The sequence below is a fragment of the Genypterus blacodes genome, unplaced genomic scaffold (assembly GCF_046128005.1).
Source record: "Genypterus blacodes isolate CSIRO-AG114 ecotype Tasmania unplaced genomic scaffold, CSIRO-AGI_Gbla_v1 ptg000111l_1, whole genome shotgun sequence".
NCBI lineage: Eukaryota > Metazoa > Chordata > Actinopteri > Ophidiiformes > Ophidiidae > Genypterus > Genypterus blacodes.
Window position 1 is genome coordinate 1547415 of NW_027466915.1, and position 58489 is coordinate 1605903.

The 58489-nt window shown below is 42.1% G+C and overlaps 1 protein-coding gene across 4 annotated transcripts; it reads left to right on the forward strand.

The window, feature by feature from the left end:
- The first annotated feature begins 648 nt into the window (after positions 1 to 648).
- On the forward strand, positions 649 to 45560 carry cblb (Cbl proto-oncogene B, E3 ubiquitin protein ligase). Of its 4 annotated transcripts, none has more exons than XM_076161377.1 (19): positions 649 to 890; positions 2147 to 2324; positions 2915 to 3165; positions 17850 to 17996; positions 22018 to 22174; positions 24882 to 25003; positions 28982 to 29119; positions 29962 to 30049; positions 30686 to 30817; positions 35111 to 35311; positions 35537 to 35731; positions 36400 to 36810; positions 39129 to 39220; positions 41066 to 41200; positions 41321 to 41385; positions 42723 to 42836; positions 43041 to 43226; positions 43995 to 44117; positions 45184 to 45560. In XM_076161377.1, the coding sequence occupies exons 2-19, from the start codon at positions 2157 to 2159 to the stop codon at positions 45444 to 45446; spliced, it is 2988 nt and encodes a 995-aa protein (XP_076017492.1). In that variant the 5' UTR covers positions 649 to 890; positions 2147 to 2156; the 3' UTR covers positions 45447 to 45560. The 4 variants fall into 4 exon arrangements, with proteins under 4 accessions (XP_076017492.1, XP_076017494.1, XP_076017493.1 ...); XM_076161379.1 differs by having other exon boundaries at positions 43044 to 43226; XM_076161378.1 differs by having other exon boundaries at positions 2154 to 2324.
- The last annotated feature ends 12929 nt before the right edge of the window (positions 45561 to 58489 follow it).

Genomic DNA, 58489 nt, shown 5'->3' on the forward strand with positions numbered 1-58489 from the left:
TAAGCAAAGTACAACTGCATGTCTTTAAATTACACCTTTCTCATCTTCTTGTTATGATAAGTCATATGTTAAAAGTCTCTGCTTTAAAGAATGGCTGCAATGGAGATAAAAAAACTGACAGAAAGTCGTTTCGAAGGCTTACATTTATTGCAACGATAACGACGAAAATTATATTATTTAATTATTAAATGTGGATGTTGCGTTTGTTATATGGTGCGTTAACTTTACACTCTTGACACATCCCCCACACAGCACCAATAGGCGCCCAGGCGTTTCTGTCATTGCGTTGGTCGGTTCCTGGAAAATATTGCTTCATACTCCGTTCGTCCCGCCCACCGCTGGAACAGCTGCATCACGTTCGACAGAAAACACCCACAACAGCCCAATAAGCCAGGTAATACCTTCACATTAAAAGTTCCGAATGTAAGCACGTTTGGTTTAAGTGGAGAAGTGCCGCGTAGCAGAGGACTATATAGACAAGTTAAATACGTTAATGAAGTGGTATTTCAATATGAAGTGATTTAATCCCTGTCAATATATGATGAATAGAGTTTAATACGATCAATCATGTTTCGAAAAGATTTTTTTTATTTTGAAAATAAAAACCGGAAAACGTAGCCTTTATAGTATTTACCTTAACACTAATGGCGCCGTACAAAACATACTGTACAGACCTCGTAGCTTCGCGTTTATCCAACTCCTCCGACACTTACTGTAAAACAACAGTAATAACACGGATGTAAAAGATGGATTGTTTAGATTGAATAAGTGAATCAGACACGCTGGATACTTTTCCGACGACTGTTTTTCTCCGGACACTCCTTGTTTTTTGTCCTCTGGATGTGGACCGAGTTCAGCAGGGATCCCAGTAGACATTCCCTGGTGGTTTGGTAAGTTCGGACTTTCTGTTTGTATTTATGATCACTTCTTCATGTAAGTTCTTATAGAAAACACACACACGAGTTATACTGGGGTCTATTGGCTTGTGTTTACACTCTTGAGTTGCTTTGCCAGAGCAATCAGAGCCGCTTGGCATCAAATCAGCCTCTACGAAAGACAGAAAGAAAGAAAATATAGTATTTATTAAATAAATAACAGACACTTAACTTTTACTTGTGAGCAAAACTATGCGGTCGTGTTATACAGGGTTTTATAATGATGAAACAGTAGAAAAGAAAGTATCCTAATGTCTACAAACTCAGTAGTTGCATCGGTGGTAATGGATGCTCAGAGATTTTAAATAACAGAAAAGTAAATAAAGGAAGTATGTACAGCATACTCATCAATAACACATTAGTAGAGCCATATAGACAGTCCACTGTGTAATTGAAAGAGTAATTTTAAAAATCTTAAATAGTCCTATTGCAATGAGCACGTTAAATGTGTAATTTGTTTACAGTTCCATCTTGTTGTAACGTAGTCTTAATGTATTGCAAATATATGATAGCCAGTTACAATAACATTACCTGAAGGAAGACAATAGCTGAAACGGCCTGCAGTACAGCAGGGGAGCACAAAGTTTATCAGGTCAAGGACAAAGCATGTACATGTGTGTGTGCACAAAATCATGAATCGCATTTGGTATGATTCTATTACACTTGTCTTGATTTTGTATAGACTGTATTTTTATTAAGATGGTAACAGCAGAGACAACAACACTCATGTCTAACCTCAAAGTTAGACTTCTAGTAAGTGAAATAACAGTGAGCATACTCCTGTTAAGCTGCAGACCCCTGGAAGCCCCTTAAAAGACTCTTTAATAGAGGTCCTAAATCAAAGCTTTCACCAGCAGGCATCTGTGGAGCACAATAAGGTCAACACAGCATTGTTACAGCTCATCTGAACCTGCTTTCCTTAACCAACCAGGAAGGTGCAGCTCTTCTGTTTTTCACACTCCAGCTGATAAGAAGCATCTGTTTAAAAATAAAGCATGATGCAACTGGTCACAGAAACATCATGTTAGGTGATGGAAATTCAACATAGTGTTTCCATGAGTGTCTGCATTGCTCCTTGATAAAGATCTCAAATGACCCATCTGCACTGGTAGATACTCGTTTGGCAGCACAAGTATGTGAACTCCTTTTTCATATGGGCTAACCTGTCATTTTCAGCTCATATGCTCAACCCTATGCTTTGTTTTTGTCAGTGTATAGGAAATGGCAACTGCTCTCAGTGGCCGAAACCCTGGCGGACGTGGACCAAATCGAAGTAAAGGTCGGATTTTAGGCATCATTGATGCCATTCAGGATGCAGTGGGACCACCGAAACAAGCTGCTGCTGACCGGCGGACCGTGGAGAAAACATGGAAGCTCATGGATAAAGTCGTAAGTTTGAATGGAGGGACTCATTGGGTCTGTCTGCCAGATGGTAGTGTGCTCAGTCTTTGTTGTAGATACACATGGAGAGGTGGGGCGAATGCTAATTGACTCTGCTGCCCACATTTTCAGATGGTCTCTGAAGGTAATTCATGCATTTGTAAGATGTGCTCTCATGTTACACGTTGATTGGGATCTATTTGTAAAACGACTATTACATGATGTGTGTCAGTGCTCGGTAAAATATCAAATTCAACCACACAGTAATGCAGCAGGGAGATTTGTCTTCCCCATATCTATCTCTGTAATGAAAGTAATTTGCATTATGTTCTTTGCATTATTGAATGTAGTCGTGTAGAGAATGCTTTTAAGATGCATTTCCTGACTTTAAACCTCTTTGCTGGCCTGTGGAGCCTCATTGATCAGAGATCACATAAACAAATCGACAGTTCAGCATGTAAAATTACTATTGACATCTTTTCACGCTTGGTTGTTGGGACAAATCCCAGCTGAGCTTCACTCAGGTGCTGTCATGTAATGAAAACACTTTAATCTTAAAGCCTTCAGCAAGCTTCCATTAATGGATTTCCTTGTCCCAGGTACGCCTCTGCCAAAACCCCAGACTCCAGCTGAAAAACAGCCCACCATACATCCTGGATATCTTACCTGATGCCTACCAGCACCTTCGGCTTATACTGGGCAAATATGAAGAGAACCAGAGACTCACACAGCTCAGTGAGAATGAGTACTTTAAAATCTACATTGATAGCCTTATGAAGAAATCGAAGCGCGCCATCCGGCTCTTCAAAGAGGGAAAGGAGAGGATGTACGAGGAGCAGTCACAGGACAGGTAAGATATTTATCACAAATGAATTCTTCTACTCGATTTATTAAAATCTGCAAGTTTTCACTCTATGTTGTGGGAGGGCGGAGGTATTTGTTTGTGATTTTGGGCTCAGAGTAATCGCCTTGATCTGCCTTAACCGCTCACTAGCAAAACACTTTCAAAGGGATGAAAATCCTCTAACATGACCCAGGCGAGATTCAAAGTACTTCCCAGTGGCTGCAACGTTGAAGGTAAACCTCAGCTAAGTCACTCGGGTCCAAAGCTTTGTGCGGACTTATGTGGAAGAAATATAGCAGGAGGCGACTGTAACAGACGTGTGAGGTGTGAAAGATGTCACCGGACTCTTGTATTTTGAGTTTTTGACCATAACTAAGTTACTTATCTGTTAAATTACAGTGTTGTACTCTACACCGGATCAAAGCTTCTGCTTGTGAGGAGTATCATCTTACATGCAGTATGAACAGACCTTCCACAGCCTGAAAAGAAATGCTCTATATATCACATTTAGAAGAAAAGAAGAAGTAAATTGTCATATGATGTACAGCCTCAAAGAAGCTTTATGTCAAAACAAAAATACTACTTAAAATTCACATTTTTGGGCATAATTGCATTTTTATTGCAAGGTACATTGAAGTGTATTGAGGAGTGTACAGTCCCAGTTGACCTCCGCCTTTTAACCACTGCAATAAACAGTATTATCCTAACATGAGGTGACAGCCGAACTGATATGATGACAGCTATGATAATGATGAAGATGGTGATCATATGTGAGAGGTTTACCCACTGTGCCAGGGTGACAGAAAGGACACAGCACTTCTGTCCTCTCCACAGGCCAATTTGCAAAAGCCACATATCGAATCGAATGTTTTAGTGATTGGACTTTAACTGCCTAGCTTGTCATCTTGACTTGAATCAGCCCACTCTGATTGTGATGCGTTAGACGCGAGGCTGACTGAGTCAGATTATAGAGTGGGTGGGTGGCGAGGATGGAGGAGAGAAAGAGCAGAGAGCTGAGGGAGGAGAGAATACATGGGCACATTCAGCAGAAAAAGGTTCTTGCAGTCACTTTAGGTTATCAGTAAAGCAGATTGTGCTGCTGCCCTCGTCGTTATTATGTGCTTTATCTTATAGAGAATTAGGCTGGAAATTGCATTCATGCACAAATGTCACATTATAGTTGCTTTGATAGTCAAGTTGCTGTCAGGGGAAGTGTTGCCTTTAAGCTCACCCAAATATAAACCATAATTATCTGCCTTTTGTTTTGGCTCATCTCAACATAAAATTGCTTTAAGCCTGAACAATTTCCTCTTTCACAAAGACCTAAATGCATTATGGTCACTTAGTATTGACTGGAGCAGCGGATGTAAGGTGAACGAGACAGGATGAAGGAGAACAGAGTAGTAATGCTGCACTGGATGATTATATCTGTAGTAACAATTCAGTGAAATCCTTTACCCATGTTTGTTTTTGTTATGTATGTTGCTGTCTTGAGGTCAGAATGAATCGTCTCTAGATCTTCTGGCCCAGAAAAAAAAAAAGATTTTTGCAAAGAAGCCTTTGCAAAAGTGGAGAGTCAATTAAAGAGTGTGAAAGGCTCCAGTGATTCTTAGGACTTCCCTCGAATTGCCATGTGCAGCACAAAGGGGAAATCCCCATGTGCTTGACATCCTGTTCATATATTCCCTCTCTGAAATTGTCACCTTGCAGAGTTTTTGATAGCTTTCTGACTGACTCTAATTTCTTTCACTTTCTTTTTCTTTGAATTCGTTATTGTTGCACAGCTATTAATTGGTTTTCTGCCACAAAGCTCCCAATGGACTTGTGCTTATTTTGGCTTAATCTATCACACTGTATACATCTTAATTAATAGCCTCCACAGCAAACAACACACATCACAGCTAAACCTAAGAGAGGAAATTGGATACAGCAATGATTTTTACTTTTTCATGTCAAAATCGAGCATTAGTGTTAAAAAGAGTTTAGTAGATGGATTGAAAACTCTTTTGCTGTTGTCCACCTAAAAGTTGAAGTTGTGGAGCCATTTCCAGTACAGTAGTACATGTGGAACCAAGGCAGTTGTGTCGCCATTGTGGGGGTAGAATAATTCACACCTACTCATGCTGTCAACTCAGTTCTCTCTTAAGGTCCTATTTTGTAGTTCGCTACAAGAACTAACTTTTGATGGTCTAAACCTATTTATTTTTAGGGGAAATGCTCAGAATCCTTCCAAATTAGGTCTGTAAACCAATGTTGGTTGTTAGTGCCAGTTCCCATTTTGGTCATATTTTCTTTCTCATATTTACTGTTCTAAAGAGTAAAAAAAAAAGAAATTGGGTACTTGGGTAATTTTACTGCCTGTCACGTTTCACTCTTAGTATTTTTTTCACAGAAAGTTACAAACTCAGTGCAATAACCGACCAGTGTTACATTTCATGGACCTCATGGACCCATCATTGCATTATTGGCAAAAATGCTATTGTGTGTCTGGTTCCAGATTATATCTCATTATTGACTGTTCATATTGCCTTTATTGCATTTACTTTCATTACGTTAGAGTGGGCTGTTACATTATGAGCAGGTGTTATTGAATGCCACAAGCTTTGTCTGCCTGAGAATTGTTTCAGCAGCTCCTCTGACACACACTTAGACACTGTTAACACCTCACCTCTTCAGTGATGCTGGAGGAAGCGCTGATTTTTTTTAACATTAGACCTCAGCCAAACTATTTTACACATCAATGCAGTGTAAAATCTGTGTCCACCTTTTAAACTTGTGCTTATTTCCCATTTCCCCACACAGCCACACAGCCCTTTTAAATAAACTGCTGGTTAAATCAGTTATGTCAATGTTTTTGTAACTCAGTGGACAGTCTTGTTATTTATTTCAGGGAACCTTCAAGTCCTCTTAATCATCCATTTTCCCTTGTGTTTGTATGGATCATTTATATTTCCGAACAATGTTGATCTCAAGAAAGGAGGAAGGGTGTGACGGAAACTCTGTGTGACTTTTTTTACCAGCAGTGTTTTTAATGTATATGCAATGTTTTACACAAAGACCCAGCAAATGAACAAGTTCTCTTTGAAGAGACGGCTGAGTGAGCTCACATCTGGTAATGCATCTGTCTCCAGGGACATGGCTTCCCATATGCAGCCCGCTGTGTCTTTGTGGCAGCCTGTCTAGCACGAGTCGGCTGCATGCGCTTGATTAAGCACTGTGATCACCCCCCAAACCTTACTTCAGGCCTGCACCCCATATTAAGCCGTCTGATGTCCACACGTCCCCTCCCATCCCCCAGCCCCCAGTGTTCTTTGTCACTGCCTGCACATATGACCACCTGATCCCTCATCCCTCTGCATTTTTCTTGTCCACATACTGAGCAAAGGATGGATGTGATGGGAATATTAATGAGGAAATTAAAGGACGGAAGAAAATTGCAGACAGCTGTTTTGTAAGAGTTAGAGGAACTTTCTGCTCCTGCTCCAAATGCCGGTGTGTCTTTGAGTTAATTGTCTTTGACCCAGCAGTTATATTTCCCACTAAAGCCTGGAGAACAATTTGCCTCTGTAGCCTTTTGAATCAGAATGCCTGAAAGCCCCTCATGTGGAGTCTGCAGGAGGTTTTATTTAATTAGGCAAATTAGTTTGCTTGACATTTTTTTCATGAGGCTTTCTAATTGAGTCTTTACTTTCTCGAACAAACCTTTGGCACCAGAGCACTTTGGCAATGACTAAACTCATATTCTGCGTTGGTGATGTGGGGTAGTGCACAGCTAACCTGAAGAAGAAGAAGAGGAAGAAGTCTTTACTCCACTACTTAAGCAACAAACTCTATAAGCAACCTGCCACATATCATTGCAGTTGAGGGCCAAAATGGCTGATACAATTCAGTATTCAGTCAGGTTTGTCTTTTCTGAGATGAAAGCTCTTCTCAGGAAAGAGACCTGCAACCACAGCATAAAATGACATTGACAAACACGTTAGCCGCGCCTTTCATAACTCACCGTGCTGCGAGGGATCAATTCACTGCACAAGATGACATTTGCCTGGACTGAGCTGTAAAACATAAAGTCTCCCTTTTATATGAGCTCTCTATAGTAGCTTTTAAAAATTCTCCCTGATGCTAATCAGGCATATCATTGTTCCAGGGTGATGCCATCAATGGACTATTAAAGTTAATCAATTAGCTTACAGTATATTGGTCACTGCAGACTCATTTCATAATTACACACTTCCCTGAGCTCTACCTTTTTGATAGTGTGCTCGGTAGCTGTAACTGTTCTGAAAAATATAATATTGCAGCACTGCTGTGTGACTCCAGGTGTACACACTGTGAATTTGGGCCTTTTACTCAGGAAATGTCAACGTTTTCATTCACACCAAGCACTGGGTGTGACGACGATTAACTACCAGCGTGATATGAACATAATGTACAACTTTTTCCACTGAAGTATGAGTGTATACAGGGGGGGATCCTGGTGTGAACTCTGTGGTGTCCTTCAGTGTGTACCCACAGTGCTCTTCTCAGGTGATTTGCACAGCAGGGAGGTTTTATAGCCAGGCCGACAAGCACGGCTTTAGGCTTTAGCGGCTTCCTAAAGTGATTGTCTCTAAATCAGCTGGATTAAAAGTGCACTGCTTTTGCCAGGAAGCAGAGTGTTGTGACTGAAAGACAATCTGACCCCCTCCCCCCCACCTCCCTTAATCCATCAACCTTTGCCGCCTCAGTCTGGTCATAGTATACAGACATGGTAGTGGTGCCAGCAGTTATAGTGTTGAGACTATAATGGTAGTATTTCATCCTCAAGGATCAAATATTGTCTCTTTGCCTTCATGTAGTTATATTTTCTGGAGGAATGAGCCTCATATAGAAGCAGGAAATTCATCCTTTTTTCTAGGCAGCAGCTAATTTGTAAGTTGCTGATACACAAAGTCAGGTAAAGCTTAGTGCTTAGCCAAATTGCCAGTTTATCATTTTTTTATTTAATTCTGGTTCATTTTAAATGGAGCCTCGATTTAAAATCTTCTCCATTAGAAGCGGCTTAGATGAGCCCCTGAGGGCATGACGGAGGTTTTTAGGTACCGCAGACCTCATCAAACTAAGTTGACTAACTTTCAGAATATCAATATCCAACCTTCCTATTTTTGGAAACTCTCTTCTTTCAAATGGAAGATTTATTAAGTGTGTTAAGTGTTTATTTTAATACTCCAAAAACTACATTTGCTGGGAAACACACCTTTATATTTTAGCATCTACATACTATTCCATGGAACTATTTGGCTATTAAGGAATGATTTACATTTCTTAATCTATATCAGAAAGAGGCTGAGATCGACTGAACACAATAAGCCAGTGCTGCAAAATGAATCAAATCAATATCAAATAATTTGGCCACGTGTAATCGTCGAATCCAAAGGAACTCTGATTAATTTAAATTTTTAATAATCTAGATTGTTCCAAATGAGTGTTGTGATAGCGTGCGTGCTGTGTTCCGGGGTAATAACAGTAATCCTGCAGCTGCCCTGTGGGGGTGGTGAGGAAGTCAGTCGCTCCAAAACGCAGCATGTTTTGCCCAAAGAGATTGTAGATGTGTCATGCAGTATAACCACATGTGCCGTGGGAGCTACATGTGCTGTGGTAACCTTTGTTTCACATCTAACAGTCATGGGATTCTTTTACTTGCTGTTGTAGCAATCAACCTTTTATACCTTGCCACCATTTTATATCTATATGTAAAAAATAATTGCATAACTAGTATCACTACAGTTTGGCAACCCATCCATCACTGTAGCATAGAAGCTTGTTAGTGTGACAGAGGCCACCCCACCAACATACCACCAGAAAATGCTCACCGTTTTGTTTTTTTTAATAAATTGTGCAGAAGTCATCACCAGCTCCGTCCTCCGTATTGCTTTCACTGTGTTGTGGGCTTTGGTTAGTTACAGTTACCGTAATCGTCTCGCTCGGGCTCGGTTTCCTATCTGCGCTGAGGCTCTCATCAATGACTGAAACCGGCCTGCGATGTCAGACAGCCTGCATTTATTGCTGACAGGCAGACTTGACCGCTTTTTTCAGGAAAAGAAAACCCTCTCAGCATTTTTTGACACTTCAGGTTGTCACAGAGAACATGATGTGGTGAAGTATTTACTTCAGTGTTGATAAAAGACAATACATTTCAGAGCGTGGGATTAATGAGGCTTAATGAGGCCAAACGATACTTGGCAGGAGGCCGATTGGAACAATACCTGCAATTTCAGAATGTTCCTTCCCTTTTCCTACAAACTTTGCATTTGGCTAGACGACTTAAATCAAACCCCTGAAGTAATGGTAATGTACCATGGATATTTTATGTTGGTTTCTAAAGTATGTTTACTTTTTGAAAGCCTCATTCCTGTTACTTGTGCAGACTGTGGGCGGATTCATTGGAAGTGATGTGCTTGGAATTACTCAGAAACTGAGGTAACACTACAGGAAGTGTTTCCTGGTGAAGTGTCTTGACATGATGCCACATGTTCCAGTAGTCTCAGTAGTTAGGATACCTTTGCGGTTTTATTTGATAGTTTGTTTGATTCACTGTTTTTTAAGGCTGAAAAATCCTTTCTTTACATTAGTGTATAGTTAGGTTGTACTTATTAGAGAACACCAGAGAACACAATTTATGGCAGCAGGTGGTTAAAATGCGTCATCTTAAGATGCGGCGTATGATCGTACACGCCTTTACACGCCTGGGTACTGTACGTCACGGCAAGCAGCAGTGTTTTGAAGTGCTGATGTCACACGTTCCATGTAAGGCCTTAAAGGTTTGAGCTCGGCGCAAATGAGTAAGCTTCCAGAAAGTGGAGCCATCTGGACAGGAAGTGGAGCATCAGAGGAGGAAGCCAGAGAGCTTCAGTCAGGAACCAAGAGACTGAGAACACGGGGGACGTGTTTGTGTGTGTGGGTGTCTGCGTGGTGAGGGTCGTTGCCAGGCTTACTCACTGCTCTCTGACTAAGGTTTTGTCTCAATCTGCTGACACACATTGTATGGCATGGACACAGAGGAGTATTCCAACCATGACTCTGTAAACTTCCAAACCAGATATTTCACAAAGTGGACCTGAACCGCAATGACATCATGAAGGAAAATAGTTCCACCTCATTCAGTCGGTGCCATCCATCATGAATGTGGAGTTTGATTTGACCATTTTGTTTTTTTTAATAGTTTTTTCATGTATTCAAGTATTTTTATTTAAGCCAGTATCACTATCAGATGATGTGATAATGAGCATATAGTGATATATTTAAGACAATTTTATGAATTAGGTGCATAGACATTTACTTGTAACACTTTGCATGAATGTACCTGCAACTATAAAGTATCTGCCATTTTTCCCAACAATAACTTCAGTAGATGCTGATTGAATTATTTTATGAATTATGAAAGCAACCCTTCTAGATTAAGAATTGAACTTGAAGTGGTAGATCTGAACTGAGCTATCCAAGAGGACTGGAGCCTGGGATGAGCTTTAAGTCTAAAACAAGTCTCTGGTGAAAGAAAATACCATGTCAGAATGAAGCCTTTTTCAGATGACACAAAACCTCGGATCTTTATAATTTAATTAGCAGAAAACATTTATGTGTAAAGAAAGAAACTGAATACCTCCAACAAGAGCCAGGGTGGTTCTCCCTTCACACCCCAACCCCCATACACACAGACACACCAAAAAACTCCAAGAAGGAGGAATCGTTGCCACATAACCATGGCACCAAGTCGGAGAGTGAACTAAGCTAAACCTGAGAGATAAGACATTTCTCCACAGACTTGACAGAATTGTGTATTATTAGGAACAGCTCATTCCAAAAATCCCAGTTTAGACAAAAATGTTCTCCAATATAGTATGTGGATCTGTATGTGTATGAAATGAGCAATTCAGCAATGTATAAAATAAAGAACATGTAGCTAAGTTGCACAAAGTAGCATCTCATATAAGCAAGCAACCAATAACATGGAGGCACAACATTATTGCAATGTTCCGTGTAACCTGCCTCTCACCCATGAACTCTGGGACTGGCTCCAGCCCCACATGGTCCCAGCTGAGGACAAGAGGATGTAAGGAATCGAGGGATGTCTATTTCCAGAGTCTCCTTTTTTCAGAAAGGGAGGAGATCTGCCATTTCTTCCTCCTCACCCATCAATTACACACAGTGTGTCCAAGGAAGGATGGATGGGGAACGTGCCAGAGCATGAAACGCTGGTATGGTTCTATGTGTTCTCCGGTTTTTGCCACCTTCCTTTCTTTTTATTACTCTTGATTGATGGACTCAGCTGTTTTTGTTTTGTTTCAAATTAATTGCTTTTAAGAGCCATTTTGCCTTCTCTTTCCCTCTCTGTCCCTCTGTCTTAATGGACTAGGTTCTGTAGCTCTTTCCCGTGGCAAATGATTAGCAATTGACTGAATAATTGATGCTAATAACCATCCTTAGAAACAATTAAATCAACGACTCAGCTGACTGAGTGCCCTTATTTCAGTCACCATCCATTCTTTCAGCTCTGACCGAGCAGTCTCTCCCCCCCAGTATTTTTCCCGTGTTACCCTCAATTCTCCTCTTCTCTCATATACCAGCTACCCCCGCCCCACCCCCAATCAAAGCCGATGGCTTATTGAGTCTGGCGGGAGTCGGCATATAGGAGATCTGATAGACATCTCATCTGTCTGATAGTCCCTTTGTGAAGCCATTAAAGTCCCCCATGGCCACTTTGCTCTCGTCCTGTCTCTGCTGTCAGCTGCATGAACACACACACACACTCACATACACACACTCAGCACCACATACGTACACACCGCCACATGTCCCTCCTGGCATCCTGGAGCAAACCATGTAGTCATGTGATTAAGCTCTGTACCTTGTCTTTAGCATCAAAGTTATCTTCAACCCCAGATATCCTGTGCATTTCACGCAAGTTCACCCATGTCTCCTGGCTTTCCCCTGGCCTTGGGTCTCCAGATAGATACTCTTTATGAGGGGATTGGTGCAGTGTGTGTGATTTAGTATGGAATTGTGTGACTGTCTCTACTGTTCACAAGGGAATCCTGGTGATGATTATGAAAGATATGGCCCCAAAAGGTTCTCTTTATTAGTTCTTAATGGTACTCATACAAACTGAGGTGAAATTGATTTATTCATCATCCTGCTCAGGCCTCCCAGGAGTACAATTCGATTATATTTCATGATATATTGCTAATTAACGGTCTTGACTCTCTCACTATACTCATTTTTTAAACCATTTCTAGACTTTCTTAACACAGTGGCCAAGGTGTTGTAGAGTTAAATGTTCAGTCGCATAGAGCTGAAGACGCAGAAAGGTTTTTGAGTGACGATAATGATGCTCAGGTGACAGGAAACCAGTAAAGTTATAGTGGGCGGTTGAGCTGCACCAGCGCAGGTGTCACCACAAGAATTATGTGACACTTTCACATTGTAATTTTCTCCTTGACTTCTCTTAAACTTGACTTTTCATTGAAAATCTTAAAGCTGAAATTGAATTTAGCCTAATTTAATCGTGTAGCACATGAAGCTGTGAAGGGCATCTAGTTTTGTAAACAACTATCTGTTACAGAGCCAAACAGTTTCTGCCCACCTTCCTCGAAACACACTCAGTACATTAGCCCTAATGAATGTGCTGGCTTTCCTGCGGTGCTGTCAAACAAGCCATATTATACAAGCAGTCTAATGGCACAGGGCCTTCGAAGGACAGAGGAAGAAGACTAACATATCGAACCCTGTAGAATGTCATTGCAGAGGACTGAAACACACTAACTGCCTCTCACTTGGTGTCCATTGACTTGCTAACATTGATGCCTGAAGTCTGTTGTCTCATCAGGCAACAGTGAATGCACGCAATCATTAACAACAAGAGATTGAGCCTGAAACAGCACTGCACATGCACCCCTCTGCTGAGAATGCATCCTACTCTCAGTGTTTGTTTGTTGGAAGGCATTTTTGAAGCCAAGCATTGTTCCACAACACGGCTTGAAATTGGGTTCAGATCACAATCATTACGTAAGCATCTGTAGCCTTTCCCTCTGAATCCTAATGGAGGGGTTTTGGCTGGCCCTCGGTTGATTAAAAGCCTAATGGTGACTGGAAGAGCATGAAATTACCGAGACGTGCTTGGCTTTGTCAGTGCAGGGACACACACACACACACACACACACGCACGCACACACACACACACGCACGCAGAGACAGATTGGCGTATGTGCTACCACCAAGGCAGTGACTCTTACTCACACCTCCTTAAGCTGCTGCTCCCCTTTGCGGTGTTCAAGTCACTACACTATGAGGGGAATACATGTGAAACACTCTTTAGAATTTGACATCAATGAATCTAATATGAGGCTTGTTCACTGTTCATGATTCATTTTCTAAATAGCTCATGCTTAATTTAACGAAAGGGGTCAGTCATCGATTGCATCACAGGTTCAGAAGAAGCTGTGCTGGTGAGGTCCAGGTCAAGAAAGCATGCAGCATGTGCTATGTGCTATGTCATAAATAATTTCACCTCAGCAGCATCAGGATTGATCGAACTGTGTCTCAGTGGAAGTACACAGTAATCATAAATAAGTCATGGCTGCTTCACTTTGTAATTGCTGTATGACTGTATGAAACAATTCATTCTTATATTTCAAGGCCTTCCACATGAGTCAGCATCCTATAAACACACGGTTGTATCTGTAGAGTTCTTGATTTACTCATGTTTCAGATCTTGTGTCTACATGCCTGACTGTTTTTTTCGTAGACTCCATTAATCTGTTAGAACTAGGTCCGTAAATTAAATGTCCTAGAGCTTGAATACTCTTAAGGCCGCTGTAACATTCATCATCCAGACTCGCCCATATGACGTGGATGGAGAAGCCATGTCGCATTTATACATTTTCAGAGTGACCACTCATAGAGAGTGGAGGGAGTGGCTCGTATGAGGTTTTGTGATAGATCATACAAATGGGGATAATGTCACCAGTAGGAAATAAACTCTTTTTTCAACATTGCTCACAAATCAAACTTTGATGGTATTTTGAACTTCGGGCACTTAGGGAAGTACATCAATTAACACCTCCGCCAGTGGAGAAGCTGCTGTTGTAGGTATTTGCTATGTGGTTTGACAATTAGTTTAATGGTTTGGGTTTGGAACCACTTCTTTGTAGGTTTTGATGGGTATCTGCAGCAGGCATCCGTGATCATGGCCGATGGAGGCTGGGGACTGAGAAACCGGTGTGTAGAGTGGAGACTGTGGCAGGATTGGATATAAGCTACTTTTCAGCTCTTTTATTTTAAATAGAGTTATACATTCAAACCATTGAGCACATTTAAGCATTATGTGACCTTTACATTCATTTGTGCGATGAATGATAGATTTACCAGTGTCTATGTCAGCGTTTTCCTAAATTTGCTATAATGCATTTTGTCGGCTGTAGGTGTGCAGATTTACATCACAGTTTCATAAAGGTGGAATAATATCTCATATCAACTTAATGTCACTCTTGTTTTCACGTGTAGGAGGATGAATTTCTGACGCCAATGACTGGCAGGTGAATAAATGTGAAAGTCACACCCCTCCTGCAAAGTAGAACACGTTTTGTGGTTGAATTGCATTGTGATTTATGGAGGTGGCTGAACCAGAAATGCAATACATGGCTATTTATCACAGTGCTATTTCCAACTGTTTACAGCAGAGTTTTCCTTTTTCTCTCAGCTTCACTGCAACACTTTGGCCTCTAAAACGCTGCTTATCTGATGTACGAATGATGCAATCTGGGAGCAAAAAGTGAAAGGTTTTATTCAATCTGTAGTGGTGGTAGAATTGTTTGGTCCGATCACGAACGCACAACTCAGGAATACTTTCTATAGTCTGTACTTGATCCTTGAAAATCAACTGTATTGATGAGACACAGTGGCCTTAGTAAAGCTTTGATTCTTTGGATTTCTCCGAAGAGCTTGATTGATAATTCTGCCTCATTTGAATAAGTTTGTGTCAAGACGTGTTGAAGAAGAAGGACACATGCATGTGGGTGTCAGAGACATTTGAAGTGGTTGCGCTGCATCAATTGACACTTCAACGTAAAAAAAAAAAAACCCCAACATCAACCATCACACAATCTCCTGACACATATACAGACATAGAGATTGTATAACACTCATGATAACTGGCAAGCTTTGCATGCGCTCAAACCAATTGGCAATGATATTCGTGCCTGCTGGCTGCGATAGTGTTAAGATGAATGTATACTTGCTATTGAAAATTGCACTTTAATAAGGATCCAACAATACAGCAGACACTGAATAAGCAGACACGAATAACAATTACTGCACTGCTCATTACAATGACATCACTGCATACCAAATATTTGCCAAATCCAAAATGCATTATTGAATTTTTTTGTTTGGGTAGAATTGAATTCCAAATGTGCATCTTAGATGTGTTCTCTAAGTTTGAATTAGTTTTGATTGCTGATAAAAAGTTCTTTAAAACTGTAGCTGTCTTTATTGTTGTGCTCTGTTGTGAGTTGTGAGTATATCGTTTGTGACTGTGTGAGATGTGTTCAAGCTCATCAAAACCTGATCAAAACCTCACCATATATAAGTGTGTGAATGAGGTAAATATTATGTGGAAAAATGGAAGCATGATTATCTTTGTCACATGCGTTCTTCTTTGTTTCTTTTTGTTATTTTCCCTATTTCTCTTCTTGCTAATTGCCTGCTTCTAAAGTCGTCTGAAAATGTGTTGATCATTGCTGAATTGGCCTGAAAGCTTTGTGGGGGGGATTCGTCTTTAACTTCTGCCACACACATTGTCTGGCTCGCCCATGAAGTATGAGGCTGGTGTGTGTTTGTGTGTTGCCAAGCTCAGGCCTGACTTTGCCCATAACAACAGAGCAGGCTTGTCAACTCTGTTTTCAATCTATGGGCACGATGGTACAGTATTAGAAGGTAGCTGTGGATCAATGTGTCTTTTGCACATTCAGCTATTGCAAAGGTTTCAAAATAAGATCAAATAACATAAATTAAATCTATAATTCAGCAGTGTTGTTTTGATGCATGCAGGCTCTAATAAGAAAGGTTTCACTCATACTACAGCAACCTGAAGTTCGCAGTGTTGAAAATAGAATAGCTGTTCTACTTTGTGTGCTTTATGCAGTCAGTTTGGGTAGCACAATGTGAATTGAATTGATGTTAAAATAAATTAAAGTAAACTCTGCCTGTATACCTAAACAAACACAGAGGCACATAAAATTATGAATTCATTGGAATAAAAGCTTTGTGACACAGTGGAATCAAAACATTGTGATAAACACGCTAAGCCTATTAAACACAGGTTTAAAAAGAGAATTATAAAGTGGAGAGGATGTGCTCAAGGTACAGTAGAGACAGACACACACACACACAAGAACACACAGACACACTGCCCCCACTGATCTTGTTATCAGTACCCCACAGCCTGTGTGCCGTCTTTGTCTCATGCCATCTTACCTTGGGCAAAGTCACCCTCTCCGCTGTGTGCTGTGTGTTTCTTTGGAGTGTTTACTGGCCCACCGTCTAATCTCATAGAGGCTGGAGACAAATCCCTGTCCCAGAGGAGAGGGACAGGAGAATCCACCAGGAGAAACATTTCTCAAAGGAACCAACATTGAAAGTAAACTCATCCTGCAGTGGCCCACTTTTCCACCATTACTTATTTCAAGATTAAGCAGTATTTTTAATGTATAACGTTCTAGTGTATATGTGACAAGGCTGTAACTTTAAAACTCCATATTTTAGTGATTCCAGCATTAATTGCACAGCTCCATTCTTAATAACTCATCAAAGAGAGCAACACTGTTTTGAATATAAAGTAGTACATTTTTGTTTCATTATTACAGTAAAGCTTCATTTGGATTAGTTTGCTTCTGTAACATGTTTACTGCAACATGCTGCATTTACCCGCTTACACACATGGCATGTCATACCCAGAGGCTAGTGAGCAATTGTTTGGCTGGCATCCATGTTTTATAATGGAGTTTCCAGTGTGACATGTGAATGGCGTAGCAGTGGTCATTGTTGCAAATGCCCAAGGTGCAATACTATTCAATATAGATTATTGTGGAGCTTTGAGCTTTGAAAAGCAAGAAACTTGTTTGATGCTTTAGGTGGAAACTGTATCAGAACAGGAATCAAATATGAGCCGCGCAAGCTAACATCTGAATTGGCTTTTAGTGTAAGCATAAGAGAGAGCTGTTCATTTACATGCTGACCTGTTCTGATGCACGGAAAGAGCAAATGATAAGCCAGTATGGAGAATGGATGGACGGATGTTGTTGCAAATATATTTGAAATGTTGGAAATTTCAGATTTGGCTCAGGGTTTGTCACATTATTATCTCCGAATGTGATAATTATGTGCAATTCATAACACACAGTTTGAGAGACAAAGCAGGATACATTTTTCATCTTCATCTTTTTATTTGTCATGTCACTGCTATGATAGATCATGGGTGACATTTGTGACGAGGATTTTCCGTGTTGTAATTAATTTTTTGTCACTTAATGATGAAGTACTACGAAGCAATATGTGTTGACACTGTTCACATTTTCCTTTTTTCAGCTGATGAATGGTTGAATGGTCAAATTCATTTCATATGTGATTTCTTAATCTCTCCCCACCCTCTTTTGCAGGAGGAACCTGACTAAGTTGTCACTCATCTTCAGCCACATGCTGGCTGAAATCAAAGCCATCTTCCCTGGAGGACAGTTTCAAGGAGACACCTTCAGGATCACCAAAGCTGATGCTGCTGATTTCTGGAGGAGGTTTTTTGGAGAAAAGTAAGGTTCAGTCTATCTACTTAGTCAATATTGTATTCATATTCTGGGTTTATTTTGTGTGGATCTTTTGATTTTACCTTTATCTTCTGTTTCTTCACACCAGAAGATGAGCTCATGTTGTTTGTAATCTTAATAAAAAGAGGAAGAGATGTGACAAGTCTCTCACATTGAATATTACACACAGAGCCACACACACACACACACACACACACACACACACACACACACACATACAGACACTCAAAAACTACACCCAGCTGAGAGCAGCTGCTACATTTGGCCAGTCTTTGTCTCCAACATGCAGCACAGCGACAAGGTCATGACCTCAGTCTGGTTGAATGTGCCTACATGTCGCACTTGCGCTACACTGCTAATCCCCTTTTCCCAAAGTATCGATTGATATTGTCTGGTTATTGTCTCTATGTAATAACAGGGAAACATTATTCTTGACCTTGTGCATCCATAAGCAGAAACTGAAAATGAGTCACACTCTCACTCACAATCACATTCTGACATCCCTAAACCATATAGACGATGTTATCGATATATCAATGAAGTCATTTCTTAATTGCTAATTTATAGTTCTTAATTAGCATTTGTTTTTTGTTCTTATTTACTTTTAAGACTAAATACTAAATGCTAAATACAACTACCTCTGGTGCGAAAAGCTTGTTTGAACTGCCTCATCTGAGACATTTTACTGATAAAATAAAACTCGGAGGACCCACTTTGTTCTGCTTGGAGGCCTGGGAGCTTTAAAGAACCTCTAATTATTCTTTAAATAGACGTTAAGAGCCATTTAAATGTTTGAGTGGTTTTTCAAGCGGTGATGGCACTATAAAACAACGTTTAGCCTACAAATAACCCCAAAAGAACCATTCACAGTGTATAAGAAAGAGGTCCTCACTAATTTAATGGAAGGAAGAGACCCATATTCATTTGCTGAGTTTCTCTAAATAATGGAGCACTTTTTGCGCTTCCTAAATGGATTTAGGGGAATGGGAAAAACATTTCAGACATTCATTAGAGAGAGTGAAACAAAAATTTTTCTGTGAGTGTATTTTATAATAGGAACCAAAATAACAGTAAAGTGTGCAAACAAAAGCAGTAATAAATGTACAAATAAAGAAAGAGAGCAACCTGAATTTGCCAACTGATTCAGCGTGAAAGCAGAAAAATCCATTAGAGAGAGTTGGAGAAATGCCTTCCACTTATTGAGCAATAACTTTCGAATCACTCAAATACAAATCAAAAAGCACCACGAACAAAAACAGCAGATTTTAAAACTAAGTAGTATGATAAATACCTCCTGGTTCTGAGGTCTTGGCTCCCACGGTGTGAAAGAGTTTAGAGTTTAGAGTGCCTGAAAGAGGAGAAGCTCCTGATGCCAGAACATCAAACCAGGGAGTTGATTTCCATAAAAAAGAGCCAGTTCATCCATATTTACTATTGTAAATATCCATACCATGTGTTTGCATAGACAAAACAAAAGAATGGTGTTCCTACAATTTGTTGGACTGAACAGTGTGTGAGGAAGGAGTTGGAACTCACATAAAAAAAATCTTCTAATACTGATTTCTCATTACTCACTGACTCTTCAGCAGTGTGTGGGATTTAATGTCTGAGAGAAACAAGTGGGCACTGAGAGACGAGATAACTCTGGCTCCTTCTTATCAACAGCATTTCATTACAAGCTGTGAAGAACCTCAACGTCTGGAGCCGAGAATATCGGCAGCAAATTAAGAAACGCGTGGCGCAAGCACACTTTGTCTGCTGCACCGCCAAAACAATAATATTTGCAGACATATGAACTTCTTTTCTGTCGTCAGTGTGGTTGCAGTTTTAAAATAGTGTCTTCAGCCAGGTCAGCTACATCTTGTACTTTCTGTCTGCTCTGTTATTGTTCAAGTGACGAACAAGCAAGTTCAGAAAGCATTCATCATGTCATGGCAGCATTGACGTCGTGGCTCTAATGTCATATCATAATATTCTATTTCTATTTCTTTTTTTTCCCCCTCACCATTTAATGAACCAATGCAAAGAACTAACAAGTGCCTGTGGAAACACTTAATAGATCCAAAGTCGTTGTTCTAAGCTGCTTGAAACTAGACTAGCTCACACAGCTTTCTTATTATCTGCTGTTATGTTGCACTTACATAATCACCTTTGACCTTTAACAGATGTGTGTATGAGCTCCGCTTTCATACCTACTGAGCTGACCGGATCAGAGTATGTCAGACTTTACTAATGCAACTCACTATATGGTGTGCCGCTACAAATTGCTACAGGCATGCACAGGTTGCTGACGTTAGAAGTATGATAATCACACATTATGCTCCGGCTCCAGCTGAAGCTTCACACTCCACTCTGATCACCCTCCTTTGTTCACAGCCGCTCTAAATGCTATCTATTATAGATCGCTGCAAACCTCAGCTTCCCGTGGTAAGGGGGGGGGGGAGGATGCGTGCTTGTCATCAATCCTGTGAGAGACCCACACCCTGTCTGAAAAAGGGAAGCATTTAGAGCGCCATGAAGTTGTTTCCCTCCCTGTAAATTACAGCCCAGCCGACACCAATATTCAATCATTCAGTCTTTCAGTCACAATTGTCACAGTTTTAGCGTAGTCAGCTTCAGAAAATGAGCTAAATCCATTACCTCTGTCGTGAGATCTCTTTCTAATCAATGAGCTGTATGTGTATATACTGGATATAAATATGTATCCTCTTTAAACCCTGCCAAAGTAATACGGCAATATAATAAGGTACTGTTTGAAAGTAAGCTGAATAAAGCTGCATGCTTAATCTCACGATTCTGTATGGTTCCCCCCCCTGTTGAGTGAGGTTAATGTCTGACTATTATTAAAGTTGTGGTCGGCAGTGCGCTGAAGCATGATGATGATGTTCCCGTCAGCAAATGTTTTTTTCAGCCTTGATTTCCATCAGCCAGTTCTTTGATGATGATGATGAACTAAAATGATTCTGCTTAGATTTTTAAATCATGAAGTGTTGGACTTTGCAGCATGTGCTGTGTGTAAAACAAGAATCATCCAGGGAGGGCAAAAAGGCTGAACATTTCTCTCTCAAATCATTTTATAGTCTGATTTCTTGACCAGGGACACCCTTATTGGTTTGATGTCATTTAGATTATGAGGTGCTAGTACACATTGTGTACATACACAAATGGTATGGTGGTAATCAAGAAATGAGCCTTATTAACCATCTCATCCTCATGTCCTGCCCATAGCAATGTGAATGGCTCAGAGTTTTCCCTCGGTTCAGTACCTGCTGTCCTGTTGCAATAGCACATAGTGGCAATTGGTGGTAGTACTACACTGTAAAAACACAGAAATTAACCAAGAAACAAAGAGTAGAAGAAGGCCATTAAACGTTTGTTACTCTTAGGTAAACTATATAATCTGAATGAAGGAATCTGTAGGAAAATAAACATTCATACAACTAAAAACTGTATAATAGTACCAAATCAACATTAATTCTATTGCCCAGTAGCACACATAATGTATCATAGGGCTTTACTGGCCCACAACATCAGGAATCGTCAGGTACCATGGTTGGGAAGAGAAAGGTATCAAATATTTCCCAATCAACAAGTGAACAGTGAATGATTTATAATAATATTATAAAACAAATCTCTCATCACCTGGTTTTAGGTGTTCAATTACGAACAAACCGGAATTCCTAGAAAGAACATGAACTGGTCTTTTGTCTGCGATATGCATACACGCCTTGTTGTGCTATTACACGTAATGTGAAAGGTGTGAAAGGGTGGAACACTTCACTGTTTGATTTAATCATCATCCTTGAGGAGTTTTGTTTATTTTTACTTTAATTTAGTTACACTTATGAAAACACTACGACTCTATCTCACCAAAGCAATATCTGTCTTGCATCTCGGTTGAATAAATGTTTGTGCGGATGCATTTCTGACATCTGCAGATGTTGTAGTCATAAATGAATGTCTGTCTCCGTGCTTTTATAATCTAATCTGTTCTTCTTCTTCACAGAACAATAGTGCCGTGGAAAGTCTTCCGTCAGTGCCTTCACGAAGTGCATCTCATCAGCTCGGGCTTGGAGGCCATGGCCCTCAAATCCACCATCGACCTCACCTGCAACGACTACATTTCCGTTTTTGAGTTTGATATCTTCACACGGCTCTTTCAGGTTGGTCGAGATAAACTTCAAATTAAACTTGGAGCCTGTGGGTGATGTGATTTTCTCCCAGTGCGTAATGAAAGCAGTAGGTTTGTGATTTTTGCACGGTTCTTTTGTGTGGGATTTCATCAGGATATGTTCTCCTGCGGATTGTATTTATCAGCTTTTGATATAAGACAAAAGTAGAGTGTCCTGCCAAAAATAACTGTCAAAAATGACACTCTTCAATAGAAAAATTGGCATTGGATTGCTTTTGAAATATGTCATGAAAACGGGAGATAAGTATTTCGCACTGCAATGATTTTCTCTGGAAAACCCTGAAGGCACAATACCATGCTGATGATCAGAATTCATGAGAACAGGATACTGGTTAAGTGTGACATCATCCATTGTGTGTAGTAACATCAAGTACACTCACACGAAGAACTCAGCAGCTCAAAAAGATCAAATGTAGCATCATTGAGGATTTATCATGACATCCTCTCAGAAGGATACAGGACATTGTGTTCTACCATAGGTTAGAACAAACGCAAGTATATTTGATATTTTAAATGAACACCAAAGAATGAAGTTATAGTGCAAGAAGCAACCTTAATACCATCGCAGTATCTACGGAAGTCACGCTTGCATAAACGAAAATGTGACTCCTTTCCTTATTTGGTGTTTGTCATCCTTGTTTAGCTTATGCAGAGCTGTTTGAATGTATGCAGGCTGACTCACTGCGGAGGGGTTTTTTTTGGTGCTTTTCCTCTGCTTGCGCTCACAAGTTCAAGCACATCTGCATGTGCAGTGACTGGAACCACGTACCGCAGCATGAAACAGATCAAAAGTATTATGTGGAATTGATAAACTAAGCAAAAATGTAGAAAATATATGTTGGGCTTAAGGTTTTTTGGTTCTATTTTTTCTGTGTGTGTGTGTGTGTGTGTGTGTGTGTGTGTGTGTGTGTGTGTGTGTGTGTGTGTGTGTGTGTGTGTGTGTGCGCGCGTGTGTGTGTGTGTGTGTGTGTGTGTGTGTGTGTGTGTGTGTGTGTGTGTGTGGTTTTAGCTCCCTCCTGTTGACAGATTACTGGCCCATGTGGTTTCAAGATGGTGTGTGGGTGGTGAGGCCTTAGAGCAATGTTTTACTTTGGCAGAACCCTTTGTACATATACTTACTTGAATTAAATGTGACTCGGAACATTTAAGGAATCATTTTGTCAGAATCAGTGTCACCAGAAATGATGCTTTTAGGTTAAGTTGGCCATTAAAACATATGGAAATGAGTCGAGATTCAGAAAGCTTCCACAGTATGCTCTCTGATGGAAGTTAACTATCCATGAACTCATGAGAGGTCAGTGTGCTTGTCCATAGTGGTCTGCCAGAGCACTTGACTGATTGGTTTTAGGAGGACATTTCCAGGCGAGGGTAACGGTGTGTCAGTGAAGTCAGGCCTCTGTGGTCAACCATTGCCCCTGGCCTTGTTGATTCACTCTTTGGGAATCCTGTTGGGAGGCAGGGGAGGGATCAGAGGGCCCACATGAAGGTTAGAATGACTGGATGAACAAAGGGGGGGAAAACTTGTCACGCTCACTCATGACACACACTGAAGATTTCATTCTCTCAGGACAGATTTGGTCAAGATTTCATTGGGTGGGTCCATTCGTTTTACAGTTCTAGCTGACTTATCTCGTGTTTTTATGGGTATTTTATTATATATTTCACTTTGTGCATGTGTGAAATTATAAAAACATGTCAAATTATTTACTTAGGGTTAGGGTTAGATTATACAAACGTGTGATCCGATCTCATAAGATAGAATGAGACAGTGGTGTTGCTTTCTGTTCTGAGTCCTTTTCAATAGTCACTATTTTTTCCATTTGGCTCGTCTCCTGCCTCTTTGGGCCGGGACACTTTCCAGTTTACTGGTCAAAGCAACAAACTCACAGAGTGGTTAGGGTTTGCTCGAGTGCCAATTCAGCCTGAAAGCCAGTAATTCCAGTATCCATGTGTTTTTCCTCCTGCCAAAGCCAGCTACACAGCAAGGACAGCAGATCGTGTCCCCGTTGAGCCTTAGCAAACAGACAGGATGGAGGTGAATGTTGTGGCACTTGGCGTCTCGTGAAAGCCAACTGGCAATACGAATGAAACCCTCCAACAGAAAACCCATCAACTCTAAACAACAGCTTTACGCTCTTAAATTAGTGATCTGATGAAAACACAACCCAGCAGTGCCAGTGTTGATGTTGGGATAGGATTTCTCTGTGTTTGCGTTTAGGTTTTAGATCGTTATTGTGAGCGTGGTTGTTGTTCAGAGTAACACCCATACCTTTGATCTGACCAATAAAGCTAGATTGCTGCTTTCCCTTGGATTTCTGCTTTGTACTCAGGTGTTGAGGTCTCCTATATTTACATGTAATGTTACAAATATAGGTATTTTTATAGCACAGCATTTATCAGGGCCCCTCCTGCTGCACAGTCAAGTAAACACACTCCACCCATCAGTAAAGCTTGCTGGTTTTCTTCCACGTTGAATGTTTGGGGATATCTGTCGCTCCGTTCCACAGAAACCCTCAGACCAGTATGCCACGCCACACACAACTGGCTGCACTCTACTGTATAAGCTGCCTCCCAATCTCCCAGTGTGCCTTGCTATCTGTGACATCATCTCTGTATCAGTGTATGCTGTAATATCAAACATTTGTGCCTAACATACTAACTGTGTGGTCTTCTTTCAGCCGTGGGGATCAATCCTGAGGAACTGGAATTTCCTGGCGGTCACTCACCCCGGCTACATGGCCTTCCTCACGTACGACGAAGTCAAGGCTCGGCTGCACAAGTACATCAACAAGCCTGGCAGGTATGGCGTCTATAGGGTAGAGAGAGAGAGAGAGAGACAAAAGTCTATTACACTCAGATAATAAACAGAGATAGAAAACCAGTAAATAAAGCATCATTATAATTTCTGTACTAATGACTGACTCACCATTCTGCTGTTTGTAGTCACAGTTTAAATCATTCAAAGTGTTAAGCATCCTCTGCAGCACATTGGTATGGATGCAAAACACATTGGTATGGATGCAAAACAGGAAGTAGAATCAGTCTCATCAAACAGAGCAAGAGCATCTCAGTGTATCTGCGTGCTCGGTGTTGCTTGTTATGATTCTGTGGAAACGTACCGTGCCTCACTTTGTCTTAACAGCAAAACTCAGCTACAGCAATTTCACATGATAAGGAAACCCGTCTGATAAAGCATATTTAAAAAAAGGTGGGAACTTAAAAATGATTAACCGCTCCAGAATAATCTCTTGAGCTGAGATAACTAAAGGTCCTGGCGAGCCTGGAATGTAATAACCCCCCTGCACAACGTTTATGCCTCTGCTGCCTGTTTGCCTCTCACCAGTCACCTGCTGCTTCCCTGTTCTTATCTTACATGTTGAAGCACAGCAGGAGATTAAAAACAACATGGATCTGGAGCCACATTTCCAGGATACGACCATAAATCTGTAGACTTTCTGAATCTCGCAAGCAAACTAATAGCAAACAAATCGACTTATGAAATAGATATTGGTGTGGAATGGGAGGATACATAGAAGAAGAAGAGGATACTTTGTTTGGTCAAATCACATGCAAACACGACCCTCTTACATATCACAACACACACAAACACATGCTTTTCAGAGGGGTCAGCGCAGGTGTGTGTGTGTTCTTCACCTCTGAGCTGTAGTCGTAGCGGATTATTGTGGTCATATAAATTCATAAAACATGTCAGAACGTTAAAGCTTATTGGTGGCTGGATTGAACTCGGGTTCACACACACACACTGGGTTAGTGTGTGCCTAACAGACACATGCAGAAGAATCTACTGAATGCAACAGACGGAACCGGACCGAACCACAAATAAATACAGTTAGGGACATGTATCGTATTGTTATTGAAACTGAAAATGTGTACAATTATTACTCCATCCCTGTGTGTCTTGAAATGTGTGTGTGTCTGTTTCAGGTTCTATGCGCACACCTTTAATATAACAGTGTTGAGTTGGTGTAGAGCTTATGTATCCTCTGGGCCGATCTTTCTCTCCAGTCCTAAATCCTTGCAAATATTGATTGGGTTGCATCAAACTGTTATATAAAGAAAGTGTGTTTGAACAGAAAGCATGGAGGAGGCTGCACAGCACATCCAGGCTCTCTCAGATGAGGACATCAAACCCTTGTCTGCATCACTCTACACTTTTTTCATATAAAATACTGGACACCATTTGCTGCAAGACAAACAGCAACAGGAGCCGCTGTGTGTAGCAGTCGCACACACGCTATACACGTCGGTTTCAGAGCCCAAAACGCAGAGGAGCCGTGGTTGGTGTAGTGCCAGCCTGAAGGGTTTTTCCCCTCGACGTGGCAAGTTCCTGTTAGGGGAAAGAAAGGAGCTTGAATAGAAATTACCTTTAACAACAGTGCTAATTTATTGAGAGCAGCTCGTGCAGCCTTGAGGAAGCCGAGCCCTGTGATTAGCTAGTCTGGCTTAGTGGTATGGTAGAGCAGGACGGATAATGACAGGACTCTGAAATGTGTGTGTCGGTGTCTGTCTGTCTGTCTGTCTCTCTCTCTCTCCGTGCATGTGCGTGTGTTTGAGTGCGGAAGGGGCTACAGTATCTCTGCGTATGCAAATGCATAGGGTGCTGATGCTCGGATGAATCATGCAAATGTCATTGTTATGAGCCACCTCTGGTCTACACTCACACGCACACACACACACACACGTGTGGGGGAAGGAGGTCATTTAAGATGAGCTGCTACACATTCTTTTTCATCTCTCTCCTCTCGTTTTCTCTGACATACACACACCCTCACACACACTATTCCGCATCCACGTTAAGCTGTTCTGAACAGAAAGATCGATCCACCAGATTGGAGAGCAGACATCGGCTTATTAAAGAACAACAAAGAACACGGTTGCCACATCAATAGCCGTCTTTAATATCTATATACTGCGTGCGCAGCTGTTGCAGCGTCTCATTGTTGCTTACGCAGTCTCACACTCTTCAGGAAAGCAATCGGAGGGCAAAACACTGCTTGTTAAACGTCAGAAAACTCTGAAAAGTGTCTGCTGGAGTCTCTCCTCGGTCAAAGCCCAGATGGATTTATCTGGATGCCTTTGTTGCTGCTGGAGACGGGATCACACGGTGGTCACGGCTTTCTCTCTTAAGCTCACAACTCACGCCGGACTGCATTCATCTCACCCCGGCTTTGCTTTTCCTCCTCATCTTCTTTCCCACTTCCACACACATCTTTCTGCATTGAGATCGCTCCACCTTATGCGGAGCCGTTTCCTTTTATCCGGCCCTCTGCGACGAAGAGCAAAGGTCCAAAGAAATGGCGGAGGCTCAATTTTTGTCGCTATCTTGTTTCATATCAAAACTAATTAGAGGAAGACATAATTTCTCTTGGTTTTTTTCCGGCTTTAATGATGCTTGAAGTGAGATATGCTGTGATCATTTCATTCATTCTTCATCCAGGTATAATAAAGCCGCCAGATGAATAATGACCATCCATTCTGTGATAAGGAAAGTCTTATGGATAACTCACTCTATGTCTGGTTCGCATACTAAGAGAAAACTAGCAATGAGATCAGCTACAGTCCTGCAGTGGCCCATTATGTTGGTTGATGATGATGATTCATCTTTTTTGCTCTCAAACCACAAAAAGCCTTTTCTTAATCAGCAGTCTTGTCTGCGTCTGGCCCGATCGGCTGTAGTTGTGTCTGCAAGAAAAGCCCACAACAAATGGACACACAAGTCGATGGTAGTTGTGGCACTTTGTCTCCAGTGTGTTAGCAAATGTGACAGAAGATTTGTGAGTCAATACACTCATCACAAGCTTTGCCGGTTTCTGCTTTTATGCCTTTGAGTAAACAGAAGAGGGGGGGGGTTGGGGGGCGGCTGTTGCTGTCGTCAGTTCGGAACCCGCCTCAGATGATTTAAATCTTTGCACTCTGTTGTTAAAATGCATCTGAACTTGTCTGAAGTTTGTGTATTGGGTGACGGAACTGTGTTTTCATCACTTTTGTGGTGTTTCCTGTTGCGATGTTTCAGATGTGGGATCATGCACAAGCCAGAATAGATTTAAAACTCTTAACGCAATGGCTTCGCAGCAAAGGCTACATCCTACTGATAATAGCTCACAGATGTAGCATCTCAAAAGTGAGGAAGTGACTATTTAAAGGATCCCCGAGGAGTTGGAGTTTTATGTTCGCATCCGCAAAATATAGGCATTCACTGACGCTAACTAGCTATTGTGACTTCTCAAGCTTCTCAATCTGACACAGAAGTGCAATTCTTCTCTCTCTCTCTCTCTCTCTCTCTCTCGCTCTCTCTCTCTCTCTCTCTCTCTCTCTCTCTCTCTCTCTCTCTCTCTCAGTTGTGTGTGGAGCTGAGTTGTAATTTCAGGCTTTATAACAAACTAACCATAACCTTACTCTAAAAATGTTGGAACCTTCCGAGCGTGCAGGCAGGAAAAGTCCTGACAGCTTCTCCTCTTCTCCAACTGCAAAAGAGCCAACAGAATGATGGAAATCAGCTTCAAATTTAAAAGCTCTATCAAAGATGTTTTGATAAATAACTTTATTACTAAACATACTACAGTCCTATTGATATTGCCAACAGTGTTCGTATCAGATTACCAAACCATGTGATGTAATATGTATATGTCATTTTATTGCCTTATTGTTAAAGTTTTCAGTATTTCACCTTTATTTGTGTTTCTTTATTGACATTGTTTTTCTTCTCTGCAGCCTGTAATGTTACGTTTGTGCTTCTGTCTCCTTCCTCCTGTTAAAGTTACATCTTCAGGCTGAGCTGTACTCGGCTGGGCCAGTGGGCCATCGGCTACGTGACCAACGACGGCAACATACTGCAGACCATCCCTCACAACAAACCGCTGTTCCAGGCCCTCATCGATGGCTACCGGGAGGGCTTGTACGTGACACACCACCCGTCTCTCTCTCTCTCTTTCTCTCTAGCGCTCTCTCTCTTTATGTGTGTGTGTGTGTGTGTGTGTGTGTGTGGGGGTGGGTGGGTGAATCAGTTGTACCAAACTCTCAACTGTATATGACCTGAGTACAAATGATCAACCGTCATCTGATTTGCATAGACACAAGCCTGTTTTTTTTTTTGGGTCTCAGCCTGACAACGAGGGCGACTTTGAGGCTGGAGTCCTCCTGTGAGGCCATCTGTTTCTATCATACCTGATAATCTGACAGGCTCCCCAGACGGATCAAACACGTTTCCTCCCATTTAGCGCTCTGCATCTCACTCCCCTCGGCCATCAATCACGGTTGACGGAAGGTTGTTCAAGGACCCGTGTGTTGTCAGACACGTCCACTATAGCCGGGGGGGTGCAGAGGAGGAGGGGGGTCTTTTTTTTTTGAAGCACCTCTGGTTTTGGTGGAGTAGGGAAGACGTCAGCGTTCCCTCAATGTGGGGGAAGTCAATTTCCCATCAGGCACTCTTTCAAATGTCAATCTTCTTGGTTCAAGAGCTGGTAAATGTGTGTTGTCAAGATGGACTGAAAAGTCAAGGCGAGGTTTTGTTTCATTTAAGTTTTGTTCTACAAGTGTTACATTCATGAAACACTTTGGATTAAACAGGAATTCATTTATATTTCATAGTTATTAAAACATTATGCATAGTCACAGATTCCTCCAGAGTGAATTCCCCACCTGCACATTAAGTCCCTCCAACAGCGCTCACTGTAATCTCCATTAATACAAATGAATTAATGGTTTTATTCATCAATCATTTGTTATTCTCCCCCACAGCTACTTGTTTCCTGACGGTCGCAGCTACAATCCTGACCTCACGGGTCTGTGTGAGCCGACACCCCACGATCACATCAAAGTTACACAAGTGGGTTTGTGTGTTTCTGTGTATGCGTGTGTGTGTCTTGATACTGAGACTGGTCGAGGCATTTTGAAGCCTCTCAAAGTTAGATAACATTGTTTAGGTTCAGTTTCAGTTTCCTCTAGACCTCAAGACCTGACTGAGCCCACCCAGTCTGAGTGTGACAAGAGTTTAGATAAGCATGTGATCTATCGCCTTTTAAAACTCTCAAACCGTCATCAACAACCACTTATTCTAAAGCCGAGGATGATTTTTCAACATCACAGTGTTTTGTTTGCCTCAGATTTATGCAGTTATTTGTTACTTTCTGGATAGTTAAAGAGTCAGAAATGTCAAGTAAAAATACAAAATGGAAAATTTCAACAGTAGTGTAATTTAACTTTTAATTTTTTTTCTAGCCGAAGTGTAAAATAGACCTTCTTTCAATTTTAACAACAATTAAAAACTAAGGAAAATGTTTTTAAGGTCATGAAGTCACTCAGAATGAGTTATGGGAGAATCATGGATTTTGATATTGTAGCCATGGTGAAGGCACTCTACTGTCTGTGTTTATGTGTGTTCTCAGGTGTGTGTTCTCAGGATCTGTGCATAAGCTGATGTGTGTCTGTGTGTGTGTGTGTGTGTTTGTGTGTGTGTGAGCAGGAGCAGTATGAGCTGTACTGTGAAATGGGCTCCACCTTCCAGCTTTGCAAGATCTGCGCCGAGAACGACAAAGACGTCAAGATCGAGCCCTGCGGTCACCTTATGTGTACTTCCTGTCTCACAGCTTGGCAGGTACGGTATTGAATAACGCTGAATACTCCCATTTCAGATTTATTTTAAAAACATTTGATGCCGGTCCAGTACTGTGGCTTTGTCATTGCCATTGGTCAAGTACTTCTGATGTTGAATCTGCATATTTTCCCATTGTCCCCTTCCCTGATCTTTGCCGTCCTCTCTCTCTCCTGCTCTGTTGGATAATCCGCCCAGTTTAGCAGAAAGAACAAAAAACACACATGGAATAATTCAACAGATTAAAATTCCGCCTTTTTCTGCGACCCCATCAGTGTCATTTTATACGTATGTGAAAGAATGAATGTGGTTTGAAGATTAATAAGACCGCATATGAATGAGAATGGACTTTGCTGAATAATAGAAGCGGCTTTCCAAGCTGCAGTGTGAGAGATATGGTTAAAAACCTCCCTTCCTCTCTTCCTCCCTGTGTCCTTGCATCTGTCCTAATCAAATTTCCACATATCGGTCTGTAGCGGAAGTGAAAACTGAGAGTGTGTGCATATACTCCAGTGTATGTTTCTGCATCCTGCTGTGTGCTCCCTTTATGTGTGCGCATTGTCCTGCACTGCTGTGTTCAGATTGAGTTTGTGTGTGTTTGTATGTCAGAAGCTGTGCCAGCAAAGTATGTTTGTAATTACTGTTCCCTAATGACTCATTAGCATCAGCTCTAGTGATTCCCTCTTCTCCTCCTCCTCCTCCTCCTCCTCCTCCTCCTCTGGGTGGGACATCTGTGTTACAGTCACACAGAGATGGATCCTTGAGATAGAGGAGTTCCGCACTGACCCCACTGTCAGCGTATTGATCTTTGGCAGGGACACACTCATTCACTCTGCAGACCTGGAAATGAGCCCAAAAGCAATTGTCTTGCAGTCCTGTATCAAGGTGATTTGGAGGTAGCTACAACTACTCCTACTGCTCCCAGACTCTTCATTTCAGACCAGGGACCACACTTGATATGCCCAGAAACAATCATAATGATGGTGAACTAGTGTTGAAATCATACAATTACATTATATATTATATACAAAATATATGATGAGTAAGTGGCAAATTATATGTTTTGTAACCGGATCATTTCCAGTAGACTGGAGGCAAATACTGCAGACAGGCGTCCGTGCCCTCAAATTACACACATTTTATGTAATTTTGATATTACTTGTATAAATTGGCTCAAGCATTTGCACAACAAAGTACAAGAGACAAATGTTCACATGTGGCTTATACGGAATATGCATTGGGGTTGTCACAAGTGATCTATAATAATCAACTACTCAATTAAAAAAATTATGAAAATGATTCATTATCACCCCACCGTTGTGGTAATGGGCCATATAACAATTAAACAATAAAAAAGAAGCTTCAGCAATATGTTGGAAGGTGAAGGCTCTATGGATATGGGTCAGAGGAAGTAGAGGCCAGGAGCATCGTTTGTTTGGAAACTTTTCACAATAAATCCAAAAGATTATTAGACAATGCAGTTGTGGATCGATACACATTTAGAGATGATTCACCTTATTATTACAATTATTTTTTGTTGGGATTGTGAATTTGCACTCGTAATCACTCCCTTTTATTGATCTCCCTGTAAGAAACAGACTGCACCCTTATTCGTGGTATAAAGTTCACACAAATGTCAACTCCCACACTACAAAATGATTAGTAGATTAATTGAATGTCAAGATAAATGATAGTGATATTTGAAGGATTTTGTAGGTGTGAAACTGTATGAAGGGCCTCTTTTATATGTGGGCATAAATACATGTATCACATATCTGCTAGATATCTGATCTAAACCCACAGATCAGTCACATCATTATTACTCAGAAAGTGCAACATTCTTCTACTTTGTCTCCAGATGAATAACACAGCTGCAAGTGTTCATGCACAATTTAGATCTTTGTCAAGATACCAATTTTTAGCTGAGGTGCTTAGAGTTATGTTAAGTTAGATTATGAAAAAGAAGAAATCTTGAAGATTTGTAGGGTTTATTTGTTTTTCTTTTGATCAGCACCTTGGTAGTTCTGGTTTATCTCCAGCTTTTGCTTTGTCATTTAGCAGAAGAGTCGACACCAAATATAAAGGAATGCTTCAAATTAACCAATTATTTCAGGTAATAATTCAATTAATTGATTTTTTTACGAGGTGGTTCTACCCATAATAATGAGATTTATGGTCAATGTGTAATGCAAACTGCACATTGGGCAATTCTTTGGATCTCCGTTCATTTCTTTGGCCTGTGTTCAATGTCCCAGGAAATGATTCTATGAGTATTTGTTAGTGTCCAGTCATCATAAAAGCAATGTTTTGTCTCTGTAGTAGGATTTTAGTCAAGTGATGCAAAAAGAAATGTGAAATTATATGAAAAACAATCTGCCCTAAGGAAAAAATGTTTGGCCATAGTGATCTAAAGAGAAAACCAAAGTCTTCCAGGAGCTGCACACACATGTTCAGGCATGCTTGACGTGAGAAGACTTGACTAAAATGTTCACACGGCGTCATGACAGACACCACAGACGAAAACAAAAAGGGGAAAAAAGAAGAGGAGATAATAAAAAAGATAAGGAATCAACAAGAGTCTCAAGTCTGAAGGTTCACAAGCTTGAAAGCTGTTTTTCAAAGTGAATCTGTAGGTTGTGAAGTAAGTGAGCAAACTGTTTCCAGAGCTCAGCCTTCTGCTCTGTAAACAGCGGGATTCAACAGCACCCACATGAACAGTGTTTGTTTGTCATACTTCCTGTTTTGACAACTCAACGTGACCCCACCTCCTCCGCAGCCTCATGGTCCCACAGAGTATGTCAGTGACTCAGTGACGTATGCTTGTGTGAGTGTGTGTGTGTGCGCTCAGTAATCAAGCATTTTCCTCTTCATTTCTGAAAGTGCGAGTCAGAGAGAATGAGGGAACCCTCCTACCCGGTGACAGTGAGTAACCGAGAGCTGATCCACGGTGGTTCCCTGGTTTTCCTCTCTCTCTGGTTATTAGTCAGCCGTAGGTGGAACAGATACACACCCCTCACTCACAGCTGGCGTATGATCGATGTAGTTCCACTTCCTGTTCTTTGTAATGAGTGTGTTTGATCTTAGCAGAGTATGGGGGCAGTATGTTAGGCTTCCCTTGGTCTAGCTATTAGTTTGACTCTGAATCACTGTGCTGAAGTCTCATAACGATCCCCGGGGGCGCCAGTGTCCTCCTCACCAGTTAGGCTTCATCATTAGAGGGTATACCAAACCTGTGTGTGATGTACTAATGTTTCCATCAGCTGTGCTTTCCTCGAGTGGCTATCATTATTCTCTCCTCATGCAGGCACAAAACTCTTTATTTTAACAGACTATATGATCAGTGAAGTTTCCACCGTTTGCATGGCGGTGAAGCCTTGGGAAGTTGGATTGTACTGCATCAACACTGTGAATTCCTTTTGGGATTTGGAAAGATGGAGCTTTTGAGAGCAGAAGTTTAAGCAGAGGCGGTACCCCCCCCCCCCCCCCCCTCTCTCTCTCTCCAACCCCCCCTTCACCATGACAAAGGTTGAGGGATACTTTTTTTCGTCTTTTTTTCAGTAACAGTGGGGTTTCTTCAGTGTCCATGACCATCACAGCACCGCCCGTCCCCCCTGCCGCCCCCCTGCCCCCCGCCCTCCCCCCCGCGCGCCCTCTGTGCTCAGCCTCCTTCCTTTCAACCTCCTACTCCTTCCCCTCTCCACCCACTCCAATTAGGATTAAGTTTCAAACATGCCTTTGGTGTGTCCCTCGCCAAGTCCCCAACCATATGTCCGCCACAATTGTAGCTTTGTTCTCTGTAAATATTGTCTGCCTTTGATTGGAGGCCCCAAGTCGATGGAGAGAGATGTACTGAAAACCAAAACCTCTTTTTATTCTGTTATTTATGACCCCTATTTGACAGGGGCTGCCATGTGGAATATGTACATCGGCCCAATGAACGTTGTTAAGTTGCAAAAGAGCTTTCCCTGGAGAGGATCTACACATGCATGTGTCCAATTGACTTTGCCAGATTCCTTTCATGAATGGGAGAAGAGGGGGGGTAAAGGTGTTGGGCAGTGAAGCGTATAACTTTAACCATGTGTATCCCAGCTGCCCTCATGCCCCACTGTCCCAAGTGATTCCTCATGCTCCTGAACTGCTGCGGCAACAACACAACATTCTCCCAAAGTACATTTAAAAATATCCATGAGTAGTAAATGTTGTGCCTCTTCTGAATCTGTGGATGTGCCCGTGTGTTTGAATGCGATCATCTTGTTGAATGCAAACTCTTTCCCTTCCTTTCCCTCTGTGTTGCAGGAGTCAGATGGCCAGGGTTGTCCATTCTGCCGCTGTGAGATCAAAGGCACAGAGCCCATCATTGTTGATCCCTTTGACCCACGAAATGAGGGCAACAAGTGCTTCTTCCTGGATCAGCACAGCTGCCCCATGCTGGAGCTTGATGAGGATGAAGACAGAGAGGACTGCCTGGTTATGAACGGTCTGGCAAACATCAGGAAGGTAAATGTGCGGGGGTGGTTGATGTGTTTAGGGTAGGTTTTACTATGTGAAGAGACGTGGAAATCTATGGAGTTGTTTCATAAAAGATAAATACACAGTCGTAGATGCTTCATGCTTCTTTGCTCATTATTCACCGATTGTCAGCAGTTTACAGCAGGAGACAAAAGCTGCTCACAAATGACTAAATCCCTCTTTAAGATATGATATACTTTCTTCTTTCCTCAGCACTGCGCTGACCGTCAGAACTCGCCTATGGTGTCTCCCAGCTCTTCTCCCGTCAGCCAGCACAGAAAAGCCCACGGAGGCGACTCTGGCCTCTGTGTTCAGCACCTCAGCCTTCCGCCCGTCCCGCCGCGCCTTGACCTCATCCAAAAGGGCGCGATCCGCTCTCCATCTGCCAGCCCCACCGGCTCCCCAAAGGTCAGTCGCAGCAATCCCTCGCCCCCTAAGCACATCGCCAACACACCTTTCAGGGAGCAGACTGCAGTGTGAAGTATTTATGTATTCTTTAAAAGTCTCAGAGCCAAACTTGAGTGACTCGTAAGTAAAATGGGTCACCTCTGTCTGCACCAAAGTCAAGTTTCAGTCTGTTGTCTCATGAGAAGCAAAACAAAATTAATATAAAAGCAAAGTTGAGGAAGAACTTTCCAGGAGGGAACTAAAACAGCAGAATGTAAACACAGGAAACACTTTCAAAATAAAGTAGGTTGTACAAGCTGTACTCGGATGATGTCTGCGGATTATTTATTTTGTTTTAGTGGCTTGTAGAGTTGGAAATGAATTAGGGAAGTGAAGTAGGAAGAATATTTTTCAGAGCAGATTGAGCCTTTTTTATTCCTTATTATTTGACATTCGACATGTCAAGGTAGTTTGATTATACTTGACATCAGAGATGAATTTGGGAAGAAGAATGAAGAATGCTTAGTGACTGAAAGTATGAGAAGGTGTGCAGTAAGGAAAGGAGGCTACATAAGTGTCTTTTATCTACAAAAAGTATATTTTATAATCTGATATAGAAGGTTGTATTCTGAGCTATGGTGTGTTGTTTTTAATATTGAATTATTTATTTGCCCCTGACAACACAACAGGGGTCACCAGGCATGTCAAGGAAACAGGACAAACCTCTCCCAGCACCACCGCCTCCCCAGAGGGATCCACCTCCCCCTCCACCCCCCGAGCGCCCCCCTGAGCGGCCCCCCGAGCGGCCTCCTCCAATCCCCCCAGAGACCCGCCACTCCTGGCTCCCCAACTCCTTGTCCCTGTCCTCCTCCATGTCATCTTCAACGGGCGCGCTGTCCGACTCCCCGATGCCCCCAGAGACCCGGTGTCTCAAAGAGAGCCACTCCAGCGATGCACACAGGGGCGGAGCCGAACATCCGCCCCAACTGGGCCCCGTCGGCCTGTCTCACCTCAACGGAAGGCCGCTCAGTTGTCCGTCAGGGGGGTTTGGGAGGTTGCATCACAGAATGGAGGGGACAGGAAACTCAGACAGCTCAAAGGTAAGACGAAGAGCCCGGGGCCGTCTAAGGTCATCCTCTTCTCCAGTTTATAACTCATTGGCAGTGAGTCAGTGTTCAGCTGCTTTCCATCACGCATAACGTTAACACAATAATGATTCGGTATGTAGCTGAGAACCTTTTTAAATGCGCTGCTCCTGTGTAAGTAACCAAAACATGACAGCTACACCATTGCAGTGCTGGCTCAAGCTGTCATGCAGAGCAAACACTGGAAACCGCAAACATTAATCTTGAAATCCCAACAATAATAAGGTGTGAGTCACTGTTTACAGTTCTGTCACCATTTCTTTTGCTTAGAATCTGACATTTCAATTGGAGAAAAGAAGAAAAGGTTCTTAATTTGTTTGACTAAACAGAAGAGAGAGGAAAGTGTTCATGTGGTCAGGGTAATGTGGAAGTCTCGATGCCCATATTTCAGAAATGTATTCATTCTGGGTGCTGTAGACGCATTTTTGTAATTTATTATATAAGTTCATTTATGTAAATCTGAGGATTTATATTCGTCAGTGGAATCCTTCATTCACATTTAAAACAGCTGACAATGATTGCAATGTTCAGCCACTTGAAACATCACACTGTGAAACTTGTTAGAATATGAAGGTCTGGCATTAAGAGAATTATATTTAATATGAATAGAAATGTTTTCGAATTGACTGTGAATTTCAAGTGTCTATGTACAACAAGAGGAAGAACAGGAAGTACATGTACGACTGACATCACACACTGTGTCACCTCAAAATGAATTGGAAATGATAAATCTATAATTCAACAGTAACAGGAGCTTTGAGGAAATGATGGTCACAGTGGATTTGAGTCCAAATATCTTCACTGATTCATATCACACACACCAGCAAATCAAACTGCACTGTTGGGACACCAATGAACTCTTTTATTGGAGTTACTATTTCTTACCTTTGTAATTGTTGCAGCTTGTGGCTGGTTTGTAATGTGAAGTTAATGATAGTTTGAGTGTCGGAGGAGAAATCCAGCCGTTGCCAAAGATGTGATCTTAATCAAAGCTGTAACCCTGGACTGTAACTGGACTGGCCACTGCAGCACATAACGTGAATGCAGTAAGCAAATGTGTATTTTATGAGTTTACATTATTATATTATACACAATATCATAAACGTCTGGTGATAAAATGATTGAGTTATGCCAAGCTGTGTTGTCCAAGAGCCTTGTCTGACAGTCCCTTTGTCATTAATGAAGGCAGCAGACGCATGACTGATACGCTGCTCTGCCCTTAATGTGCAAAAGCAAATCTGACGTCCGTTGTGAAAGATCTAAGTATGATAGAAATGAAACCCCACTGATTTGAAGTAAGGCTCAAATCTTTGAGCTGAACGTTTGAACTCATGGAAGCAAACTGAGTCTAAACTTTTACCTGTGCAGGACTGAAGAACGCTGAGCATCTGCATAATTTCTGCTGCACAATTCTCTCTGCTTTCTCATTTCAAAGGCCGATATGCAGTGTGTGCAGACATACACACACACACACTCGCCACTTACTTTCTCTTCAGAGACTCTTTGATCAGGAAGTGCCTATCCTGTGGAAAGCATTGCCGATTTTGCTAATATTCAGTAAGCTGTTGTGGTTATTTGCATACTTTTCATCGGTTTTTCCCATTGAGCAACATTCACTTCAAAGAAGGTCCACTTTACATATGGAAGACATCTCTCAGGTCCTGCTGTTCTAGCTCACCTACAGAGCAGGAATTCAGATGGAAATGATTTGCATTCTGTCTTTTGCACCTGAAACACTCACATTGTAGAGCCAAAGTATCTCCATGCGGTGCTGAAGGTAGAGCGCCTGAACACACCACGCCACCGGAGCTCCCTGTTTGCTGCGAGCAGATCCACTGGGCACGCCTGCACTATGAATGGGGATTAATTTTCATCATGGGATTAAAGATAATCTCAGTCACAGAAAATGTTTGCATATGGCTCTCAGCTCTGCTTTCATGTGTAGAACTTCACATGTTGCACTTTTGGAGTGTTTAGAGCAGAAGGTAACAGCTTAACCCACTCAAACTGGTGCTGATGTTGCTTTAGGTGTGGTAGACTGAAGGCGGGAATTGAATGAACTGCACTTACAGGTTTGATCCCACAATTAGCTGGTTTGAGTCACAGTACTGTCTTATACTTAGTGTTCCGCTGGTAAAGTGATCCAAGCCTCTTACTTCTTGAGAATCACCATTAGGGAGGAAGACATGATGGCAGACACAGCATCTGCATCCTCACATTCTCTAATCTGTTTCTTTTCTGCTCTGTTCTCTGCTGTGTATGTGCCTGTGCAGGCTTTCTCCAATGGCCTGCAGATCAGTGACGAGTATGACATCCTCCCATCACGACCATCGCCCCCCCAGTCCAACCATGGCAACAGCCACAAGTGAGAACCACACAGATACACACCACAAAATGTGACGATTTAGCCTTGAAACCCGGTATATTATACACTTTGTAATCATGCTTCAGTAAAACATCAATCAAAAACAAAGCTTCCAAGGCACTTCAAGACCTTAAAGTGACATTGACAATATTCAACACCAACTATAACATTGAGGGGAAAACAACCAAAAGTATAATCTCGTAATCTCTTATCACATAAGTTTATCTGATGAGGATTTATTTGCAAACAATCTTTTGTTAGTCTTTACAATATGTCAAAATACTGGACAACAGCCTGTTCAATCAGCGAATAGTGCCGACCAAAGCTTTTCCAAGAGTCAGCTAGATCTAATTTCCTGTATCCGATTTTATTTTGCAAGGTTATGTGCTCGCTGAACTGTGCAGGCCAAAAATGGAAACAGAGCAAAGTTGCTGTGTGGTCTACAGTAACAATTTAACAAACTTTAATGGCTGCTCTATGAATTTGATTTTTTTTATATTGGACTCAACCATAAGTATATTAGCTTGGTAAGACTGGAACCATGACATTCAATGCTGGCCAGTTTGAAATTTAAAGTAGTATTTTGTTCTAATCACATGCTTTTCATCCGAATCTGTGGATATGACTTCCTGTTAGTGTAAAGTTCCCTCTCCCAAGCCAATTCCTTGGTGGTTTGAGAACACATGGACCCTCCTCCAGTGAGGTCTTGTATCCTCAGGGAGACGGTCTGGTAAGAAACGGCTTTGAAAAGTGATGGCCCAACGTCTAATAGCCTTTTAGCTGCAGCCAGAATTACATTAGGTATTTGTCTGTATTGGCTGTAGTGGAGGCTGGGGATGGAGCTGTCACTTCTGATGAAGCCTGAGCCAGAAGGGGAAGTTCTGGTTTCAAAGAAAGCCATCTTATCTTGTACAGTGTTGTGTTAGAGTGATATACACACACACACACACTTCCCTTGAACATCGACTGTAGCTGACTTACACGTATTCTTTCTATATGCTTATGAAACATGCATGTAACACTCGCTCACACGGTTCTATTGATAAACCTGTGAAGGCGCGAATTGACGCATTGCAGTCAATCCTTAAATCTCGTTGTAGTCAGTGATTTAGTTTAATATGTAACAGTTGTTGTGATGAGGCTTCAGACTGTGTCAGTGTTTCTTGTTACTGATTGACTGAAGGCCTGTCTGAGCCTTGGCTGTTGTCCTGTTTTATTATTAACTGGAAGAAACACAAGTACAGCGTCTGTGTTTATCTTTTGGCCCCTGGGCTGAAGTTTTGTCAGCGTACTTTGTACCTTTTCAGCACAATTGCACACAAGTAGACACATAAAATAGATAAACACGGCAAGTAGAGTAAAGGAGGTAGAGGCACTCCGTATCTGCTCTATGCATGTTACAGCTTGCAAAAGAAAGTGCTTCTGTTGTGTATTTGTTATAGTGAAGGTTGTAATGGACATGGCTGTAGTCTAAAAGAATCAAACAATGGTTGCTGTTACTTCAATACAGTGAAAACCCGACTAGTCACATTTGCTTAGTGTAGTTAAAACCATTGACATGATGTAAGGAGCTGGTGTCTTGCTTAAGTAGTCTAACAGGTGCAGCTCAGCAGTCGTTTATAGAGGAGTGAGAGCGTTACATCGTCTCTTCATTCACTCTCATCTACCAATCGGAAGACGACCTTTAGTCACATAGACTACATCATCCTTATATCCCCCCTGGTGAAAATGTTAGATTTGTTGTGTATGCGACAAACTTGTATCAGCCCGTCTATGATCTGTTTGCATGAGTGACATCATGCAGAATGGTCAAATTGAGTTGACAGTCTTGGGCGTCTTCCCCAGATCGTCAAATCCGTTCAACAGTGCTGCGGTAGAAAGACAGAGGGCGGGGCTGGAGAGGGCGGAGGATGACTATCAGATCCCTTCATCCAACCTCTGCCTGAGTCAAGCTCCCATCTCCATCTCTGTTCCCAACAGGTACTGTGCCTCGCCTAATGTAGCTCAGTCACCATGGCAATAGTGTGTTAGTTAGTTTTGCCTCATTCATTTGCTTCTTCAGAGGCTGTGGACCAAACAGTTATCCTTTTTCTTCCTCAGGCACTTGGAGAACGGCTCTCCTGAAACTTCAGTGGAGGAGAGGAAGCCCAGGCCCCCTGATCCCTGTAAGTCCCCCCCCCCCCACAACACTGAAGTACAATAACAAATACACTTTAGAATGCCCTGCTGCCATTACATCATGAACATCTTCATGACATGGACCCGGGAGTGAACATGTCAGCATCTGGCCGAGAGGGATTCCTCACTCCTCTTGCATTTACATTTACATTTACATTTACATTTAGTCTTTTGGCAAATGCTTTTATCAAAGCAAAGATCTAGTCTGTTGGGAGCAGTAAGTGCTAAGAGGCAGATATAGATAGATAGAGAGGGTTTATAAGGTATGAAGGTGTTTCCCAAGGTGTTTTTAAATGGCTACAATATAAAGGCGTGTGTGTGTGTGTTTGTGTGTGAGTGTGTGTGTGTGTGTGGGTGTGGGTGTGGGACAAAAACACTCTCTGCATCCTTAGTGTCTTGATCACACATGAACTTCAAATAATAAAACACACTGTTTAGATTATTGCCTCCATAATCCTCTCACTATCAGTCATAATAAAAGAACCCCATTACATGAAGTGTGTGGGTGTGTGTGTGTGTGTGTTGTAACCTTGTGTGTTTTGCAGCAGTTCAAAGTACACATGGACACTCATTACATTGATACAGTGGTTCCCAAAGTGGGGGGCGCTAGAAGAGAGAACATTTGCTGAAAGCAGAAATGATGTTACACAGTAAAAGTTACACAGTATTACGCCGTTAGACTTTTAACAATTTCACTGTGAAGGTGATGTCACTTAATTATTTATTTTGTTTTGTTAAATAATAAGTTGCAGTTATATGATTATAATGTTTAAGATAAATTTGAGTTGAGTTTGGAAGCTAAAGGTGTTTGTGTGTGTGTGTGTGTGTGTGTGTGTGTGTGTGTGTGTGTGTGTGTGTGTGTGTGTGTGTGTGTGTGTGTGTGTGTGCACATCGGGGTAGGTGCAAAAGTTTGGGAACCACTGCATTAACAACATTCAAACTGAGTGGAGTGTGTAAACAGTCAGGGCCGATGTGTTGGCTCAACATTTGACCAAAAAGTGAGCAAACCCCGATAGTGAACCAGCATATGTTTACATCATGTCAGTCTACATCATGTAATTTCTGTCTCAGGATAGAATTTGTAACACACACACACACACACACACTCTGCTGCAGTGTTACTGGCTGTCTGTCCTGGTTCACCATGGTCTAACTAGCAGTGGGAGTCGTGTTCTTGCCGTTAGTAGAATGAGCTTTTTGAATGAATCTTTTTTTTACAGCAGCTTGTAGAGCAAAGTGACAGTGGAGTGCTGCAGGAGCTTTTAGGCGGCTTCACGCTTCATGCTTCATGCTTCATGCCTCACACTCTGCTTGTGTTCCTCAGGTGGGCATTTTGAGCCGGCCAGGGCTTTGGTGTCGGGCCCGGCACATTCTGCCCTCTGCCCCTTCACCGCCAACAAGACCCCCTCTGACTATGACATTCTGCTGCCCCCCCAAGGTAGCACCGCCCCGCCCCCCCCCCCCCCCGCCCCCCCCCCCACCTCCTCTCCCAGTCCTCTTCCTGTCTGTAAAATTCTCCCCTGTCTTACCTGTGTTGGTCTGCATGGCTCCCAAAGGGCTCTGCAGCGTGTGTGTGTGTGTTCGTGTGTGTGTGTAACCAGCATTGATTCAGGAGTCTTGTTTGTGTGGTCTTGTCCTCCAGCAGTGGAAGACTCCTTCAAAACTCGCCCCCCCTCCCAACCTCCTCCCCCTCCGGTGCGACACAGCTTCACAGACCTCTCCTCCTCATCCTCCTCTTCATCCAACAACTCCTCCACCTCCTGCTCTTCTGCTGTAGCCCGTCCGCACAGGCCCTCCTCTGGACACGAGCACCTGCTGTTAACCCCCGGTGAGCCACTTATTATGAGATCCAGAGGTAAATAGACGAGGATGTTGAGGCAGTAGCTCAGTGGGTAGAGCTTCCGCTTGGGAACTGGAGGGTCGCCGGTTTGAGTCCCTGCCAAGGTGCCCCTGAGCAAGGCAACGAACCCTCAATTGCTCCCCCCTCTGCGTAGGGTGGTAATGTAATGTAAGTCGCTTTGGATAAAAGCGTCTGCCAAATGCTCGTAATGTAATGTAATGTAATGTAATGTTGTGATAGCAGGTATAGAACGACCGTGTTAGATATCACACAACATCGAGGGGAGCTTTTGGCATTCATGGAGGGTTAGATAACGGAACCTACAGACAAATGAATGCGGATGATGTATTTATTGCATGCATGTCACCATATCTGCGGAAAGTATCAAAATGTGGGCAGGAGGAAGCGTAAACATGCTGCAGTCGGCTAGGTGAAGAAAAATGGGAACAAAAACAAATGTGCGAATTTACAGTGTTTATACTGGAGGTGTAGAATGTGTGTGACATTTAACAGCCCGCACCAATAGAATACAAAATAGATAACGGGATTAAATCGCATCAAAAGCTTTATGCTAATCTAACATTTCCCTGCCTGCTGGATTAATGTTTACTAGCACCAAAAATGTGGTGAATTTAATGCAGTGCTTATCATTTGTTGCATGAGGTTTTGACTGACAGATAACTACAGGCTTGTTTTTCTCTGTGTGTGTGTGTGTGTGTCCGTGTGTGTGTGTTTGTGTGTGTGTGTGTGGTGTAGACACGGTGTTTGACATGCTGAACAGTGCCGCTCCTCTGCCTCCACTCCGAAGACAGACAGGAGAGAACGTTAAAGGGCTCTCCAGAGGCTGCCTGGAGTACGATCATTTACCCAGCAGCCAAGGTAGAGCAGCAACATGCACGCCTCATGTCCAAACCAGGACACACACACACACACATCTGCAACACACACACATCGGCTGTTTGTATGGACCAACATGATCCAAACACCTCAGGTCCTCCTCAGAAGAGTATTGTACTCCTGCTGCCATGATTAATCAATCAATCAATCAATCGTCATCGACTTCTGTATTTAAAAAAAGAGATTAAATATCCACTGAATTGATCACTTGAGAACAGGACTTACTTATTTAAATTATTCCTAGTTGAGCTTGCATTTGTTTTCCTTCTTCTTGTCTCTCTCTCAGTGAGAATCAGACTCAGACTGAGACTCAGACTCAGACTGAGACTCAGACATAGACTCAGTCTCGATACAGAGATCCATTTCTCCTACTACTTAATAATAATCAAAATAGTTAATAGATGCATAATCAATAGTTTTAGCCCTGCATGGAATTAAACTTAAAACTAAAAGGGCCGTGCTATTGAAGTTTAAAATGTGCAGAATCCTTTCATGCAGGCCAAGGAACAAAGAAAAATACCACTATGGTGAAAAATTCAGACATGCATGCACAAGCTTGGAGATTCTCATCAGTGTGTGTGTGTGTGTGTGTGTGTGTGTGTGGGTGGGTGGCTGTGTGTGGTTGTGTGTATGGCTCAGTGTGGGTGTGTGGATGAACACTAACAGGAAGTGTTGGTGTGTGTTCTTTAAATAATGACCACAATGCTTCCTTTGTGCAGATATCTGAAGCTTCTCTGAAACTGCGAGTTGCTAAAACTGCTTAATATCTTTGTAGCTTAAGTAGCTCTTATTTGCAAAATCTATTCCGTTTCCCTGGAAACAAGCTCACTCTGTCACAACCACCGTTAGCATTTATTGCGTCTCATCTTCTCTGGCAGGCCACATCAAAGACAAAAAAAAGTAAATGATCTTGAGAAGACTTAATGACCTCAATTAAAATGAAAATATGTACGAATATTCAAATGCTTCACTTTCAGTTTCTCACCTGGAATGAAGCTCATACGTTTCTGCACCGAGCTGATGTCTCTCTTCCTCCGTTCTTCCTCAGTATCGATGGAGTGTTTGCAGGCTCCAGCCAGGCCGCCCAAGCCTCTGCCCAGGAAGATCCCGCCGGACATCCAGCCGGGTAAACCCCACGGCCTGGACCCGGCCTCCCGCGAGAACGTGGACGCCAAGATCGCCAAGCTGATGGGCGAGGGTTACTCCTTCGAGGACGTCAAGCGGGCGCTGATGATCGCCCAGAACAAAGTAGACGTGGCCCGGAACATTCTGAGAGAGTTCGCTTTAGTGGCGCCCAGACTGCACCTCTAGTTGCAGAGATGCCAACAAGGGGGAAACAAAAGGAAGCGGCGCCTCTGAATAGGAACTAAGCTTCTTTCAAAAGAAAAAAAAAAAGGGCTTCTTCTGTCTGCCTGGACCACGACTGAGGGACACTTTGCATTTCCTTGCCGAACAGAGATGACGACGCACAACCAAGCGGCTAAAAAACCAAACTGAAACATTGCAGAACGCAGAGTGTGAAAAGAGTGTGAAAGACTTCAGCCTGTGAGGAGAAGAAGAAGCAGAAGAAAAAGAAAAAGAAGCATGCTTGTTGTTTACAGTGAGCTGTGCCGGTGCTGGACTCTGGTTACTTTATTGGTGCTCCTGTTTCCTGCGCGTCTCTGGGTTCGGGTCCTTATACTCACACCTGAAGCCCTGATCCTGCTCCTGCTGCTAGCACTCCACTCAAAACACAAACACAAGAACGTTTCAGGCTTTGCACAGCTTTGTTTAACGGTCATTTTCATTTGCAGCCAGTTGGGGGAGCCAGACTCCACCTTTGTTTTGTTCTGTGTTCCTTACCTAAAGTGTAACAGCTTCTCCTCTCCTCATCGCCTGCCCTCCTGTTGTTTCAAGCTCTTTACTCCTCTTTCTTTCCTCTTGTAGCCCCCATTAGAGTACACCGGCGTGTGTGTGTGTGTGTGTGTGCGCGCACGTGTGTGTGTGCGCGCACGTGTGTGTGTGTGTGCGCGCGTGGCGTCTGGCTGCCTCGCAGGTCTTAACAAGGTCTGCTGCATCCAGAGAGCTTATGTGGACTCAGAGGAGGCCTTATTGATTCTCTTGTTTGGTGTCCGGACCTGGAGAGAGCTGTTGGACAACTCCAGAGGATCACTCCTGCTGCACTCTGAGCGTGGACAAGGAGAGTGAAGAGGGAGGGGGTGTGAGCTGGGTTGGGGGGGGAGGGAGAGAGGGAGGGAGGGAGGGAGGGGGGAGTTAATGTCACTCTTTGTTCCTGTTCCTCGAGTTGAGGATTAATCAGCTGGGGCATTTTTTTTTTAATTACATTCTTCATCGGCGGAGGACAGCGAGTCTGTGAATGTATATCGGTTCTGCATGAGTGAGCTCCACCTTTGTACACTTCAATCCCCCGCTCACTCCCACTTTGGTATCCGACGCATATTCAGGTTGTGGAAAATTTAGGTTGTTTTATTTTACATTTGTACACGTCAGGAGCCAGATGATCCTGTAATGGGTTTTTTGTCTACCGCCTGCATTTCGGCTCCAGATTTGGGATGACAGGAGGGAACGCGGCGTGTATTCATCAAGCGGCGCCAGACGTGTGCGTTTGTGTTTCAGGCCAGAGTTGACAGGCTTGTGCAGATGTCACAGAGCAGATTACAGAGCCATCACGCAGGGAAAATGTTGTTGACGTTCCCCGAGACGTCTGTGGAATCTGTCTCAGTCTGATTCAGGGATTGGGGTCGTGTGGCAGAACCTTGTTCTTTTTTAACTGATGCATAAATGTTTGTTTACTCACGTTTGAAATGGCTCATTGCGCACCCACGGGCCATTTAGAACCTGACGGGAAACAGCTGAGAGTTTGAGCTCCGAGTCAAGGAACAGGCACAGTCACGGTGCAGCTTTGAATGGCTTTTTCCTCTCAATCTGGAATCAGTTTGACACACCTCACACATTCATTTATTAGATTTGTTCGACCATAATAGAGTTTTTTAGGGTAATATTCATACTGAACCAGGTCCAACACACAGCAGCAACATGGATTAATGCAGATATTGGGCACCTTTGTTTTTTAAAGGGCAACTCTACCAATTTTACAGTTTAAATTCAGTTGGTTGGTCTTGGGGAGCACTATTTGGCATGTGAAAACCAGGGTGTAAAGGCGTTTGTGTGTGCAGAGGCCACAGTGCTGTCAGGGAAAACTGACACTCTATGACATCACAAAGGTTGTTTCATATTGGTCCAGGAGACTAAAAGCCACTAATGCAACATTTTGGTGAATTCCACCCTGTCCTGATGTCGACGGGTCTTTATCATGGAATTTCAAAATGAGTTTTCCAGGTGTGGACATGTTTTGGCCGGAGAAGATGTGCAAATTGATTTACTTGTTACACCATAGACAGCAAACATCATCCTGTTCTTGTTCTGTCATGTCACAAAAACCTTTTCACATGTGGAAGAGTAAATGTTGATGTGTAAAATCGATGGAGTTGCCCCTGTAAGCGCTGCAGTTAAAGCTCCTACCTGTCCATTTTGAAATTTGATGACCCCTAGAGGCCTGAAATGGCACAATTCTTCTCCCCCGAGTTAGATTCAACTCACCAAAGCATTTATGTGCAACAGACACAGAATGTATTGTTTTGGCAGAGCTACAGAAACGCAGCTGTGTCTCCCTGACACTGTTCTGCCACGGCTCTTCCTCTCGTCCTAACGACGCAGGGACGTAGTAACTTTAACTACACTAACAGTCGACGCACCAAACCTCACCAGCGCAGCCAGACTCCACAGCATCTGGTGCTCTGTGTGCGTTTGTTTCTGTAAAAACAAGCAGCCAGTGTGCGTTTCTTCCCCCCGACCAAGGCTCCAGATCCAGTTAACACACACACACACACACACACACACACACATGCAGTTAACATACTTTCTCTACAGACGCTATTATGCTATCAGAAATAATATGAGATGATGTTTTAAGTATTCTTTCAGTGATATGCTCAGTTAACGCAGAAATTGGAGTCAAGATTAGAAACGATTCAGCCGTAAAGATGTAAACAAACAGAATCTGCTACCATCAGTCAGCACTAATAGGTTTCTACTAATAGTGAATACCGCTCACTGCCATGTTTGTTTTGTAACATCCAGATGAAAACTTTTACGTGTTAGTCTGAAGCCCAAAGCGAGAGTAAAACAGACGTCGACGGATGACGTAACGGCTGTGTGCACTCAGTGTGACTACCTGTGCTGCATGGGTAACCATGGAGAGAGAAGCCATGAATATGTTCTTATGCTCTGATCAGACAGTGGTGGACGGCAAAGTCCCAGGACAAATCTGTAAACTGTCATGTTCAGTCATCAGGTGAGTGTGAGAGATACTGAGTGAGCCCCCCGCAGCTCCCCACACACACACACACACACACACACACACCCTCACCCTCCTTCCTCTCTGAGAAGACCTTTAAAGGGGAACGCCACTGTCATTTACAATATTAAAGCCAATCAAGAGTGTTATTCCTGTTATTACCCACAATGCAGGTGCAGAATATTATCATCCCACTGCACATCCATGAAGATAGATCAACCAAACAACAAAATTCAGACAAATCTATATGAATAGGATGATTACAGCAGGAGGTTTGCCTGCTCCTCTTACAAATAGAGATGGAATGTTCCGGATGCACACATTGTTTGCAAATTAAGGCCAGTTTCACATATTCTCATGGTGCTGTCTGAGAAATGATCAGAGACCAAAAGTGTTCTCCTGACCGATACGATCACAGATGAGAGGATATTTACATCTTTCCTCATAGATCAGTTTTACCGCAGCTCGTGGAAGCATCCAAAGCTGGAATTCAGTGGCATTCCCCTCTAATTTCAGGCTCCTTTTTGCACTGTTTTAGTTGTTTTTTTTCCAAACTTGAACATTTCTGAACTCAGAGTTGTCATTTCTGTCAGACTCCCTGTTGAAGGGAGCACGTGGCCTTAGGTTGCAAAGGGCAGTTTGTTTTTTTCTAAATCCATTTTCTTATTATTGTGGTTTGGTGATGAAAACTGTGTTGATAAAAATGTAAAGCATAGAGTAAATGTGCAATTAATTTATACATTATTAATGCCTTTTCATGATATGTTATTTTCATGGATACATAAATAAAAAAGTCATGAATGCTTTGTTTTATTTAATGCTTGTGTGTTTTGCTGCTCTGTATTTTCATGCAGTATTCACGCTCTGCTATTGACTTTGAGCTGTAGGCTTCCGGTGAGACACGAGTCGTTTGGAAATGTAACGGAAACACAGAATAATGACAGTTGTAATTACCCCTGCAGGGAACTTCACTTTCGCCATGAAGGCAGATCAGGTAAGAAATCTGACAAATGATGGAAGCGAGTTGAGATTTAATGAAACGTGGGACTGAACAGAATGTGAGGAAGTGTCCCACCGGTGAAGTTACATACTAAAGTGATACGTTCAAACCGCTAAAGACAACAAAGTTGCCTGTGCCATTGCCAGAGCTCCAGGCTGCTTTGTTAGTGCGCACAGTGGAGTCATAAGAAGCCACAAGCACAAAGAGAAAGAGTCACTTTTTTTGGTAAAGAAGCTCATGTAATTGCTGGTTTGTGGATTTAGAAATGTAGTAATAGCAAGTGTTAGGTGACTTTCAGCTACACTTCAGTTCCTATGGAAACTGGGAAAGAAGATCCAAGTTGTATCTTTGTAATGAGCTTCACGCCATGAAATACCAATTCTCATGTTCTCAATGATGAATGTGATGTATGAGGGAGATAGCAGAGAGCACAAGAGATCAGACATTCCAGTGTTCTGTAATGTCCAGGCCTCTGACTTCATGCTTGAATCTCACTGATGACTTTCTATATGGAATTTGAAAGTTAGTTTTCTGTAGGTGTAATTCTGAAGGGAAAATTTTGAGTGAGCATGAATTTGCCTGTGTGTGTGCGTGCGTGCGTGCGTGCGTGCGTCAGCCCTGTGATGCACTCGTGACCTGTAGACGTGTACTCGGCCTTTAACCTAGTGAACGCTGGGACAGGCTCCAGCCCCTGATCAGCTTAAGTGGCTGTAGCGGACGGTAGATCTGATATCTGTCTGTTATCACAGTGCACAGAAAGCTCCTGTCAGGCCTCACTGGAGCCAATTTAATATCAAAGCCTCATGACTGAATTTAACGCCTGTAGGCACATTCATGCACGTTAATCTGCACATGCTGCTATAATGTTACATGCCTCTGTCATGGCCTGAGACGAATTTCTGTGGAAGGTTCTCTGGCCATCTTAAAATGCCACAGTATGTTAGGATGTATCTACTGAAGTTTATCTGTCAATAATGTGAGTAAACACACACTACAAACTGACCCATTTCCTAGTTAATAATTCTTAGCCCCCTTGTAATTCCCACAGCACTCAAACCCACTCGGGATGTTTTTGTGTCCAATATCTGTTTAGTAGAAATTTGGAAACCTACTGAGTTTTAGAAACTACTCATGATTTTTGTATTTTCTCCAAATTTCAAAAAGTTAGGGTATTAGATTTGCAACATAAAAATAAAAATCCTTTTTATATTCATAGTTAGTTTGTTTATTGAAATAATAAAAAAAGAGATTGTGTTTGACAGACAACTAACTAGATGCAGTAAGTAAAGTAGTCTGTTTTCACTCTGTGTGCATGAGTGTCTCAGCAAGGCAGAGGGATTCTATGTATCCCCTACATAAAAACAAAAACATAAAGCTGTGTAATACGTTCCACTTAAAGCACCAATGGGATCAACAATTTACAAAGTAAGTTCATTGTAGTTGAACTATTACATATGAGTATTAGTGGGCTACTACAAGAATCTATCAGAACTGTTAAGTCCCAGGGGACCAGAGTGCCGAAAGCTGTGGCTTCAGGTGCACAGAGAGGACGTGTGCTGCATCACTGACCCCCCACACACACACACACACACACACACACACACACACACACACACACACACACACACACACACACACTGAGAGACCCCTCCTTCTATCTCTCTCTCCATATCTGCTGGCGTGGCCCCAGAAGGAGCTCCTCACTGAGCTGAGCAGCCGAGGAGGAGGAGGTGATGGACTGATGGAGGTAATCTTTGCTGTCTGCCTGCCATTATCCTCCCACAACCCAGAGGAGACACATCACTCTCAGGTGTGGCTGTAAGAGGTATTTTTCCTGGAACTAGTGGATCCAGCCTTTAAAATAAACCTTTATAAGCCAACACTGTTGCGGCTGTGGTGTTAGGCGAGACAACATGAAGGAGATTACATGTGGATACTCACCAGTGCCTGCTGGTACCAATGGAGATTCAAAAGGAAAATTGCAGTGGGTGAAGCCTGCCAGAGGAAGGATGAAATTGAGGACATGCTGTTCAGGTCGTCTTAACCATGTGGTCACTTTGCTATAATGTAACACAGGTAGTAGCTCCATTCAATAATCAAATTAGAAATGCCCTCAGATGTTACTCCCACACCACTGAAAGCAGAATACATGTTTAAATCATCATCAATCATTCTAATCTCTCTCTTCATTCACATCCTCTTTTGACTGATTCAGAAATAAATCAATTGTGACAGGTCCTGAATGTAACTCCGACCAATGTGCCAGAGTTAATTCAACTTTGATAAAACTGAGTTATCACTGTGATTAAAATGCACCAACCCTCTGTGTGGGGCGTACAACCAGATTACTTTGAACATTTATTTCATAATTCATGAAATGTGCTGAAATAAATCCCAAACAACATACATGAGATGTCAGCATTAGAAAATACACAGCATTTAATGAGATCATGTCAGTGGGCAAACACACTGTGGGGATTTCCAGCAGGAAAATATATGAAGTGATGTCAGCAATGGAAAAAACTGATATCAAGTTATACTTTCTATCTATAGTGGAATTCATCATAGAACAAGCTAACAAAAATGTTGAATGTAGAAATGTTTCCTTTTTTATATTCATTTTGTGACTTTAGGAAAGCCACTGAGCGACGTTTGTGAATGTGAAAATGGATCCATTTTACAATATTAAATGGTTAACCTAACAAGTGGCTCAGTGAAATACAGATTTCTGATGGAGTTTGAAATCTTCCCATCAAACTTCAGAAGAAAGAAATGTAGTAATGTAGAAATGTAGTAATAGCAAGTTTTCGGTGACTTTCAGCTACACTTCAGTTCCTATGGAAACTGGGAAAGAAGGTCCAAGTTGAATCTTTGTAATGAGCTTCGTGTCATGTGGACAACACCAAATAAGGAGCAGGACAGCACAGGATGCAAACTCAGGACCTTCTAGCAGAGAGGCAACATTGGCAAATAGTTTTCTTAAGTTTAGTCTGCTGTACTCAAGTGCCTGAAGGAACCCCAAACAGAGGCAGGGAGAATATGTAAACTCCACACAGAAAGGGATGGACAACATCATGTGTACCTGTACCTTTTGTAATTTCCGTGAATATATGCATTCCCTGTGCATCAGCATTGGCCTTTACCTTTGACCATTTTGAAAACAAATCAATAGCAAAGGTCCTGACCTTAAACGCAGACAACTTTCACTTTGATTCAAATTCAAAGCTAACTGTTTGAGTGAATGACAAACAAATAATTACAGTGATTACAATAAATCCGTCTCCGGGTGTTTTGATTGATGCTGTCACAATGTGCACTTTGGGTCATATGGCAGGTTAGGGATGTCAGTTCTCTGCACTTATCTAGCAGATCACAGCTTGGATTTGAGCCCAGGCTGCTAGTGCGGTGCAGACTGTCCTCCCCTTGCCAGGATTATGTGGGCCCTGGTTCCTCTTGACCCTGTCGCTTACCCTAACATACACTCATGTCACATTCTATATGTTAAAGCTACACATGGCAAAACATGCTGCTTCTGATCCAGATGTAGTCAGTCAATCATCGCCAATGGTGACTACTGGGAGCAGCAAAGGTTTGAGGCTGAGCCTGAAACTTATCAAATGCAGTACGCCTACATACACTAAATGTATTTGTCTTTGAAGGTTTTGATTGTTTTGAAATAACTGATTATATGATGTGTTTTCCTCATTTCGCTCCACATAAACAAGGCCATGTTTGATCATCGCAAACAGACTAAGGAACACCATCATGATATTAATTTTCATATCAGAAATATGATAGTGAACTCTCTCTCTCTCTGGCTACATAACCCTACACCTGCCAATAACACCAACTATTACCCCGACCATAACTCTTGAGTAAAGGCACAGATAGAGGTAAGATACTATCTGAGCAGTGGTACACGTAGAGGTCTTCATAGGTCCATTTGGTTCCTCGAAAGCTAGACAAAATTTAGGACGAGAGTCACGTCTGAACCAAATCATATTCAATCTAATCACGTCTGTTCCCGTGCTGTTGCCTGGGGTGTCAGTGTCAGTAGGTTCCTGTAACTGACAGGAGAGAGCAAAGAAAGTGCAAGAAAAATGTGGGTGTCCCCCAGAAGCAGAAAGACAACTGCTGTTTGAATGATGGAGCATTGTGGTGCTGCTGGCGTTGATATTCTCAATTTCTCTGTTTGGGTCTGTTAGGGTTGGCTGCAGATGTCACAACTTCATATGAGATCACAGATGACCTCTGTGATTGATGCAAATCAAATTTGGCAACACTGATCCCATATGAAGGTGTCTTAAACTGCAGATGTGACCCATTACTGATGTGTTGTTGTAAGCGGAGCAACAGGCAAAGCCAAATGTAAATAGAGACATTGATGAGCTGCTATGTAAGTAAAGAACCACACTCTATACTACTATTACCCCCTTTGGTAAAAAGGTGTAAAGCTAAATCTGAAAAGGACCCCTGATTCCTCTCCTTTAGAGCTCTGCATTTTAAGAGAGGAGGTCTAGAATTCTATAGCAGCATCCAGACTGCGGAGCACAGAGGTTAACGCTTGAGGAAGAGGCACAGTGCAATTACAACTTAATGCAAGATTAGATCAAAATGTTCCATATAGTTAATGACTATAACTCATGTGAGGCAGATACAATCTGATACGGCTCTTAAATGACAATTATGAATGAGGGACCATGGTTCTGTGATGCTGTTGCTCACTGATACTGAAATCTGGACTTTGTAAATTATCCTGTTGTGGTTTTTACACCATGTGTGAAAGGTCACTGCAACTATTTTAATAGGTTTTTAATTGAACTGCTTTCCATCAGATCATTAACTGATTCTTTGTTTACTGCTAATACGATTACTAATGTTGTTTTTATCATTTCTTATCAATCACTTTGCAATCTCTTTTTTTTACTATCAACCAAGTCATGTTGGTTTTATTTAAGTCTGTCTGGCGTCTGATGCACTGTGTGCTGGGCTTCCTTCCATAATCTTTTCAACATGTTAACACAAATATTTCACTGCTGGCTTATTTGGCTGGTTGAAAGCCGCGTTAGATAGAGGATTGGTTCCACAGCACAGTGTTGGTGAATGCTAATGCTTCAGACAGTGTGTTGGGTTTGAAATGCCAAAGAACCCAAGAGGTGGAAGCAGGCGTATTATTCTCTGAGCCAGCCTGAATCATCCAGGAAATGTGTGGGATCAAAATAGCTGCTTCCTGGGGTTCTGTGTCTGGACGTCACCTTTCGCACAGTGTGTGAGATTTTCAGGCACAGGGTGTAAATACAGTGTGAGACACCCTGATGCAGAAGTAGAATCAGGAAATCTATTCATCTAAAACACCAAAAGCAACACCAATGACGCTCATCTCTCAGCTGTCCTCCCACGCTCCCTCCCTGTCTCTGTAGACTGGAATGGTTTTCAAATGGCACCATTAAGTTGTGCATCACCAAAAACTAGAGCGATGTTATGGTTTGGTCCATTTTTTAAATATTTTGGGAGAGATAACTAATCCCACACACACATGTCTCCAGGCGTCGGTAGTCCCTGTTTGAACACAGAATATTTATCTCTGTTTATGTCTTGTGTGAAGAGTTTGACTCAGGAATGGTTCAACTCTTCTCAGATCTCTGGATCCACTGTGGTGAATCCATTGGTTTGTTTTTGTAGCAGAAGCTCAAGCCAAATTTAACTAAACTTGGTGTGGGTCATAACATTAGGCGTGTTGATCTCATCATAGTGTCTCAATTGATATAATTCCATCCTGATCCTCAGAATGCAAATTACTGATTCTTCTCATTGCCAAAGGGTCATGGGGTCACAGCCCCCCCTGATGGGCTATGGCTCAAATGGGGACGGCAATTTTAACTGGAAAGAAAACATTTTTTGTCTGTATGTGTCCTAATGAGGGATGTTTTAGTTGTCATACTGTGCTCGACTTTTGTGTTGTGGTGGTGAAATTAATTTACATCGACTTAGTTGTGTGTCTGTCTGCAGATGCTGATTTCCTGTCTGTCTTTGCTTGAGTGAATCTGACCATGGTGTCAGAAATCCCAGAGGTTATGAGCTATGCAAGAATTTGTCCAAAAGAACCCAAACCTCTCAAGCTTAACTTACTAAGACAGCTCCACAGACTCCAAACACGTGTGACGCTCAGCCTTCACCGCATGAGCGTAGATCAAGTCACTATGTCATTTCCTTGGAGGGGTACATGCAAAACAAACCCACCTTTGTAAATATTGTATAAATGCTCTGGTTTGTCACGGCAGGTGGTTGCCATGCTCACATAACATCAGAAAATTGGCTGCAGCATTGATTGATTAGTCACCCACCAGCCAGCAGGACAGTGGATTTGCAGGATTATCATGAGGTGTGACCTGATGCTCCAAACTGTTTATCTATGCTGTTCCTAAGCTTCAAATACTGAAGAGCAACAACAACCTGTGTCATGCATCAAGCATTAAAAACTCATTGGCTTGCTTATTAGGTTGTCGCATAAAGCTCTGCAAATCTGAGCTCAACATCTCTGTGAGTACAGCATGTATTTAACCCTTTGAACCCTTTAGAATCTGGATTTCTGCATTTAGTACTTTCTATGTGTTAGTTAAACACCTTGTTTTTAACATCTGGTAAAAACTCCTTTAGCAGAGATAATTTCCTGTAACTACTAAGACGACTAACTGCTCAGACTTGTTCGACACTCACAACATTTAAACTATTTCTGATATTGGTCAACATGTTTTAGGTCAAGAGTAATCAAACTTTGAAAGGCTTTTTCTGTAAAGTAAGGCACCTCTGTGGACAACATGTCCACTGTCATAGCCATCTGACTCCAAAAAGCTTTTAGAGAGGCGTAACGCCATAGGTTCACTTCCTTCTGAAGCCTACACTGTTTATGTTTACATGCCGTGTTCAGTATAGAAAAGAAGTGCATCTTTTTCTTCATTAGTTTACAAATGGGATTTTTAGACTTTTTGAACCAAGTGACACCTCTGAGCATCAAACAGCTAAGTGCCGCCGCACCAATGAGTCCTCACCTCCTCACAGGAGCTCGGACATTTATAAAAGGAGTACACAGTGAGCACACTGGAAGATTCAGCTAATTTTAAATCAAAATGAAATGTATCACATTACTCATGAATATTTCTTTCCTTTTTCTCGTTCTTTTTTATTTCTCCACCTCTGTGTATAAGATAAAAACTATCTTCAAAATGTCTCATAACTGGATGTCAATGCTTTCCTCAATTTTCAAGGGTTTTTATAATGAAATCCATTTCCACAATATGATAGATCGATTTCAATAGTTTTGATTCTCCACAGTTATCTGGCGCACCACCACTTTTAGTGATCTGATTCACTGGCTTCTTTAAGAGGAACACAAATGTGCATTCTTGTTTTCTTTTATTTAATCCCCTAGATATGTACTGCAATTCAAATTCTTCCAAACCATGGCCACGCCAAAACACACCCATATGTATTCAATGACAGACTATGAATTGGGGCACTTTGGTTCGGATCTGAACAAATTTTAAACGCTTCCCTTTCTTTGTCATGTTATTATTATAGTGGTTATTATTACAGTGGTTTCTTCCCTTCCCCTCCTCTGCAGTAGCTAATACTGTTGTTGGTCCGTTCTATGCAGTTTCCCCACTGAAGCATAGGATCAGTTATAAAAAGCCCTAACCTGTATTATTAGAACAAGCTAATGTTGTCGAGGCTTGGTCAGCCTTGGGGGAAGTATATGCCGTATTGATTGTCTTTCTAGTTTGTAGGTGTGTAATATAGTTAAGTCTTGGTTAGTTGGTTACTGTTGCGATTGCTTGGAAACCAACATGAATATTGATGTGTTGAGTAGTACTGTGTGCTGTAGTTAGTGAACATCTGACAGCCCAAACATGTGAATACTACCTGGAACCTGACTGACTGAGGAGTATAATTTAAAGGGTATTCAATATTATTATACTATTTTACAGTACCAATGCACTCTGATTTCTTACCAGAAGGTTCCATGTACCTGCCTATGGACACTGTCAGTGCCTGGAATGTAACTGTACACACAGTCAGTGAATAGATGGAAAAGGGAACATTTACTTGACAAAAACCCTTGCACGTGGCTTTTTTTTCAAAATGTACACTTTATTGTCAACAACAGTACAAAAACAAAAGTCTGTATTTACAACACTACTATGGCCTTCTTATCTTACCCTCTTTGGTTTCACTGCTGACCTGATTATTTAAAAAGGAACAAAAGGCATGAGAAAACAATGGCAGAGGTGCTTAAAAATGTTCACCCACCGTTTTCATGTTTTTGCAACCATCTCACAATATGATGTGAACTGTGTTTGAGTGGTAACATGCTTGCTCGATTTATAGATTTAACTAATGTATCCACAGGGTGCAGAGGTAAACACACACGCACACCACCCTATCCTGGTGTCCTACAGACATAACTGGCTGCGTTTGCGAGGGTTCTAGTCCTTGCTGGTGCACTGATTACCCAAACTGCAGTCGCCTGCACCAGGGGAGGCACGACATCTTTACACCCTGGTAGATAAGTCTAACTCCTGCTGGTACAAAGAGGCTAGCGGTGAGATGATTTGTTAGAGGGTCACACTGACACAACTCAGACATGTTGGAAAATTCAACCCTAACTGCACGATTCCTTCTTCCTTACATTCACCATTCCATTACGCAGCTAACCAACACCATCTTCTTCTGAAAGCTTGAAATGTAGTGTAGATGTCAGATGAGACATGTTGAGTCTGTGTACATGATGGCATTAATATGATAATGAAATTTGCTAAATTTACAAGAGTAAGTAGGTCTAGTGCAGAATACTTGCATCCATTGTGGCATCAACATACTCAATCAACTTACAATCGCTTAATCTAGGTCTAGGAGTTTTAACGTGCATGTAAACACGCAGCATGTCTGCTACTAGTTATGCTGACATGCGTGTTTTTTTCCAGTTGGCAGCTAAAACCT

Excerpts from the sequence above, each read along its gene's own strand:
- cblb (XM_076161377.1), top strand. The coding sequence starts at position 2,157 with ATGGCAACTGCTCTCAGTGGCCGAAACCCTGGCGGACGTGGACCAAAT. Across the intron at positions 17,997-22,017 it reads AGGAGGTTTTTTGGAGAAAA|AACAATAGTGCCGTGGAAAG; the intron begins GTAAGGTTCAGT and ends TCTTCTTCACAG. Across the intron at positions 41,386-42,722 it reads GCCCAGGCCCCCTGATCCCT|GTGGGCATTTTGAGCCGGCC; the intron begins GTAAGTCCCCCC and ends TGTGTTCCTCAG.